Source organism: Eupeodes corollae, chromosome 3 (assembly GCF_945859685.1).
Source record: "Eupeodes corollae chromosome 3, idEupCoro1.1, whole genome shotgun sequence".
Lineage (NCBI taxonomy): Eukaryota > Metazoa > Arthropoda > Insecta > Diptera > Syrphidae > Eupeodes > Eupeodes corollae.
The window spans coordinates 87,989,127-88,050,074 of record NC_079149.1 but is presented as its reverse complement, the minus strand read 5'-3'; the positions used below and the strand labels follow the sequence as shown (position 1 = coordinate 88,050,074).

Here is a 60,948-nt window from a genome sequence, read left to right as displayed (position 1 = left end):
ACAAAGATTACCACAATTTTTATTGCCAACAGTTCCTTGAAAACGTTTTTAATGAATCGCTTGAAAGTTGCAGGCGAGATGCACAAACCAAATGGTGTTCGTACAAACTCGTATAAATCATTTCCGGTAGCAAAAGCTGTATATTTTCGCGACTCCTTTGCAACGGGAACATGGAAAAATCCATTGCGAAGGTCCAGAGTTGAGAATACCGATGAATCTGCACATTGATCTAGCTGCTCTTCAATCAAATCCATAGGGAAACGATCCTTAACGATTTTTTTGTTGAGTCTCCTGTAGTCAATACAGACGCGCATGCTTCCGTCTTTTTTTTTTACCATCACTACTGGGCTCGCATATTCGGAAGTACTAGGAACAATAATACCATTAGCAAGCCATTCATTTACCTGTTTCTCCAACTCGGCCGACTCCTTCGGTGCCAATCTTCGTGGTCTTGAATAGACTGGAATTTCATCGGTAAGTATAATTTTGGTTTCTATTGGTGTCTGGACGTTTTTTCTCGGTTTGTAGTTCCTAATAAGATTACTAATTTCAGCTCTTTCAGATATATTTAGTTCTCCATTTAGTTCCATTTCGTCGACATCGGTTATGTTCATTATTTCATGCACCGCCTTGTCTATGCCATCTTCATTTTTCGGAATCCATTTTGAAATTATTATTCCCTCGGGGCTTACTTGTAAGACTGCGTTTTCAAGAAGTTCTCGTCCGACGATAGTTTTAACTTGAGACGCTCCATCTGGAATAACATAAAACTTGGAAAAAAATGTGTGAGAATCAATTTTAATTTGTATCTCTATAAAACCGAGTGGAACTATTTCCTTCCCACCAAGACCAATAAGAGTTTTACAGGTCGGATTGAGTTGTGGCTTTTCTAAAATGAGATAAACTTCATTGGTTAAAATATTTAAAGAGCTACCAGTGTCAATCAAAGCCTCAAAGTTTTTATCATTTATAGACACCATTTTGTGAAAATTGTCCCCATCACGAACAGCACTTGAATAACTTTGTTGCTCTTTTGCAATTACCTGCTTGTTTCCCGATGTAGTGTCTTCAGTATTAGCAACACATTTTGAAGCAAAATGGCCTCTTACCCCACATTTCCAGCACCTACCTCGTGGTCGTCCATCCTTCCCCTCATCTGCTTTTTTGTCCTTCGTGTCTGATGAATGGCTGCCATTAAATGAACCACCACCACGATCAAATTTCTTACCGCTTGCTCCACTAGTACCACTGCGATTCGATTTCATTTTTTCAAATCAGTCCAATTTAATCTTGAATTCCTTAAAATTGGATGCCCCATATAAAACCATTTTGTGTAATTCATCACCCGCTATTCCATTGATCACGTAATGGATTACTGATCCCTGATCCATCTCAATATTGCTACCCATCTCCTGCATAGTATATAGATACTGCCTGTAGCTCTCCGTAGGAAGTTTTTTTCTTTTCTGCATCGCAGCGTGGATCTCAGCAGCAGATTTTTTCTCCTCAAACTCCTCCATCAAGCGAATTTTTAATATCGTCCAGGAACGTATGCCATGTAACGAGCTGGCGAAAGCTCTTGCGGAGCCCTTTAACAACCTTTTGGCATACACCAACATTTGTAGCTTGCTCCACTCTAAAATGCCGGCCATCTCCTCGAATTCATTGCACCACCTGGAAATTTTAAGATTATCATCGCCTGAAAATGCCTGTACAGTCTGCTCGATGTCTTGAAAGGAAAAATGACCCCCATGTGTTTTTGGTATGGATGGAAATGATTCCTCAACATTCGTCTTCTGAATGTTCTCTCGGTAACCATGTTCTTCTGATTTGTTAGCCACTTGTTTCCCATCAAGCTCTCCGCCAACAGCACCATCGTTTCCATCTGCTTCTTTGTTCTGAGTAAGAACATCTGAGCTATCATCTTCGTCGATGTTTTCCATTCCACCAAGCAAATGCTTCCTCAGCTTATTCAATAAAACTGGTCGTATTCCTTTTGAACATATTTTATAGCTCTCTAGCAGAGCGCGAAGATCTTCAAGTGAAAGCTTGTCCGCCTTGCTCATAACTTTATCTGCAGCTTCCATATCCAACGTTGTATTCTGCAGCAATCAATGCACTCAGATCTCTCAACGTATAATATGTGACAACCCGCAACAAAAGCAACTCCAGCAAACGGCAACAACAGCTCTGACTGTTTTATAATATATAAAGGAATATTCTGATTAATTTAATTGCTCGGTTTGTATCGCCACCTTCAAATTCAATTAACAAAGCAATTGGTTGAGCCCCCAATTATGTTGCAAATAAAATCCAGAATTTGTATTACTTATAATAATGAGCTTTAATTCAAAGTATATTTTAATATAAAAGAATATGTTAAGTAATTTTAGATAATAAGAACAAAAAATAAAAGTGATGTTAAATTAAGAAGGTGACGACAGCGACTGACTCAATCGACTTCAGTTAGTCAGAAGCAAAGTTTTTGTTGTTAAGAAGCAATGTTAAGTCATACGATGCGGATTAAGAAAGGGATTAACTGGCTATCAGCTTCTTCATCTACTGTCAGGGTTGACCGACCCATGTGTCGCGCCCAACATATATACTTTGTATTTGTGAATTTAATATCTTCTTTTTATATATTTATTAATTAATTTATTAATTTATTCATTTATTTATTTATTTATTTAATTATTTATTTATTTATTTATTTATTTATTTATTTATTTATTTAATTACATATTTATTTTTATTTATTTATATATAAATGTATTTATTTATTTATTTATTCATTTATTTATTAATTAATTTATTTATTTATTTATTTTTATTATTTATTTATTTATTTATTTATTTATTTATTTATTCATTTATTTATTTACTTCTATCAAAATGAAAAGACTGATTTAACTATTAATAAAAATAGTATTGTACTGTGATATTTATATACAATTGTTAGCATTATTTCTATTTATTTTATTTATTTATTTTGGTACACAAACTGTAAAATAAATGTATCTTGCAAATAATTTGTTTAGAAAAACTACCATCTCTACTCTCGTTCGTTAATCATTGATGAAGGTTTTTACATTAGCTTTTCCTTCCAATTATATTTGATCACGTTCTTTTAATTTTTTTTCCCAAACATATTATTGACATCAGTAAGGTATTGAAACCATATCTATGTAAATTGTGCAATTGCCATTTTGTAAAAAAAAAAGATAAATTTACGCTAATAAATAAAATTACAATTCGAGCAGACCGAGTTCATAAAACCAATAACAACACATTGGTAATTACTGTAGTCAATTGACACATCGTAACTGAAAGAAGCTCGATTCAAACTTGAGCGATCATTAGTTGAATGTCGCGCTCGCGCTTCGCGCGTTTGTGATATCCGAATTCTTTCACCGAATAGATCGGTAATTAGCTTATTTTGAAGCAGTTTGGGTTCTTCTACCTAAATTGCTTCGTCTTATAGGAGGCATATCAAATATAAATTACTTTGTCACTAAACAAGCCGTTTATCAGTTGACAAAAGCAAACTCAGTAGAAATTCAGTAGATAAGGTAACAGAAGATCCAAGAAAAACAAAAGCAAATCGGCAGCAAAACTTCTTTCTTCTTTTTTTTTTAATTTGATATGACTTAAAGTCAAATTCTTTAAGTCGACTACGTTTTAGTTAGAAAACATTTGTATGCTTTTTATTGTTTTTCTGGCAATTATTGGAATTTTTCTTGCGTAAAAACCATCCTTGAACTTCAACGAGCATTTTAAAAAAAGAATTGGCCAAATTGGTCCAGGTGATTCATTTTTATATATAAGAATATAGATAAGTATAACAAATCTTAAAGAAACGCTAAACCATTTATGCTAGAACGGTTTTCAACACCAAGAAGGTAAAACGGATTGAAAGTAACTAACTTATAGTCCAAACAATTTTATTATATCAATTTTTTGAAATATGCATATCACTAAAAATCATACAAATAATTAGTTAAATAAAAGTTTGGATTTGAAATCTCCTCCAGAACGTATTTTTAAAACTTTGAAAGTATTAAATTCAAGAGTTGCTTGAAGCTTCATATAGAGTCAACTAAATACTCATAACTAATAATGACTTTAGAAAATGGAACCACAATAATATTCAAATAATATTGTTTATCCAATCTTGTTAAAATAATTAAACGGAGAATTTATGCTTATCGGAATTTTAAGTACACAAAGAAATTAATCGATGGCTTAAGTTATTTTTTGGTGTTTTTCTTTGTAAATTTAAAGTCAAAATATAAGAACATAGCGCACATTATTTCATACAGCGCCATAAATGGTTTTTCAAAATAATAAAACAAAAATAATATTTGTAATTTTACTGTATTATGTATAATCTTTTATTTTGTTTGCTTATTTACAATTTGTTATTACATATTCTACAATAATTAATAACAATTAATACTTTAGTTTTGATCTCGTTCCATGAACTTTACTTCTTTCATGTCAAAGTTATTTGTCGTATATTCAAAAAATTCTAAAGTTTTTGTTTTTCAAAGCTTAGAATATTTGTATGAATATTGTGTTCCTTTCTAGTTTCCACGACTATTTGATTCCATTTTTGGTAAAAACCATACCTACCTACAGTTTTCACAATCTATGCAAAGTGAAGCTTTTTATATTCGTTCAATTTTTTGCGGAATTTAGCAACCGAAAATCAACGTTATCACAAGTTTCTCTTATATTTGTCAAAAGTTTAGTTAACTCATCCTTTATGAAAGACTTTCGCAAAATAATACCTTGGCTGACAGTTTTCTGCTGATTATTGGAAATGTAGGCGACAACATTTCGGAATAAATTTTCATCCTTAAAAATACTATCTTTATAATGTACAATGGTGTAAATTAAGTTATTTCGTGTTTCAAAATATTGGACCAAAAGATAAGCCTCCTCAAGTCCTTCTGCTTCAATCACTGCATCCTTTTCCTCACACTAAAAGAAATTTTTGAAATAAAATAAAATTTTAGTCAAATTTGGACCAGTATCCATATAAGCTTAAACTTACCAAATAATTTTGGACTAAGGTGTTGCTAAGACACTCCATTTTATCAAGCAGTTGCTGTTCGGAGTCCAGAACGTGAAGCAGGGCAACTGGAGCTTGTGAATTTTCTTTCTGCAGCATGAAATGTTTTCTATTGTTGTCAACACTTTCGATAAAGACTAGTTTCTTGCAACTGACGGTTATCAATTGCACCTTACTGTCATCACTGAGTTGATGAACTAGACACCACAAGTTCGCTTCCAAGGGTTTCAATTCAGAGGTGAGACTTTTTTGTGCCATCAATAAGCGTGCCCGTTCCATTTCGACTATTTTAAGATCGTCTGAAGCTAAACGCACTATTCCAATCAGTTCTCGCCGTTCTTGATTGAACCGAATTCTTCGATCGACGTAAGCCCCATTTATATCACCAATCACCTCAACCGAATGTATGACAAAATATTCGTTGTTCAAACCTTGAGTGACTTCAACAAGGAGCCAAGACAAACGACAGGGCATTTTTGAAATATGTTTGCCCAAACTTTTGATCATTTTTTAAAGTTTGTGCTGACAAATGTTTGAACCTTCCGACAGTTTCTAGATTGAACTGAGGACTGAATTATTGCTGTAAGAGGTCATATACATATATCGGCTAAAGTTAAGGAAGGACTAAGAAGAGCTGCACCTAAATTACAATGATTTAAAAAGAAGGATTTACAAATTTCCAAAAACGTGTTTTTGAAAAACTCCATGCAAATTTCCAGGGAAAAGCAATAAAGAGAACCATTTTCGTTTGCTTCGAATGCTTCTTGGTTTCTAAAATTAATTAAAGCTACAAAGTCTTAGTAAAAGATAGAGGTATAAAAACACCAGCGTATCGGAAAACTATACTAAAATAAAACAGGTAGGTAGCTTGGTAAAAATGTTTCTGAAGTGTTTAAGAAGTTTTTATTGGTCCCTATGCTCATATTTGTGGTGTTTTATTACTTGAAGCCTAATTGTTGTTTCATTCTTCCCTAATCATCTGAATCTCTTGTAAGATTATTCAACAATAAGCGTTGATGGATGTTAGTCTCATTTTAATTAAATTTATAGGAATAACCTGAGTTGAAAAAACTTCCATGTATCGTATAGAAATCAAGTTTAGGTTTAAATAATTAATATTTGATTTAATATTTGGCATCACTTCAAACCTTTTAACGACAAATAAAAATTCCTTCATACTACTCTTAGGTACCTAGATTTTCTACCGGGTGGATAATTTACTAGAAGCAGGTACCTTCTTAAGTATCGTAACAGGTGCAGCGTGCAATTTAAATGCTCACGTAAGGAAGAAATTAACTGTCAAAACAGAGTTTTTAAGGCTTATTTCAAAATATCTCTTGACAGTAGATTATGTAACGATTTTGTAAGGTTCAAATGTTTTTCTTTTAGATACAATTTAAGTCATTTTAGTATCTTACTTATTTTCTGAAAATTCTCATTATAAATATATGAAGTTTTGACAAAACTTTGAATTTGATAGTTTCATAGATTTGACAAAACGTTTTGATCTCAAGTTTTAGTGCGGATTTCAAAACCAAACTTTAATGTTAACTATTTGCTCAACTATTAAAAATACGCGTTTTCAACATTATTTTTACACGCAGAAAAATAATTTTTAACCGAGTGCGATTTTACGTGGGTTAAAAGCAAAAGGGTTAAAAATACAGTTTAATCGGTTAAAAATTACGTAGTTAACTCTGTTAAATTTACACGAGTTAACTCGGTTAAAAGAAATAGGTAAAAAATACCTATGAAATAGGTAAATTTTACCGAGAAACTTTGTTATGAGCGTTTACCCACTCGTACTCGGTAAAATTTACTGAATACAAACAGTAAAGTTGTAGATAACTTGTTTAAAATCAACCAACTTACTTGGTTATGAGTATCAAGGTAATAATAACCAATTCGGTTTGTAAAATTCACCGAGAAAATGTGTAAAAATTACACATCACTCGGTTAATTTTACAAACTAGCGAAGGTAAATTTTACCCATCGACTTATTTATTCTTACATAATCATCTTTGCTAAAGTTACCCACTTAAGTGGTTAAAATTAACCGAGCAAATGTGCTAAAATTACACATCACTCGGTTAATTTTACAAACTAGCGAAGGTAATTGTTACCCATCGACTTATTTATTCTTACAGAATCATCTTTGCTAAAGTAACCCACTTAATTGGTTAAAATTAACCGAGCAAATGTGCTAAAATTACACATCACTCGGTTAATTTTACAAACTAGCGAAGGTAATTGTTACCCATCGACTTATTTATTCTTACAGAATCATCTTTGCTAAAGTTACCCACTTAATTGGTTAAAATTAACCGAGCAAATGTGCTAAAATTACACATCACTCGGTTAATTTTACAAACTAGCGAAGGTAATTGTTACCCATCGACTTATTTATTCTTACAGAATCATCTTTGCTAAAGTTACCCACTTAATTGGTTAAAATTAACAGAGCAAATGTGCTAAAATTACACATCACTCGGTTAATTTTACAAACTAGCGAAGGTAATTTTTACCCATCGACTTATTTATTCTTACAGAATCATCTTTGCTAAAGTTACCCACTTAATTGGTTAAAATTAACAGAGCAAATGTGCTAAAATTACACATCACTCGGTTAATTTTACAAACTAGCGAAGGTAATTGTTACCCATCGACTTATTTATTCTTACAGAATCATCTTTGCTAAAGTTACCCACTTAATTGGTTAAAATTAACAGAGCAAATGTGCTAAAATTACACATCACTCGGTTAATTTTACAAACTAGCGAAGATAATTTTTACCCATCGACTTATTTATTCTTACAGAATCATCTTTGCTAAAGTTACCCACTTAATTGGTTAAAATTAACCGAGCAAATGTGCTAAAATTACACATCACTCGGTTAATTTTACAAACTAGCGAAGGTAAATTTTACCCATCGAGTTATTTATTTTTACGATTCTTTCTCATGCAATGTTTTTCTTCTCTTGTTTTAAATCATTATCAGAGTATGGGTAAAATGGACCGAGTAAATCTTCTATGTATGTAACTGAATTAACCGAGGCGTGGGTAAATTTTACTCAGTGACCGTCTGTGTATTGGTAACGCTCAAATTCGCTCAATACATGAATTAAATTTCACAATTTACAATCTTCTCATTCTCTGTTCAAGTCTGGTCGAGTGCAGTTCATTGTTCGTAGTGATTAGTGAATAGTGGTAGCCATTTTCTTTTTCATATTATAAAAATAAAAAACATTTAAAAAACAAATTAAAATATTTACAAAAGTGAAAAATTATTAAGTGTCACAAATCTGGACGAAAATGTCGAGTGCCTCCTGAGGGAGTGGGGGTTGGAGGCCTATATTCCAATATTTCAAGGTGAGTTAAAATATTTATTTTTTTAACTATTGATATTTTTATATTGCATTTATTCAATGCATAATTTTGTAAAAAGTTGTTACAAAATTATGCATTGAATAAAAATAATAGTGTTATTGAATTGTGTTCAATTTAAGTTTATAGAAAGTACCTATTTGCAACAGTTTGAGTTTGCTGTGTTGTGTTGTTTAACCACTTAAACAATGAAAAGTGATTTTACGCACATTATAGACATTTATTGCTTATAATGTTTGAAGTAAATGATAGAAACATAGTTAATGATGAATTTCAAAAGGTTAAATTTGCTTTTTGGTTGCTTAAAGTTAAGAAAATTAATTATTCGTCGCGACTTAAATCTGTTCGTGGACGAATGATTTATTTTCTTAAATTTATGAAATTTAAGCAACCAAAAAGCATATTTATGGTTCTGAAATTCATCATTAACTATGTTTCTATCATTTAGTTCAAAAATTATAAGCAATAAATGTCTATAATGTGCGTAAAATCACTTTTCATTGTTTATTCGTTGGTCGTTGTTCGGTCTCATGTGAAAGGTCCTTTACTGATCATAAAACCACAAAATGCGGACAGATCCAGGTGGAACTTCGATTACCATCTACAAAAACGGTTCTTGATCGATATTTCAGACACTATGCATTTTAGGCCAAAGGTTTGCCCGAGTCTATTTTTACTGGCCAGTTCTATAAATTTATAATTTTATGAATACACTAGTTGAAAAAATAAAAATTATGGTCCTTAAAAAAATCTATTTCCTAACGATTTGAAAAAATGGTTTAATTCACTTTACTTGCTTACGAAAATAAACGTCCACTTTTGAAGCTACACCAAATCAGTTTTTAAAGTTGATAAAATTTTCTTGTATTAAGTTGAAGTTGAATACAAACATTGTTCAGCATTTCACAAAAAAAACTTGTAATTGAAAAGATTTTTTTTTTAATTTGTTTTGAAGTGTTGGAAATTGATTTATAAATTCAATTATTGTTTAAATTTGAATTTACAGTCATTTAACTTTGGAACATATATTTTTCTTTTTCCTTATCAGAAAACAACATAACATCCATGGCCATGGCTCTCCTTGGAAGTGAGGAAATTAAAGAATTATTTCCAAGTATTGGGAACCGAGTTTTGTTCACTAAAAATTTAGCAGAATACAAAAAACTCGTATATCAAAGAAATGAACACAACTCCGATAGTAGCTCTGTTAGTATTTTTTATTCTTAAAAACTATTGGTTTAATTTATGTATTGAACAAATTTTATAAACAATTTTCAGCTTTTTGGTACACAATTATCAGACATAACGATAGATTCAGCTACAACAATTCAAGAGTATCCTTTTAATGAGCTTATTTCCTATATCGATGCAAGCGGAGCTGAAAAGCAAACTGATGACACAGCAAATAATGAGACACTTGTACGGTTTCTTCTTTTTTACATTTTGTAAATTAGTTTGTTATAAAGTTTGTTGTGAAAATTCTATTCCAAAATTTCATTATTTTGCAAAAGTAGATCAATTTCAATATAACAGTGAAAATAAGTCCACTTTTCAACTGTTTTAACAAAGGGGATGTTTTTTAAAGCTAACATTTCTATTGCATGTGCAAATTTAAAATGTTTGTATCATTCATTCGTAAATATATAAACTACGATTATCAAAAAATACAATTCAAAATAATTTGTATTCATTGCGATTAACTTTTCAAGTAGAAAATTATAATACAAAATTATAATATATTATTATAATAATTAACTGATCCTTTATATTACTGTTGTGAAAATTCTATTCCAAAGTTGATCGTAAATTTGCATTCATCTCTTTTTAACTCTCTAACGCATAGAAAATCGTGTAAGGAATTTTGATTTAAATGTTTGAATCAGATTCCATTATTTGCAAAAGTAGATAAATATTAATATAGTTAACAGTGAAAATAAGTCCACTTTTCAACTGTTTTAACAAAGGGGCTGCTTTTTAAAGCTAACATTTCTATTGCATGTGCAAATTTAAAATGCATCAACAAATACAATTCAAAATACTTTAGTTTCAATTCGATTAACTTTTCAAGTAGTAAATTATAATAAAAAAAAATGCAAAATTAAAATGTATGATTTCAGACCTTAACGAAATTGCTTGAAAGTAGTTTGGAGGGAAAAGCTTTGCTTAGTATTCCAAAAACCAGTCCACTTGAAAACTTGTCACGAATGCGTCTTGTACGTATCATAGGAAAACACATCCTAAAAACACATCCCGAAAGGAACATCACTGCGGCTATTTATAGTTATTGGGCGAATCAGATTATTGAGCTGTTCAAAAAAGAGCAAAGGGCAGTGTATTTACATACAAAGTTGGTTGAGTCCACTCGCGGTATCACCAACAGGTTGGTGGGAAAACTCCCAGACCAGATACATAACCTAAAAAGAAAATACAGGGAGTCGGGAATAATAACAAAACGACCAAAACTGGACCCACCAACAACGCCCACTTCATCTCGTTGCTCATCACCATCATCGCCAGCATCACCATCATCGCCATTAAGCCGTTTCGATGATATTGATTCTGAGGCTGAAAAAGAATGCAGCGAAAGCCTTGAGTGGCTTAAGAATTCAAGCCATCCCTGGGAATCTGTTGAGCAAAAATGGGAGGAAACCTCAAGCGTTCGGTTAAGCCACCTCAAAAACCAGAGTATTGATGAGTACTTCAAAGAGTATCCAGCCCTGCAGAAACCAACAGGCTACATTTTGGTAAGTTAAATCATTTTTTATTAAAAAGCATTTGATGAATTTAAGTCTTGCATTATTTCCCTTTTAATATGTATGCATATTTATTTATTTTTTTCCAGCTTTTACAAGATTTCAAAACATGCTACCCAGCAAATTTTAACGGGCTTTTTGAAAATTTTCCTTCCTACAAAAAGGAAATTTTTAAAGTTGCTTCAAACCGGCCGAATAAAGATAAATTTATTAAAATCTTACTTTCACTCGAAAATGGTTAGTATACGAAATATATACCTACACATATTTTTTATGTATGATTAACTAAAACGAATTATTTTTTATTTTCAGTTTCCGAGGAGGTAGAAAATCTAGCAGCTTTCCTGCTAATTCCATCGCTTCTTTCAGTCTGCACCATTAGATTGAAGGGCAACGCCAAGAAAGTGTGGAGGCCTTCCAAATCCGAAGTAAGAGATGGTTTTATCCTGCATGTGAGGAGTGATGCCGACATCGAAGCACATATAATAAAAAGGAAAACTAAATTAGCCGAATTCAACCTGACCCTGCAGCCACTTATAATTGTGGTAGGTGAATCACTCAAAGAAGTGCAAAGTTATATTGTTGTTGTAAACACAACAAAGTACTTTTTTAATCATATTGTTGAGGCAGTTGATTCCTTTTTAAAAATAATATTCACTTTAAATGCTAAGTTTTCAGAAGAAAGTAAAAGTGCTTGGTTGGTGATCCAACAAGGTTTTTATAAAATAAAAACTAATTTTGACAAAACACCCACAACCACCAGCACACTTTTAACTGAACTTGGTATTTAATTTTCTTTTAATTTTCTTACGTATTTTGTTTTGTTTGCACTTCTTTTTTACACTCACTTTATCTTTAACATATTTTTCACTGAATAATAAATATATATATTATATAAACTATTCGTATTATAGTTTATAATAACTTATTCATTTTTATACACTTCCTCATTGTTGACTTCTCCTTGGATTTTTTTTATATTTCCCATTATTTTATGCTTATTTATTGCCTATCATTACAAAGTTCAAGATTCCATTATAAGAGGTCCTCAAATCTTAACTTAATTCTTTTATTTGCTATTCCAGCAGTTCTTTTATTTGCTATTTCAGCAGTTTTTATGCTTTCTGCATTTCCAGAGCAGTCCTTCTTTTTCACTTTTCCACTTTTTTATATTCAAATATCCAACAAGAAATAAATATGGCTTCTTGCTTCATATGCGGCGCAAGAGTCAAAGATTTGAGGTGTCTTAGGCAACATTTTTCATTTGTACATTCTGACCACGAATTTATGCAGTATAATTGTAATGAAGAAGATTGTCGGCGATCATTTCAACTCTTTAGTTCCTTTAAGAGACATTTTGATAAACATCACTATCGTAGAAACAGTTTAGTTGATGAATTTAAAGAACATATACCTCAGACTTTTACACCAAAAAAAATATCCTTTACAGTGAAAGAAAGTATACCAGAAATTCCATTAAAAAAGACTATGCCGAGCGTAGATAAGGCTATGTCAATTTTTATAGCTTCCTTGTACGGAAATACCCTTTTACCAAGAAATATTGTACAAAACGTAATTGGCGGCTTTGAAATATTTCTAAATTCTCTAAGTGTATCGATTGACATGTCCTTAGAAAAATTTAGCTTAGAAAACTCATTGCCTTACAATGTTTCAAAATCTTTAGTTGAATCTATTTCCCCTCAAATAGTTTCTCAATTAGACTTATTTAGAACGGAGCACAAAAGAATGAATTATTTTATATCTAAAAAATCATATATTAAGCCTGAAAGTATTGTTATAGGTCAGCGAATGGATAGAGTTAAGAAACAAGGTATAACGCATTTGAGGCCAGTCACTTGCGAGGAACATTTTATTTCCTTAAGAAATGTTTTACAGACTTTTTTCTCACTAGATTCTATACTTTTTGAAACCTTTCAATATTTGGATAGTCTCAAAAATAAGCGAGTTGTTGAAAACTTTATTCAAGGTTCATATTGGAAAATGCGGATGACTCATCATTCCAATAAAATAGTCTTCCCATTATATATGTATTTTGATGATTATGAAGTAGGAAATGTTCTTGGAAGTCATGCTGGCATCCATAAGCTAGGAGCAGTTTACGTATCCATTGCCTGTCTTCCACCTTGGCGCTCGTCAGTCCTTTCAAATATATTTTTAGTCCTTCTCTTCCATTCTTCGGACAGAATTGAGTTTGGTAATAACGTAATATTTCAACCTTTAATTGATGAATTTAATTTTCTGTCCGAAGAAGGTATACAAATTAATATCCCAAATTTCAATGGGAAAATCTTCTTTGAGCTTGCTTTAATCCTCGGTGATAACTTAGGTTTACATTCTATGATAGGGTTTTCCGAGAGTTTTTCTGCAAATTTTTCGTGTAGAGTATGTAAGGTCCCAAAAAATATTTTAAAACAACAGTTATATGAGGATAGAGCACTTCTTCGACAAATGTCGACGTATGATGCAGATTTAGCTCTTAATGATATATCCTCAACTGGGATAAAAGAAAAATGCGTTTTTCTCCGAATTAAAAACTTTGATATATATAATCAAGTAGGTAAGTTTTATTCTTTTAGAATATACAGAAACGTTCAAGTTTTTTTCTTTAGATCTTTTTAATGAAAGGCTCTTGGCTTTTCATTATGGGCCTGACAATAAAAATAAGCCATGTTTAATTGAAAAAGATCATCTTAAACGAAAAAGTATTCGTCTGTCCTCTGGAGAAATGATAACTTTACTTCGCTATTTTGGACTCCTTGTAGGTGAATATGTTCCAAGGGAAAATAAAATTTGGACATTATTTATTACACTTAGGAAGATTTTAGATATAATTTTCAGCGTTAGTATATCAGATGGGACGGATTCCTTACTACAGGTATTAGTTGCGGAACTTAATGAGCTATATATTGAGCTTAGCAAAGAACCTCTTAAGCCAAAGTTTCACAATCTCGTTCATTATCATACGGCCCTAACTAAATTTGGTCCTCTTTCTTCATTTTGGTCAATGAGATTCGAAGCTAAACATAGACAATCTAAAGTATCTGCTAGAGCATCTTGTAATCGAATGAACATTACTTTAACATTAGCAAAGAAACATCAACTTCAATTGAATGAAATATTTATTAAAGGAAAATTACCTAATATACTTTCCGTTGGTCCTCAAAAGGATATATTGCTATTGGAAAGAGAATTCATTTGTTCTAAACTAAAATTAGACACCGAAAAGACGTTGACCAAAATAAGTTGGGCAATGATGTCTTCAGTTCGATATGAAAAGGGGTCGATATTAGTTTACAAACTAGCAATAGATGGCTACAATTACGAATTCTGTATTTTGAAAAAAATATACTTATACAATCTTGAAACATTGATCTTCACTTGCACTTTGTTAGAAACTTTGGGTTTTGATGAACATTATTTTGCTTACGAAGTGAAAAATCCAAAAACTGTAGGAGAGGTCACAATGTTTTTTGAATCTTTTCTTAATACTATTCCTAATACAAAAACCATCCTCTCAAACGGCAAAAAATATATAGTTTTAAGAAGTCCTTTATAAATTCATAACTATCTAATAATGGATATATTGTAAAAAAAAACATATACGAGTATATGTATTAACTTCTTTTTCATCTTTGTTCAAAACTTTCATTTACCTATTACTTTTTCATTTCCTTATAAAATATAATTATTCATTCCTATATACAGACATAATATGTTGTTTCCTTTCTATGCGGACAACTTTTTTTATGTTTTAAATTCTTCATTAATTTATTTTTAAGAAATAAGAAATATTCTTAAGTTATCTCTTAGTTTTTTATATATTGTTAAAAGCAGAAAAATAAATAGTAAACAAATTTATATAGGCCATGTAATGTTATTAAATCTAGTTTTGATAAAATTTGTTCACATATATAGTTTTTAAGATTTTATGATTTTTAATGTTATAAAGTTAAATTAAATAAGAATAAATTCGTCTTAAAAATTGAAGAAAATTATATGTTAATAACATTAAGAAATTTGTTATCCTTCCAATTTTGTAATTAAATACTAATTTAAATTTAATTTCATCTAACTAATGTAAAAAATTTTAATTTTCTAATACAAAAAATCATGAATTTGTATACTGTATTAGACTTAAGAATACTATATTTTATTATACTATATATATTAAATAATGAAAAAATAAAAATTTTATTTAAATATTTTTTAAATGATTAAAATTTTAAAACTATGTATTTTATTTAACATACAATTTTTGAATAGTTTTTCTAGTCTACTAAATATTTTACCAGTACAATAATTTCAGCCGAGTAAGTTAAAAGGCAGTTCCAACTGAGAAGAAGGGTATTTTAAACCGAGTCAAAAGGTATTTTCAACCGAGCAGAAAAATTTCTATTCGGATGGAATTACCTTTTCACTCGGTTGGAATTACCTTTTTACTAGGTTGGAATTACCTTTTTACTCGGTTGAAACTACCTATTTACTGGGTTGGAATTACCCATTCACTCGGTTGGAATTACCTATTTACTGGGTTGTAATTACCCTTTCACTCGGTTGAAATGACCTTTTTGCTTGGTTGAAACCACCTATTTACTGGGTTGGAATTACCCTTTCACTAGGTTGGAATTACCTTTTTACTCGGTTGAAACTACCTATTTACTGGGTTGGAATTACCCTTTCACTCGGTTGGAATTACCTATTTACTGGGTTGAAATTACCCTTTCACTCGGTTGGAATTACCTTTGTACTCGGTTGGAATTACCCTTTCACTCGGTTGGAATTACCTATTTACTGGGTTGAAATTACCCTTTCACTCGGTTGAAATGACCTTTTTACTTGGTTGAAACTACCTATTTACTGGGTTGGAATTACCCTTTCACTAGGTTGGAATTACCTTTTTACTAGGTTGGAATTACCTTTTTACTCGGTTGAAACTACCTATTTACTGGGTTGGAATTACCCATTCACTCGGTTGGAATTACCTATTTACTGGGTTGAAATTACCCTTTCACTCGGTTGAAATGACCTTTTTACTTGGTTGAAACTACCTATTTACTGGGTTGGAATTACCCTTTCACTAGGTTGGAATTACCTTTTTACTCGGTTGAAACTACCTATTTACTGGGTTGGAATTACCCTTTCACTAGGTTGGAATTACCTATTTACTGGGTTGAAATTACCTTTTCACTCGGTTGGAATTACCTATTTACTGGATTGAAATTACCCTTTCACTCGGTTGGAGTTACCTATTTACTGGGTTGAAATTACCCTTTCACTCGGTTGAAATTACCTCTTTACTCGGTTGAAACTACCTATTTAATGGGTTGAAATTACCCTTTCACTCGGTTAGCATTACCTTTTTACTCCGTTGGAATTACCTTTTTACTCGGTTGAAACTACCTATTTACTGGGTTGGAATTACCCTTTCACTCGGTTGAAATTACCTCTTTACTCGGTTGAAACTACCTATTTAATGGGTTGAAATTACCCTTTCACTCGGTTAGCATTACCTTTTTACTCCGTTGGAATTACCTTTTTACTCGGTTGAAACTACCTATTTACTGGGTTGGAATTACCCTTTCACTCGGTTTGAATTACCTATTTACTCGGTTGGAATTACCTCTTTACTAGGTAGAAATTACCTATTTATTCGGTTGGATTTACCTAGTACGCAATTGGAAATACCGTTCTGCTCGGTTAAAAAAACCTTATTTTCTTCGTGAAAAGGTAATTCCAACCGAGTTGGTTGCTAAAAGCAATTTAGTACTTGCGTTTACTATGTAAAAATTACCTAATAAAGATTTAGTACTTAGTAGGATTAACCGACTATGATTGTTAAAATTACCTATTTAATAGGTTGCTTTTACAGACTTCAACAGTAAAATTTACACATTAAATATTGCTAAAAACTACCCACAAAATGGGTAAACAAAATTTAGTACAGAATAGCCGAGTAACTATGTAAAATTTACAGAATATTTTTAATCGAGTTAACTCGTGTAAAATTAACAGAGTGAGTTTGCAGGCGCTATATTAACAGTGTCACTATGTTAATTTTACACGAGAACTAAGTAGTTTTTAACCGATTATTTTTCTGCGTGTAAACTTGTTAAATTCTAAAATTTGATAGAATAGAATTGTTTAAGCAACAGATTCGTTACAAGAACAAAACTTATTTTCAAACCGTATTGCCTTTTTCTGTTATAGAACCGTTTTAGCACAAATAACTTAGCGTTTTTAAAAAACTACTTCGTGAATTTAGATAGCCATTTTAAATATTATTAATAATTGGCATAACAATAAACAAAAACGAAAAAGGTATTTAGGCTTAAAATACAGCGGCAAGAAGAGACAAAAAGGAAAGTGGGCATATAGGAATGAAAAGCCCAGTCGCGTTATTAAACCCCGGTGCAAATGCGTTTTTAATAAGAAACAAACAAACTGCTTTTTGTTCACGGAGATCCAGAGACTTGACATTTTTAAAGACTTTTGGGAAAGAACATGGCCTGAGAATCAGTTGCTTATTAAATTACTTATTGACATGAAACTTACAAAAAGACACCGTGACAGAAAACAAGAAGAGGTGAGCAGAAGAAAATCGACAGCTTGTTATCATTTATGGCTTAACAATGATAAGGTGAGAGTATGCAAGCAAATGTTTTTGAACACATTATCAATAGGAGAATGGTCAGCATTGAACTGAAGACGATGCTAAACATGATGCAACTTTAGATGCCACAAAAGACAATAATGCCTTAAAAGAAAATGTTGTCGAACAAACTTCAGCAGGAAAAAGAAGTTTTTCTGTGGAAAGAAAACAATCTTTGCTTGACTTTTTTAATTCTCTTCCGAAGATGGAATCCCATTATTGTAGGTCAAGTTCTGAAAAATGTACCTGGAATCAAATTGGCTTTCCAAGGCTGATTTGTTTAACTTTTATACCGAAGAATGGTGTAAAAACCGGAACATGGAACCTCTAGCCCTTACCACGTTTCGGTTAGAGTTTGAAAACCAAAACCTTAGCTTGTTTTTTACCGAAAAAAGATAGGTGTGAGACTTGTGGAGTCTTTGAAGCCAAAAACCTTTCGGAAAATGTGTACAACCTTCACCGACAAAAGGTGGATGAGGCACGAAAAGAAAAAGAAGCAGATAAAGTTAACGTTAACGAACGTGTTATGGTTTTGACGATGGATCTGCAATCGGTTCTCTTAAGCCCTAAGTCTAATACCGTCACCATGTATTACAAAACGAAGTTAGTCATCCACAATTTCACGATCTTCGACATTTAGTCCAAAAAAGGGTTATTGCTTCTTGTGCAATGAAACGGAATTAAACGTAACAGCTCAGGAGTTTGCTACCATTTTAAGTAAGTTTTTATCGGTGCAGATAGAAAATACTTCTGTAAGGCGAATCATTTTATACAGCGATGGATGCACTGCTCAAAATAGAAACTCTATATTGGCTAATGCGATGCTTAACATTTCAATCTCCCATAGCATAACCATTAAACAAAAATTCTTATGCGAAGGCCATACGCAAATGGAAGCTGACTCGATGCATTCCTGTATTGAACGGATTTATAGAAAAACCGATATAAACGTTCCTGCTGATTACATTGATATCTGCAAAAAAGCAAGAAAGAGCAACCCATACGAGGTACAATATTTGGATCACACCTATTTCCTCAATTTCACTTCCGTTGGTTTCTTCAAGTCTATAAGGCCAGGTAAAAAGAAGGGGGATGCATGTGTTACTGACATAGTAGCACTTAAATATTCTGATTCCGCTATTTCATATAAACTAAAATTCAGTGACTCTTGGAATCTCTTACCATCGAGACCGGAAATTCCAATAAAATGCGTTCCTGTGAGGACTCTTCCTCAACTTTACGAAAGAAGATTAAAAATCACTAAAAGAAAATACAATGATTTACAAGACTTGAAAACCTCGTTACCAAGAGATTTTCATGATTTTTATGATAATATTCCTCATCATAATGAATAAAACTTATGTATTTGTGTATTAAATCTCTGTTTTCTTTTTTGTTTGTGTTAAAAACAATAAAAACCTATTTAAAGAAAACTAAGTTTTAATTTATTCACGAAGACAGACTATTAAATTTTTCAGAAAACCCCGTAACATGAGATGAAACTAATTAGAAAACCTCGTAACTCCAGCAAAATCAAAAGTTTTGCTATTTTCGTTTTGACAATGGTTTAAGATTAAACACACTATTTTTTAAGTATATTATTTAACGAAAAACTAATATTATGCTACAAATAAGCTCCGTGAGATATTTTCGTCTCTCCTGAAAAATTTGAAATTTGTGAGTTACGAGGTTTGCTTATGAGGCCGACGATATGCCAAAAACATGATGTGATACTCGTATATACATTTTAAAGTTCAATTCGAATTAAGCCATGGTTTTTAGCTGTCTAAGAGAACGGTTATCTGTAAAACTTTTGTTTTATATTTTTGACAGTGTTAAAACTTTATTTTCATAAAAAGATGAATACAGGGGCCCTACTATTTTTTTTTTTATTTTATAAATCTTATCGATTTAATTTTGCCACATTTGTGGCTTTGAAAACTTTCCGTTTTAAAGGAATATCTATATACTTGTGTGGGGCCCTACTATGTAACTCGATTCTACGATAAAAATTATCGAATTTGCAAAATCGCAACTCTGTAACTTGATAGCAAATTCTAATAAACGAAAATCTAACAGCTCTAGTAATGCCCACTATTTTTGTTTTATTCGGAAATTCGGTACTACTTAATTTCAATTTAAATGTCAAAGTCATCTGAATTCGTCAATAATGTGTTTGCGAGCGGTCGAAACAAGAAGTTTTCTTTCGAAATGTAAGTAAATGGAAATTATGTATTGTTGATATTTAGTTGAATTATTAAATAAACATACTAATATACATTATGTTTCCTGCTCAGGAATTCATCAAAAACCTCAAACACCAACGCCGCACAGTTCAAAATTCTCGTCCTCTACATGACGAAACATTCACATTTGTCAAAAGACTACCTCAAAACACCTGAAGCAAGACAAAAGTCCAACCATTTATTGACAAATTTATCCAATCATTTGAACGCGGAAGGTTTACCACAACGTGATAGCGTCGGTCGGGTGGAAAAAGGTAGGTCAAAATCCATGTACATTGTACTTATGTAGGTTGAGGCTGACTTCAAAGTGACACAAAAGCCAAGCTAAGAAAGAATAATATTAGATTGTCTGGAACATTAACTCCAGAAAAAGAAAAGAAGTTCGCTGAACTTTTGAACTAAGTGGGCTAAGAGCAAATTTTTTGTAAGCATACCGCCATACTGTTTCATACAGGCCAGCTGTTTTGGCACTAAGTGAAACCCAAGTAGGTGAGGATTCCGATCCTGCTGAATTTTTTATTCATGGGTATAGCTTGGTGCCTTTATTCTTTTCCCACCATGGCCTCGCCATATACATTAGGAATGATGTTGCTTATCAGCTCTTACCACAATATGGTCTTTGCACCAATTCCTTTTATAATTATATGTGGTTTTAATTCTCCGTGAATAAGCAAATCATTCACTTCTGCTTCCTTTATCGAAGCCCAAATTTAGACAGATTATCAACTTCTCGTGAATTTGATGCCTCTAGCCTCGTACTGAAATCGTTGTTACGGACGATTTCAATGTACACAATTCTTCATGGCTTCAACATTCAGGCCAGGCAACACCCGATGGAGTGTGTGCAGAAATCTTCGCTGAGTTTTACATGACCAAAATTTACGGCAAAAAATACTGCAATGTCCCAAAGGCAGTACAAATTTTTGGTCATTTGTAAAAAACATGAGGAATTCTTCCTCTTCTTCGGTTCCTACGCTCGTTGTCAATGACACTCCTTTTGTTAGCTCTTTAGAGAAAGCTAATCCCTTTGCTAGGCAGTTCGCCGCCAATTCTACGCTGCCAGTAAGTGTTATGACTCCGCCTGTACTTGAGCGAGTTAGTGATTCTATGGGACCAATCTTTTTTCGCACTCGTACTGTGGCAAGATTCCTAAGAGATCTAAACACACATAAATCCGCTGATCCGGATTCTATCCCCGCTATTGTTCTAAAGAGGTGTTTTTCTTCTTTTTCATCTGTCCTACTCCTCAGGTCTCGTTCCGAGCGGATGGAAAACGGCATTTGCCCAGCCTATTCCCAAAAAAGGCGAATCTTCCTCACCCTCTAACTACCGACCGATTGCACTTACGTCCCTTCTTTCCAAGGTCATGGAAACGCTGATTAATTATCAGCTCAAGAAATATCTTGAAGATCGAAAGCTTCTTAATGACCGGCAATACGGCTGTCGTAGCGATAGGCCCACTGATGATCTCATGGTATATCTCACCGAACAGTGGAGCAAATCCTTACATAGTTTTGGAGAAAGTAAGATTATTGCACTTAATATTTCAAAAGCATTTGATAGGGTTTGGAATCAGGCTCTCTTATCGAAAATGCGTGCATTCGGTTTTCATGAATCCCTGCTTCATTGGATTAGTAATTACCTTTCGGATCGTTTAATACAAGAAGTATTGGATGGATTCAAGTCTGAAAACCATAAAATAAATGCTGGTGTGCCCCAGGGCTCTGTTTTATCTCCAACACTCTTTCTCATTTTTATTAATGATCTCCTGTCTGCAACTTCTAATCCAATACATTGTTTCGCTGACGATAGTACTCTTAGCTTTTCATATTCGTTTCCAGATTCACACCCCTCTTCTTCGGATGTGGAACTGCAACGACAAAATATGATAAGCTCATTAAATTCCGATATAAACAGCATTGTTCAATGGGGATTAAAAAACCGCTTGGAATTTAATGTTTCGAAAACCCAATGCTGTCTTGTATCGTAAAAGCGAGATATACCCCCATTGCCATTATCCATGGATGGCACTTGCAGCAATGAGACTGAACACCTCGATATTCTCGGTATGTGTGTCACCAACCATCTCTTGTGGAATGATCACATACGCGATGTCGCCAAAAATGACGCAAGGTGTTTGAGTTTTCTTAAGCGATGCAAGAAATATTTCACCCCTTCTGATCTGGCTGTTATCTACAAGACTTACATACGTCCAAAGCTTGAGTATAACTCCCATCTCTGGGCTGGTGCTCCTGCAACTTACTTAAGCCTCTTGGATAGTATTGAACGTAGAGCATTTAAATTGATAGATGATAATGTCATCATAAGTTCATTTACTTCGCTTGAACATCGTCGTAAGGTCTCTTGTCTGACCCTTTTTTACCGTTATTTTAACGGCTTATGTTCTAGTGAAATAGCCAGTTGCATTCCTCCCCTTAAACAGTTCAACCGTAATACTCGCGCTTCTAGGAATGCTCATCAGTATACCCTCGAGCCCAACTTCGGTCGTACTGTCAAATACAGAGATTCGTACTTTAGCCGTACAACGCGAATGTGGAATGCCTTACCACACTCTGTCTTTCCTAGTCATTGCAATATTCAGGAATTCAAAACCAATGTGCACCGACAACTCCTTTTAAACCCTCTCTCCTCTTCCTAGTGCTCACACTGTGCATCTGCATAATAAGGGTAGTAATATCCCCTTGAGTGTGTGTTTATTATAAAAAAAAAAAAACTTAGGTCAAGCGATTGAGGGTTCATTAAGTTTTGGATTAAATAATAATGACATTGTCCTTTTGGTAGAAGAAAATATTGAAAACCCTTCAAGATTGGATTATGAAGTTACCAGAGATCTCATTTTTGAAAATGAAGTAAGAGGTATAGAAAATCTGAGTGCCGAAAAAGAAAAAATTCCACCCCCGCGAATAACACCAAAAAACGGAAGATTACGCTATTAGAAAAACAAATTAATAATCAACCATCCTACCACAACAATTCCTTGGAAGTGATGATGGAAATGAATCAAAATCTGAAAGAAATTTTTAAATAAAAAAATGACTCCGAATTGAAGGAACAAATATACAAACTTAAAAAAGAAAAGTTTGAATTCAAAAAGAGAAGTTATATGGAAAAAAACCAACATGCTGTGACTAAATTAAAACTTAAATTTGAGATTCGAACACTCCAAATATATACATATTTTTTTTTTTAGTTTAGAAATTTAATTTATGTTTGCTTTCATAATGTGATTTTTTGTTTTATGAAGTACGTACATTGAATATTTAAATACTATAATATGTGCTAATTCAAAAAGACTGAAATTATTTCTTTTTTGTAACGTCTTTTTTTAATTTTTTAATCTTAAAAGTTGCTTTTCAAAAATAAAAAGTTTATGAATTCGTTAAATCGTCTCTTAATTTATTAACTTCCCATTGGAAGTTATTGTAATGGGTCCGATTTGTCAAATTGAACATTTTAACATTTCTCGACGTTTCAAGGTCCCAAGAGTCAAAATAAAAGATTTTTAGAAAGATGCCTGTGCGTGCGTTTTTTTCGTCGTCCATAGCTCAAAAACCAGAAGAGATATCGATTTCAAATAAATTTTGTTATACAGATAATAAGGCAGAAAGATGCAGAAAGGGCTCTCAAGAAAATTGCTTGGGTGTTTTTTTCACCAGTTCAGCAGTTTGAAAAAAAGGTGAAAATTTTGGTTAACCCTAAATATTTTACGAACCAAAAACGCTAGAGACTTGAATTAAATTTTATATAAAAATCTGTAACGTGATATCAATGAAGTATAATTTTTGAAAAAAAACCATTTAACGTTTTTTTTATAAATCAAAAAAACTGAAAAAAAAATTGTCAACTCCTAAATTTTTCGACTAAAATAATGTTTTTTGAAATCTGATAAAATTTTGAGAAAAATCGAATTGACAGTTTTTTTTATAAAAAATAATAGTCTAAAAAACATTACTACAAGTTGGTAAAAATTGAATATTGATTCAAATATCTTTTCAAAAACTTGAAATTTAGGCTTCAAACTTATGTTATCTTATAAGAAATATTGTTTTCAACATTCTGAAAAATGTTGAGAAAAATCAAATTGACAGTTTTTGTACAAAAAATTAAAAACCTAAAAAAAATTTAACAAAAGTTGGAAAAAATTGATTTTCGACTCAAATATCTTTTCAAAAATTTGAAATATTGGCTTCAAACTCATTTTATTTCACAGAAAATATTGTTTGCGATATTCAGTAATTTGTATATAAATATCCAACGTCCGTTTTTCCAGAAAAAATAAAATCTACAAAAAATAGTACGAAAATTTGGTAAAAATTGATACGAGTACATATAGACAAACTTTTAAACAAGACAAATCGACAGACGGGATGGGAAGTTATCAGTGTGGGTCGCATCCCAGCCTCTTTTTTATTATTCTTTTAGCCAAATAAGAATGTTCCTTGATTTCTAAAGGCTGTTCTTCCAACAGAGAATGGATTGTGGAGAGCGCAACACACGTTCATAATTTAAGTAATCTTCTCGGGTGAATAATGAAGTTCCCTGGCTGCCAAAAGACATCTGAACATTGCCTTTAGGACACCAAAAACGAGCTCAATTATTGATCTTGAAGTTGATAAGTTGAGGACAAATTACTTTGTAAAACCTCTTTTATAATTTTGGATAAAGTTTGTTGAGCCAGCCCACATTCATGTCTCCACCGATCTGGTTTTGGTAACCACCTGTTGCACAAAAATTTCAATGTATCTGATAATTTAATTATGTTGGGAATAGAAGTTTGACTTCTCCGATTACTTAAGCCTGTTGTTATATTGTTGAATAAATATATTAAGGCTTCTTTTGAAAGGCGGTAGTTTTTAACAAAGCTGAAAAAAAGTATTTTTTTGAGATTAAAAATGCCTAGATTAGTATTCAATAAGGAAACCTATCGTCGCTGAGTTCCATTATGTTGGACTTATCCCTAATCCGCTTTCTTTCAATTTAATAAACTTGTTCTCCATTTTCTTCCGACTCCAACCAAATTGCCACACTGTGCATTTTTATTTATATTTCTTTATTTAATTATTTTCCAAAAATGTTGGTCACCAAATCAACATAATGCGAGACTCGTTCGAAATTCGCAAATATGTTGACATTTTTACGGACAATTTACAGCTATAGTGGTATTTCGTCATTGGTAATTTTTGTTTGTATCGAATTTTAAAAGCGACTAAGTATACCACTGTTGTAAAGGCTGATTTTTTTGAGGTAAGGATTTTCATGCATTAGTATTTGTGAGATCACACGGGATTTCAGACATGGTGTCAAAGAGAAAGATGCTCAGTATGCTTTGACATTTCATCATGAATAGACTTACTAACGAGCAACGCTTGCAAATCATTGAATTTTATTACCAAAATCAGTGTTCGGTTCGAAATGTGTTTCGCGCTTTACGTCCGATTTATGGTCTACATAATCGACCAAGTGAGCAAACAATTAATGCGATTGTGACCAAGTTTCGCACTCAGTTTACTTTATTGGACATTAAACCAACCACACAAATGCGTACAGTGCGTACAGAAGAGAATATTGTTTCTGAGAGTGATGCTGAAGACCGTGAAATGTCGATTCGTCGCCGTTCGCAGCAATTGGGTTTGTGTTATTCGACCACATGGAAGATTTTACGCAAAGATCTTGGTGTAAAACCGTATAAAATACAGCTCGTGCAAGAACTGAAGCCGAACGATCTGCCACAACGTCGAATTTTCAGTGAATGGGCCCTAGAAAAGTTGGCAGAAAATCCGCTTTTTTATCGACAAATTTTGTTCAGCGATGAGGCTCATTTCTGGTTGAATGGCTACGTAAATAAGCAAAATTGCCGCATTTGGAGTGAAGAGCAACCAGAAGCCGTTCAAGAACTGCCCATGCATCCCGAAAAATGCACTGTTTGGTGTGGTTTGTACGCTGGTGGAATCATTGGACCGTATTTTTTCAAAGATGCTGTTGGACGCAACGTTACGGTGAATGGCGATCGCTATCGTTCAATGCTTACAAACTTTTTGTTGCCAAAAATGGAAGAGCTGAACTTGGTTGACATGTGGTTTCAACAAGATGGCGCTACATGCCACACAGCTTGCGATTCTATGGTCATTTTGAGGGAAAACTTCGGAGAACAATTCATATCAAGGAATGGACCGGTAAGTTGGCCACCAAGATCATGCGATTTGACGCCTTTAGACTATTTTTTGTGGGGCTACGTCAAGTCTTAAGTCTACACAAATAAGCCAGCAACTATTCCAGCTTTGGAAGACAACATTTCCGAAGAAATTCGGGCTATTCCGGCCGAAATGCTCGAAAAAGTTACTCAAAATTGGACTTCCCGAATGGACCACCTAAGACGCAGCCGCGGTCAACATTTAAATGAAATTATCTTCAAAAAGTAAATGTCATGGACCAATCTAACGTTTCAAATAAAGAATCGATGAGATTTTGCAAATTTTATGCGTTTTTTTTTTTAAAAAAAAAAGTTCTCAAGCTCTTAAAAAATCACCGTTTAATATTTGATCGTAAAAATTATATATTTAGTTGTAACTAATATCTATCAATAAACATCTTAACTTAGATGATAGAACATTTTGTTCACTAAAATAATTATGAATAACTGCTGCTTGAAATTTGGTCTGGAATTTTCCCGAACTACATTTGTTTCCCCAAATGAAGTCATTTGAAAGCAATTGTTATAATGTTCGATACGTGTCAAAAAGTGTATGGAATTTGTTCCATACGAATGTACGAATATTTTAGTGCCTAAATATGTCTCATTGTCTGTCATTCTAGAGGAGGAATTTATCCAGCCCCTCATGAACCCGCAACCCTGACTCGTAAATGCTTACACGGGCCTCTGTCTCTGCCCAGCATTAGTCTGTTGTCTATCCCTATCATGGAAAATCTGCAAATCTGCTCGAAGGACCAAATGTAAAGTTCGTTTAAATGTGGACTGTATTTTTAAATCGTCTTTTAGTTATAATTTATAATCTTCGCTTTAAGAAAAGGAAAAACGCTTTTTTCCGACCTTCTCGTTTGAATTCAACTTTATTGTGCCGTGATAGCCACGGCAAAGGCTTTACAAAATGAACTACGAAATTTTTAACGAAAGAATAAATGACGAAGCAAAGAATAACAATGGGTTACAAGTTTAGTCGTTAACAAAATAATACAAAATTAATTCACAATAATAGGATAGGTAAATTTAAGTACATAACACAATGACAAGTTAAAAAAGAGGCTGGGGTGCGACCCACACTGATAACTTCCCATCCCGTCTGTCGATTTGTCGTGCTTAAAATTTTGTCTATATGTACTCGTATCAGTTTTTACCAAATTTGCGTACTATTTTTTGTAGATTTTATATTTTATGAAAAAACAGACAGTTGGATTTTTATATAAAAGTTACTGAATATCGAAAACAATATTTTCTGTGAAATAAAAAAAGTTTGAAGCCAATATTTTTAATTTTTGAAAAGCTATTTGAGTTGAAAGTAAATGTTTACCAAGTTTTAGTATTGTTTTTTTTAGAGTTTTATTTTTTGTAAAAAAACCGTCAATTCGATTTTCTTCAAAATTCTATCGAATGTTGAAAACAATATTTTCTATAAGATAAAATTAGTTTGAAGCCAATATTTTATAGATTTGAAAAGATATTTGAGTCGAAAATCAATTTTTACCAACTTTGAGCAATGTTTTTTGTTTGGTTTTTATTTTTTATAAAAAAAAACTGTCACTTTGATTTTTCTTAAAATTTAACCAGATGTTAAAATCGTTTTTTTCGTTACCATACATAATATAATATTTTTTCAAGTCTCTAGCGTTATTAAAAAATAAATAAAATGCGTGGCACAACAGTCCGCTGAGAACTAGGTCCTAGTGACTTACAACTCTCAACCATTCCTTTGTGCGAGTAATGTTGTCAGATATGGAGGGACCTAAAGTTTATATGCCGAATGCGAACGGCTAATTTGAGAAAGAACTTTTTCAATTTGTTAATTCCTCGCAAGAGGCAGTACCCGTGAAAAGACTTAAAAAGGCATAGGCAGGGATCGAACCCAAGACCTCTTGCATGGCAGTCCAACGCACTAACCATCATGTAATGGGCTTATTGGTTCGTGAAAAATTTAGGGTTAACCAAAATGTTCACCTTGTTTTGAAACTTCTATGGTAAAAAAAACTACCAGCGCAATTTTCCTGAGAGCCCTTTCTGTATCTTTCTGCATTATTATCTGTAGAACAAAATTAATTTGAAGTCGATATCTCTCCTGGTTCTTGAGCTATGGACGACAAAAAAAACGTCTCGAACGTACGTACGCACGCACAGACGTCTTTCTAATAATCTTTTATTTCCACTTTAGAGAACTGATAACGTCGAAATTTCCTGTCAAATTTTCAATTTGACAAATCTTCAACAATTTTACAATATCAATTTTACAAATAAAAGTTTAAAAAAAAATATGTAAAAAAACATAAAAACAACTAAATTAAAAAGTTAACCCAAAAAGCTTACTGTGGCTGTTCTGTTGTTAAAGACTTTAAGCAATTAAAGTAATTTTAAGTAGCAAAATTAGTTTTCGCAGTTTTATTTAGTTTTAAGTCTTTAACAAATTAATAAAAATTAAGTCAAACGACCCACATTTTGTTCATATTTTCTTGGTTTAGAATAGGTTATTGTTTATTAGAATTAAGATTGTTCTTACATTAAAAGGCATTCGTTTTGAGATAATCGATTAACCTCGCTTAGCGCCAGTAAGTTATTTTTAAGTTTTCGATAATATGCTAGTTTTTTAGAATTTTTGTCAAGCTTTAAATTGCAAAAAAAACACATTTAAATAAGCATTATTGTTGTATGGTTTTATTGTCAAAACTATAATACACAATAAATATTAAATTTGGTTAATTTTATTGCATTTTTAAAAACGAGCTGTACCTTTCGTTACATTAAAAGGTTTTCTAAAGACAAGTTTTATAAAAATGAAGTAGATACTTTTTAATAGAAAAAATACATTATGTAGATATTTTTGAATCATAATAGCTCTATGATTGTGTTATATCATGGAAACAGGAATCAGATCATCGACGTTCTCAACAAAATTCATGAGAATTAAATATCTAATATAATATATATAATATAAATTTGGATCGCATTCTCAACTATGTTATTTTCAATTACGGTTTCTTTCGTTTTTTCATAAATTTAAGCATCTTTATAACATTCAGTCAGTCTTCTAGGTTATAATGAAGCAGGAAATAAGAATAAAAGGAATACTCCACTAGGATGTTTAATCAGACATCCATATGCTTAACTCCCATAACTAGAGTAAACAACTTTGTATGCACATACTCAATTCCTAGATGTATCTTTCCTGATTTGAGGTACATAAATTCTTCCTTGCCTTACCAGAAATGTTCTCTTCCTATACAAAAACCATTTCTGATAGATGATGAGAAATGCGGAAAAAAGGAAATAATATTAGGGCAAACTTGGAAAAAAAGGAATCAAAAACGTACCAGTTCTCTAATAATTTCCTTATGAGCATTTGATCTGGAATAGTGACGACTTGAGAACTATGTGGAAAATGGGGTATAATTCTATCCATATAAACCATAAGCGGTGATGCATTGATTCGAATCCTTTGATATTAACTTTTCAAATCTATAATTGAAAACAAACATTGAGCATTTTTAATAATAAAATTAATCACTTTTTAAAAATGGAAATGCTGAGTTAAACCACCTGACTCAGTTAGTTGACTAGCCAACTCGGATTCCTGACGTTGCAGGTCAATCCGCCAACACTCTAGACTTGTTTCTTACTTCTGATCCTAATAAATATACTGTCAGTGTATTATCGCCTCTAGGCACATCAGACCATTATGTCATATCTGCAAATTTATCATGCCAAAAAACGCCAGTTAAAGTTAAATCCCCTACGAGAACCGTTTGGCAATATAAGAAAGCCAACTGGGACGGTCTCATTGAATTCTTCAGGAACTTTAACTGGTCACTATGCTTCCTCGATAGTGACGTGGATCCCAGTGCAGATATGATTACAAACTTAATTCTTTGCGGAATGAGAAATTTTATCCCGAATAGGGTAAAATCTATCAAACCCAAAGAAAACTCATGTTTTGATTCGAGCTTACAGCTCACAGAGGTTATGAGGACCAAAAATGTAAGTTTCCGGAATTACAAAGCCAACCCAACTGAGGAAAACCGGAATAAGTTCAAACAAGCTAGAAAGACCTGTAACGGACATATACGACGCATTAAATTTTTGCATGACCAGAAATTACGGCAAAAAATACTACAATGTCCCAATGGTAGTAAAAATTTCTGGTCATTCGTAAAAAATGTGCGTAACACTACGTCTTCGTCGGTTCCGACGCTTGTTTCCAATGACACTCCCTATGTAAGCTCGATTGATAAAGCCGATTTGCTTGCAACTCAGTTTGCTGTAAATTCAATGCTGCCAGTGAGTGACATGACTCCGCCTGTACTTGAAAGCGTTTACGATTCTATGGGACGAATCTTCTTTCGCACTCGTTCAGTTACTAGAGTACTTAAAAATCTTGACATTCACAAATCCGCTGGCCCGGATAGTATCCCCGCAATTGTTCTGAAGAGGTGTTTTTCAACGCTGGCAAAACCATTGCGTAAGCTTTTCCATCTGTCCTATTCTACAGGTCTCTTTCCGAGTGGATGGAAAACTGCATTTGTCCAGCCTGTCCCTAAAAAAGGGGAATCCTCCTCACCATCCAATTATCGTCCAATTGCACTTACATCCCTTCTTTCCAAGGTCATGGAAACGCTGATCAATTTTCAGCTTAAGAAATATCTTGAAGAACGAAAGCTTCTTAATGACTGGCAATATGGCTTTCGTTGCAATAGGTCCACTGGTGATCTCATGGTTTATCTCACCGAACAGTGGAACAATATTATTGCACTTGATATTTCAAAAACATTTGATAGAGTTTGGCATCAAGCTCTCTTATCGATAATGAGTGCATTTGGTATTGATGAATCCCTTCTTCGTTGGGTTAGAAATTACCTTTCGGACCGTTCAATTCAAGTAGTATTGGACGGGTTCAAATCTGATATTCATAAAATAAACGCTGGTGTGCCCCAGGGCTACGTTTTGTCTCCAACGCTCTTCCTCATTTTTACAAATGATCTTTTGTCTGAAACTTCTAACCGACTAAATTGTTTCGCGGATGACAGTACCCTCAGCTTTTCATATTCGTTTTTAGATTCTCATCCTTTATCTTCGGATCTGGACAACCAACGGCAGCGTATGATAAGCTCATTAAATTCAGATCTTGACAGCATTGTTCAATGGGGAATCGAAAACCGTGTAGAATTTAATGCTTCGAAAACTCAGTGCTGTCTACTGTCGCAAAAGCGTAACCCTCCCCCAATGCCACTATCCATGAATGGTACTTCATCGAGGAGACTAAACAGCTTTCAGTCCTAGGTATGTGCATTACAAACCACTCGTTGTGGAGTGATCACATATTTGACACCGCCAAAAATGCTCCTAAGTGTTTAGGTTTTCTCCGAAGATGCAAAAAGTTTTTTACCCCTTCTGATCTGGCTATATTTATAAAGCCTATATTCGTCCAACACTTGAGTACAATTCCCATATTTGGGCAGGTGCTCCTATAACCCACTTGAGTCTCTTGGACAGAATTCAAAAGAGAACTCGAAAAATGATATGTGACCATCGTCTAACTGAAACTTTTGCATCTCTCGAGCACCGTCGGAAGGTTTCATGTCTCTCATTATTCTATCGCTACTTCCATAAGCAATGCTCTAATGAAATAGCCAGTTGCATTCCTCCCCTCAAACAATTCAACCGTAATACTCGTTCTTTTAGGAATGCCCATCAGTTTACCCTTGAGCCCAATTTCGCACTACACGAATGTGGAATGCTTTACCAGACTCGATATTTCAATGTTCATCGGTATCTCCTTTCAAATCCTATCCTCAATTCCAACTTACTCGCTCTGTGTATAATCATTATAAGGGTATTCACATCCCCTTGAGTGCGCGTACAATATAAAAAAAAAAATCTTACTTAAGGTGGCGCTATAGTCCTGTGTGATCTAGGGCCACACCCAACAAACTTCTAGCTCGGTCACAAGCTGGATGTCTCCAGTTGTCCACTCCAAGTTGGGTGAAGCCACTTTAAACTTGTGCGTCCCACCTCATCTGCGGTCTTCCTCTACTGCGCTGTCCTGTGAGTATGGATTCGATGATTTTCCGGGCCGTAACATTGGTTTCCATGCGCTCTACGTGACCCAGTCATGCGCTCTACATGACCCAGCCATGTCAGTCGTTGGACTTTTACCCTTATGGCTAAGTCTACCTCGCTGTAAAGCTCTTATGCATACGGGACAGTAGATCACATGAAAAACTTTTCTCTCAAACCAAGTGAAGGTGCTTTCATTACTTTTGTCATAGTCGATGCTTCTGTACCGTAAAGCAGGGCGGAGATGATAAGGATCTTATATAGAACGTTTTGACCAAGACGTCGGTGTTGTATTTCCTTTCTTGACGACATCATATATTTTTTTTTGCCCTCTCTAACCGTTAAACCCATTTTTGCCGCCTCTGCCTCAATACTCACAAAAGCCCCATTGACATCACGCTGAGTTCTTCCGATTATGTCAATGTCATCAGCATATGCTAGTTATTGGACAGACTTTTGAAAGATAGTGCCTCTAGTGTCAACGTGAGAGCTCTGCACTATTCTTTCAAGCACGATGTTAGAAAAATTGCGTGACAGCGCATCACCTTGTCTAAAGCCTTTTTTGACATCGAAGGGTTGTTGTTTCCAACCTTTATGGAGCAGCGTGAATTCTCCATGGTCAATTAATTCTAGACATGGCTCTATACAGCTCATCCTTGTGTATGCTGTTATATGCGACCTTGAAAGCGATGAAAAGATATTGGGTGTCAATTTCGTGTTTTGGGGTTTTTCCAGGATCTGCCGTAATGTGAATATTTGATCGACTGTGGACTGTGGTTCTAAGACCACACTGATAAGGACCTTTCAGGTTGTTGACGATGTGCCTTAGACGTTCACATATTACGGCAGAGAAGATCTTGTATGCGAAGTTAAGTACACTGATTCTCTATAGTTGGTGCAGTTTAGAGGGTCTCCTTTTTTCACGATCGGGCAAACAATACTGAGGTTCCATCCATCGGGCACGCTTTCTTCCAACCATATCTTACAGATAAGTGCATGCTCCTTACCAACTTATCTCCAGCTGCTTTAAATAGCTCGGCATTTAAGCCATCTGCTCCAGTGACTTTATAAGACTTCACCTTAGATATGGCAATCTTTACTTCGTCTAAGTCGGGAGGACGGGGTTGTTGGCTTTCGTCGTCTATGTTGAATGGATGATCCTGCCTGACAGCGGAATTCGGTTTGTCGTCGCCTTTATACAGTCTGCAGAAGTAGTCTTTGCATATCCTAAGACTTGACTGTTCCTCTGTGATGTTTGCACTTTCGTCTTTGCAGCCTTCTTTTCTAGGTTTATGTACTTGTGAATTTAGTTTCACTTGTTCATAAAACTTTCGAACTTCATTCCTGCTTTTAAACCTTTCAACATCTTCGACCGCACGCTTCTCATGCCCTTTCTTTTTTCTTCTGTGAAGTCGGCGTTCTTCTCGCCTCTTCTGCTTATAGAGCTCATGAGCAGCTCTCGTCCTTTTATGTAGCGCTGCTTTGAGTGCCTGTTGTTTGTCTGCATTTGCCTGCCGACATTCTTCATCAAACCAGGGGTTCCTTGTTGGTGGCTGTTTGAAACCCAGCACGTCATAGGCGGCTTCTCTGATTGCATCTTGGCAATGTTGCCAATGGTTCTCGATACATTTTTTTGGCGGCAGAGAACTTTGAGAGAGGTTACTTGTAACTCGGACGGTGGAGGATTTGGCGATCTCTTAGTATTGTAGCCGTTCGACGTTGTACCTTCTCCCAGATCCTTCCTGTTTTGTCTTGGGTCTGGAAGCTGGAAGTGCTACCTTGACTACAACGAGGTAGTGGTCCGAGTCGATGTTAGCTTCTCGGAAAGTTCGTACATCCATGATGCTGGAAGCGTGTCTATCGTCGATCGCAATATGATCAATCTGGTTGACGGTAGATTGATCTGGAGAACTCCAAGTTCCTTTGTGGATGCTGAGATGTGGAAAACGCGTACTGGCTAACATGGCGTTTCAGAAAAATCGATAAGTCTGAGTCCGTTGTCGAAAGCGTTGACGTAAAGGCTGTTTTTCCTTGATAACTTGGCATTAAAATCGCCCAGGACAGTTTCAATATCGTAGCTAGGACACTGCTCATGTGTTTTGCCTAAGAGCTCGAAGAACAGATTCTTGGTTTGTCGTCCTTCTCTCCTGTGGAAGCGTAGGCGCATATCAGGCTAATGTTGCCGAATTTAGCCTTGATGCGGAGGGTCATGAGGCACTCGTTGATGCACCTATAGCTCAATATTTTTTGTCTAAGTCTGGCTCCAATGGCAAAGCCGTATCCAAATAAGCGCTGTTGGTTTTCTCCATCCCATCGTTTATTCTGGATGGCGGTGATGGCCTGCTCTATAGCAGTCTAGAGCATCTGATAATTCTTCGGCCGCACGTGGTCCGTTAAGGGACCTAACATTTCATGTGCATATCCGTAGTTCGTTGTACTTAATTCGTTTACGTGGGTTGTCAACAGTAAATCCGTCCGTATCCGAGGCTTGTTGGTATTTCGCAACTGGGTTTTCTTTATGTGGTCAGGAAGTCACACTGACGCACGACCTTCAACCTGAAGACCAGTTCCTCGATTGAACTCCAAGGGCGAGAGCCGGCATAACTCCTTACAGGCCTGGGCTTCAAATATGTAATAGTAGCACTAAAGTAGTTCAATCAACTGGAACCGTTGATTATATCTTGGGAAAACCTCCGTTGCCGTTTGGATGAATGGAGAGGTCCCTTAGGGGAAACGCCTCTCCCCCTTTCTCGTTTGCTACCACCAACAACTTTCAACTAGGGTTGGAACCCAAACTCCAGTTGAGGTACTAGGCACCCAATGTTAACCACCGGGAGGTGAGAATAGGAGTTAATAGACAGAGGTGGGTTTTGAGAAAAACCTGTGGACGCTTGCGTCCTCTAGAATGCACATGTCTACCATTTGAACATCAAAGAACTGGTTATAAGATTTATTTGTTTAATAGGGAATTCTTCATTTCTGCTAAAAAGTTTTAATGGAGGACTAATATCTTAAAAGTTCAAGCCAGTTCAACAAATTAAAAAATATTTTTATCAATTTTCCTGTCTTGGAGTCGAAGTCTAAGAACGGGTAGCTTACGCAACTTCTTTAAGCTATTTCAAGAATGAATTACGAACCAAAAATTAGACGAATGCTTATTACATTGTGTACAACTTGGAACTGCACTTTGAAATTTCTATTGACATTGGTCTGAGTTTTATAGTGGCCTGACTAATTTAGTATTGCACAACTTATTTTTCTGTAGGGCCAGCTTCAAGCTGGCCCGACCGACGCCTCTGAGCGTTAAAGCTATTTATGATGTGATAAACAATTGTATTCAAAATAAATCCAATATCCTCTTGATTCAAATTCTATTAAATTTTGGGTCACTCTTTAAGTGCTTCCTTATCCTCATAATATCATACATATATTTGCTGATAAGAATTTGCAGACAACAATGTATTTCTCCGTAAATAACTAAACTCTCAAGTCTTGCCCAACAGAACTTCCATAACAAACACTGCATACCCTTAAAGTAAACTATAGTAAATGTCAGGTGTAATTTGATTTTGTTCACGAATATATTTTGAACTTATAAAAATGTGTTCTGAAATTCCGAGAGAAATTTTTTCTACTCTGGCCGAGTTGAAGATTGGAATATGGAGCAATTGGTGCTGTATGGAGTGAGTCTGGGAGTGGGACTGGGACTGGATAGTTTGAGAATTACAAAAGAATTTGGAATTCCTTGTTAGCCGTTGCAACTACTGCCACTGCAACACGAAAACTTCTGTAATGCTGGTAATTGAAAGAAAACATTCTTTGACTTTTCAACTATGCCAAGATAATTAATTTAATTTAAATTTATTATTCACTTGATATGTCAGAGGAAAACAATAATTGCATTCAAAGGGATCGGATGGAATGGAAAGGCTATATAGGGCGGGAGTCGAAGGAGCAGGCAGTAGCAGATGTAAAATGTAGTTTTACTCGGCTTTAGCTTTGGCTTTGCTTCTGCTTTTGCTTTTTTCATTTTCATTTTCTTTTTTTTTTCAATTCTGCTTGGGAAATTGTATTTCAAAGTGGTCAAATAGCCCCTACTTCCATCATTTGCCCCCTACTACTTCCTACTTCCTGATCCTGGCCATCCTCGACCACCGCCCGTCCCACACCTATAAAACCGAGCAAGGAAATAAAAAGGACCCTTTTTATAATGCCATTTTTACTCTTCTCATTTGTTGCCAAGCGAAATATTTGCTGCAGCAGCAATGAGATTTTTTCCTGTTCCTTGTCCTTCTGCGCCAGGATATTCAGCATAATGAAATGCAAATTAGTTACATTTGTGCGATTTCGTTTTAATATGCGTACATGAGTGCTGGGCTGGGGGCAGTGGGTTGTGGGCAGTATTTTGTTAAAATATCCCGTTTTCAGCTGCAAGTCCTTTAATTTGTGGCTCAGAGTGCGGTTGGTTTTCGTTTTTCAAATGAGGTAATAGAAATGCATAGAAGCGAAACGAGATTGAAGTGAGGTGGCAAAGACAGAGTGGACAGGAGTTTGGAATGGGTCAGGATCAGGAGCAGCGCAGCATGGACGCCAGTTCCCAGATAAGTAAGGTTGTAAAGAATTATAACAAGTGACCTGAACAACTACACTAAGTCCGAATACGAGTACGAGTACGTATTCGTATCTCTTGCAGGACATGAGAAGGTTTTTTATTTTTTTCATCATCATTAAGGATGAGGAGTAATTTAATTGTCCTTTGTGTGGATGCATTGGATTATCTGCAAGGAATAAAATTTTACGGGATTATGTCATAACCCAAAAGAATGTGCGAGGTATGAGTTGAGTACCTATATGGGGTACACATATATTTTAATATAATCGCTTTTATCTTAAAAAAAAAGGAGGAAGAAGGAGTTGAAGGAGTATTTCATTAGGATGTTTTGCAATGAATGCGAGCATCAGGGAAATTGGTTGAGTTGGAATTTTTAGAATACTTTGTTATTTATTAAATTAAATTACTTTTATTCACATGCGTTTGTAGTGTATTTGAGTTTAAAAGACAGGTGATGGGGATTAAACTGAAAGTTTTTCAACTTGAGAGTGGTGAGAGAATTATAACTACTTTGGGTTAAATAATCTGTTTAAAAAAAAAAATAAAAGGCACCTTACAAGTTCTAACCTACTACATATATTTTGATACTGAACTCACCAAATTAATAACTTTGATCAGAAAAATGGAGGCTGTTATTCGACCCACACTGATAAACTCTTATCCGTGCCCATCTTAAGATCCTTTACACACATTGTTTTGTCATATAAATAATTTCTAGAGACTATTTTCCTAGAAGATGTTCAAATAGTAGACATGAGCATTCAAGCGTCCACAGTGTTCAGTACTGGATGCACATTTGCCCAACATAACAAATAATACCCTATATTATTCTGTTATCACTCAATTTAATCTAACGCTGTCACACTCTTTTTATTAATAGCACTGTTACGTGAGTTTTTCTTTTAATCCGCTTTGTTCTTATTTTTCTTATCGGCTATGTTAAATATTAACTTGCTAAAATCTTTCCTTTTCAATTTGGACCATCGGACAGCACACATCATAAGTATTCCATTGTATTGACATATACAAAAAAAAAACATTACAAATTTTATTAAACTATTGCACTACAACATTATACAAACAATTTTTTTTTATTGAACATAAAACACTAGAAACTATTTTTACATACAGTCCATTCTTTTTAGACACACAGGTTTTATCAAAACTCAACTCTGTCTATCAACTCCTACTCTCACCTCTCCGTGGTGAAAATCGTGTGCCTACCTCAACGGCAGCGGAGGAATTCCCGAGATGGAATGAACTGTGGTGTCTACAGTTTCAGTAAGATTGAACTACATACTTAGTGAAAACCTTATAGGGTTCCTTCGACTTATTCGGAGCCCAGCCCTATAAGGAGCGTTTTTATCCGGCTCCCCATCCTTGGAGTTATACTTAGGATCTGGCCCTTAATTTTGGGGACTGTGCCGTCGGGGTGACTTCCTGGCCACGTAAAAGCTTCATAGTTGCGAAGCACTAATAAGCCTCGGAAACGGACGGATTTACTGTTGACAACCAACGCAAACGAATTAAAGGCAATGGATATGCACGTGGAATGTTAGGTCCCTTAACAGACCACGTGCAGCCGAAGAATTAGCAAGGGCCCTAGACCGCTAAAAAAAGCAAACATCACCACCATCCAGGAAAAACTATGGGATGGAGCAGGCAAAAAAAGGATGAAAACTGCGACTGCTACCACGAAAACCTTATTTATGTGCGGCTTTGTCGTTGGAGCCAGACTTAGGGAAGAAGTCTTAAGCTATAGGTGCATCTACAAGTGCCTTATGACCCTAAGCATCAAGGGTTAATTCGGCAACATTAGCCTAATATGCGCCTACGCCCCCACAGAAGAGAAAGATGACAAGGCCAATGATATGTTCTTTGAGCTTTTAGACTTAACATATGAGGAGTGTCCTAGCTACGATATTAAAATAGTCCTGGGCGATTTTAATGCCAACCTAAGAAGGGAAGATATCTTTGGTGGAATAATCGGGAAAAACAGCCTGCACGACAACACTTCCGGCGACGGATTCAGGCTCATAGATATGGCTGCGGGGCGAAACGTCATGGTAGCCAGTACGCGTTTTACATACCTTAACATCCACAAAAGAACTTGGAGTTCTTCAGAACAATCTACCGTCAACAAGATTGACCATATTGCGATCGAGGCCAGCATCTTGGATGTCCGAACTTTCCGAGGAGCAAACATCGACTCGGACCACTACCTCGTTGTAGCCAAGGCAGCACTTCGGGTTTCCAGACCCAAGGCAAAACAGGGAGTTGCTGGGAGAAGGTACAAAGTCGAACGGCTCTAATTGCAAGAGATCGCCAAATCCTTCTCCGATCGAGTTACAAGTATCCTCTCTCGAAGTTCTCTGCCGCCAAAACAATGTATCAAAAACCAGTGGCAACATTGGCAAGATGCGATCAGAGAAGCCGCCTCTGACGTGATGGGTTTCAAGCAGCCACCAACAATGAACCCCTGATTTGATGACGAATGTCGGCAGGCAAATGCAGCCAAACAACAGGCACGCAAGGCGGCCTTGCATAAAAGGACGAGTGCTGCTCACGAGGTCTATGAGCAGAAGAAGCAAAAAGACTTCTCAGAATTAAAAAGAGAGACCATGAGAATCGTGCGGTCGAAGATGTTTAAAGGTTTAAAAGCAGGAATGAAGTTCGAAAGTTTTATGAACAGGTGAAACGAAATTCACAGGTACACAAACCCAGAACCGAAGGCTGCAAAGACGAAAGTGGAAACATCAGAGTGGAACCGCAGTCTATGCCGATGATATGGAAAGACCACTTCCCCAGACTGTATACCGGCGACGACGAACCGAATTCAGCTGTCAGGCAGGATGATCCATTCAACATAGACGACGAAAGCCAACAATCCCGGCCTACCGACTTAAACGAAGGAAAGATTGCCACATCTGAAGTCTAATAAAGCCGCTGGAGCGGATGGCTTAAATGCCAAGCTCTCTAAAGCAGCTGGAGATAAGTTGGTTAGGAACATGCGCCAACTTATCTGTAAGATAAGGTCGGGAGAAAGTATGCCCTATGAATGGAAATTCAGTTTTGTTTGCCCGATCCCGAAAAAATGAGACGCTTTAGACTGCACCAACTATAGAACTATAAAATCTTCTCTGTCGTAATATGTGAACGTCTAAAGCCCATCGTAAACAACCTGATAGGTCCTTATCAATGTGTTTGTAGAGCAGGAAAGTCTACATTTGATCAAATATTCACATTACGGCAGATCCTGGAAAAACCCAAGAGCACCAAATTGACACCTACCATCTTTTCATCGATTTCAAGGTCGTATACCGCTGTTTCTTTGGGCTAAGAAAGCAATTGAGTTTCAAAGTCCTCTTTCAAGGGACCAAAGTGTCGCTGTATAAGACCCTTATCATCCCCGTCCTACTATTCCGTGCAGAAGCATGGACTATGACAAAAGCGGATGAAAGCACCTTGGGTCGCTTCGAGAGAAAAGTTCTTCGTCCGATCTACTGCCCCGTATGCATCGAAGGGGAGCAGAGGAATAGATAGAACGACGAACTGTATGGGCTCTACAGCTACGTAGACTTAGCCAGAAGGGTAAAAGCCCCATGACCAAGATGGTTGGCTCCGGCCCGGAAAGTCTTCGAATCCTCACACACATTACAGCGCAATAGTGAAAGGCGGAGGATCAAGTGGCGCGCACAAGTGGAAAGTGACCTCACCCAACTTGGAGCTCGAAACGGGAGACATCTAGCTAGGGGCCGAGCTAGATTGAGAAGTTTGTTAGGTGAGGCCCTTGTTCACACAGGAATGTAGCGCCACCTTAAGTAAATAAGTATATTTTCAAACTAAACTATTTCATTATGTTAAAAATATTGTTGGTAATTTTAAATTTTTTTAGAATAATTCAACAGACAACTTTTTTCACAAAACACGAAAACCTACAATTTTTTAAGCAAGACAAATCGACAGACGGGATGGGAATTTATCAGTGTAGGTCGCAGCCCAGCTTTTTTTTATAATTAATTGTTAATAGGTTACGTGTGACTCACAACTCCTAACCATTCCTATATGCGAGTTATGTCAAGAATGGAGGTGACCCTAAAGTTGTATGCCGAATTCGAACGACTAATTTGAGATAGCACTTTTCATAACAATAATTATTACTTTTAGAGGAGTTGTTAATTCGTCACAAGAATTGAAAAAAACTGAACCCAAGACCCCTGGCATTACCCATATCATAAACATAAATAAACATACGGTTTTGTTTTTGTACACGGAAGTGACTAAATTGTTTAATAATACGGTAATAGACATAAAATAATAAAATTTTGTATATCTCGTTTATCAAGTTCAATAAGCTAAGTAGCTGTGTTTCCTCTTTTAAATTAGAAACGAGCTTAACGTTCTTCGATTCAATATACATATAGTATATATAAATGGTCCACAGAGGTTTTAGTTAAAGAATTTACACAAAGTCAAAATCAAGGTGTGTCTTTTAAAACCCAGCCAAAAACTTAAAAGGAGACTTTGTAGTAAGACTTCTGATATATTTTTAACTCGCAATCATTCCCACGCGACATATTCGTATTAAAAGTTTCAAATTTCAAACTCGTCCTTTTGTTTAAGATATATTTGAAAATAATAACCTCGAATCTTTGTTTTTCGTAAGAAATAAAAATAAAAATAATTGAAGTAACATTCCAAACTATTGATAACGAACAAAACAAGTAGATTTAATTTTCAATTTCAATTTTTAAATTTCAATAGATTAACAAAATTCCCAGTACTGAATTAAATATTTTAATTTTAACTCCAGTAAAAGGTTTTATCTATATGTTTAGTTCGCTAATGATAGTTTTCATTAATTGCAAGCTGAACTGATTCATGATTATCACAAAAAATATCTGTTGCTTCCATTTGTGTATCAAAAATTTCTTGTTCCAATCCTTTGATCCTTTGATCCTTCTTGAACAGCTGAGCCTATCGCCATGTATTCTGCTTCGCAGGTAGACAATGCAGTTGTTATTTGCTTTTTCGATCTTCAGAAAATAGCGCCATTTTTTTTTTTTAAATATATATCCGCTCATAAATTTTCTTTCATATTTGTTATTTGTAAAATCAGCATCGCAATAGCCTTTTACTTTGGAATCTTCAATTTCATTATTCTTGTAAGTTAATTTTAAGTCCATTGTTCCCTTCAAGTTTTTCAGAGTTCTTTTTGCCGCTAACCAGTGTTCATGCCCAGGTTGTTATTAAATCTGCTCAAATTATTGACGGCATAGCATATATTTGGCCACATTAACTGAGCTGTAAATAATAAAATCCCAATAAGTTCTTGCTAGGGAAACTTTGCCATTTCAAATTTATATTTATATATGGACGGGCACTGTTCTTTTGACAATTTAGTATTCACATGTATTGGACAAGAAACTGGATTACAATTTATCATACCAAATTTATCTAAAAATTTTAAAATATATTGTTTCGGATTTATTGAAATTTGTTTTTCACAATCGAATTTAACATATAATTCCAATAATGATTTTACTTACGTTCTTCTTCAATAGCTTCCATACATTTTTCTATGTTAAGACTGATTTGCCAAAAATTCAAATTAAATGACGCGTTATTCTCTTTATTTGTTTTTTTTTTTATTTGTATTACTTGAAAAATACATTTGTTCTTCTACAAATATATGGTCTTGGCTGATGATTATTTTTCTTTTAAATTGATTATAAAGTTTGTAAGCTTTCGAACTTTCACAGTATCCTAACACCATACGTTTTTCTGACTTTGAATCCCACTTCTTACGCTTTTCTTTTAGTACTAAAGCCATTACTACACATAGAAAATACCATTCAACATTTCAAATACTGTTTGATTCCGGTCCGTATCTCTTCTGGTAAACAGTTGTTTAAATGCTTTCGAGGTGATCCGTTCAAAAGGTACGCAGCTGTATTGGTTGCCCCTCTCCATTATTTTTTTTAATTTGCACCTTTTAGTGAAGACCGTGCCTTTTCAATAAGATTTCGACTCATCAGTTCAGGATTACCATTTTGCTTTGGTCTTCATACGACTTTTGTAAAACAACATTTTGATATTAGCATCCGTTGTATGCCCTAAAATTGTATGCAAAATTTCTTTCGAATTAACTTTGATACTTTAATAACTAATACAAGAGTAATTAATTTTCAACATTCGATTTAAACATATTATTTATCGCAATTCCTTCTGCAATTATCATTCGACTTTGATATATGTATTTCACATTTATTTTTGAAGAATTTAACTGTTAATGATTTTCTAGTAAATTGACTTACTGATAATAAATCCATGCAAATGTTTGGCACAAGTAAAACGTTTTGAACAACAATTTCTTCTATTGTGTTATTGTTCAGAACATGAATTGGTACCTTAAACTGATTTCCAATACCCTTCAAGTTTTAACGCATGTTCCACAGAAAATTTCAATTTATGCAAATTATCTCTTCCTGTTAATTTTTCAAAATCTGCAAACTTTTCAAGTTTTTATTCATATTCATAATTCAACTACTCTGCTTGGGCCCATAACCTTATGAAAAACGCATCCTTTGTGTTTAAAATATTTAAAAATAATAACCTCTAACCTTTACATTTCGTTAGAACTTAAAGTAAAAAATAATTCAAGTAACATTGAAAACTATTGGTAAACGAACAAAAAAAGTATATTTAACTTTCAATTTTAACAATCCCTAATAATTGTTTGGAACTAAATCTAACTTAAATTAAGAAATGCAAACTTTAGCCATCCTTTTTTAACCTCTTTGAAAAAGAATCGTAGAAAATTTTGGATACTTGTAAACTTAAAGAAAAAATCAAGTTAATATCACTTACAAGAAACTTTCATTAGATAAAACTGTTGATGTAGCGGGTCCAGGTGGTGTTCCCTTCATAGTATTAAAAAGGTAAAGTAATGCTTTCAAGTTTCAAATTATATGGCAGAAGTCATTTTTTACACCAATACTCAAGCAAGGTAACAAGATCGACTTAACAAACTAAAGAGCCATTGCAAAACTTCCTTGTATTCCTTAGTTTTTTGAACAAGTTATTTACTTCGAACAGTAACACCGTTTCGTGAAAAAAAATATCAATCGTAACAAATCTCCTCACATTCTAAAAAAATGTTCAACACTTTTAAATTTCAGGTAAAACATTTTAAGTTTAAGGTGATATCACATCGTCTTAATTATTTTATAGTTAAAAAAATGGCAAAAAAAAACAAGTTAAAGAGTTCTTGAAGTGTCATATTTTCTTGTGTGTCTTTTTTCAAAATCTCACAATTAATAAATAAAAAACGATCAAAGAAAGTTTTATGTTTTTTTTTATTATGATTTTAGTTTATGAAGCATTTAAGGAGAAGGTACAGTATTTATAATTTTATGTTGTGTTTAATTTCTTTTATAATACAAACATTTAGTACATCATCATCTTTCATGAAATCTTATATTTAATATAATTTCTTTTTCTTTTGTTGTTGTTTTTGGTATGTATGTAATTTTATTTTCGTATGATTTTTGTTTTTCAACTTGAATATGGTATAATATAGAAGGAATTCTTCAATATTTTGTTTTATTTTTAATCTTAATTCATTTATTTAAAACATATATATTTTTTTGTTTTTGTTCGGTTTTAGTTTAATAATATTTTCTTTTCAATAATGTCTATAGGCTATGTAAGACTTTCGCGCTTTAAGTATCTTTTATTTTTGTTTTGTTTATTTCAAAATTTTACTAATATAAAACTTTATTATATTTTTTTTTTAATTTTTATTTGAATGAACACCCTGTAAAAAATTGTTTATTTTTTCTTTATTTTACACATTATTCCATAAAAACTAAATTAATTATATTTTTATTTAAATATTTTACTAGTTTTTTTTGTTTTTCTTTTTTCAATAATAAAACAATTTTCATTTCAATGTCATGTTTGTAAGTTTATTTAATTTCTATTGTGTTAATGCTTCTTTAACGTACATATTCATTATGTTTTTGTATTCATTATGAAAAGATCCACTTACGTTAAAGACTTTCAAACCTGCGCAAAAAAGGTTTCGAAACGAAAGGTAAAACTAAGGCATAAATACTTTGGCAACATTGAATAGGCGAAGAGATTGGTTTCTTTTTAGACAACTTAACTTGGAGAAAATGGAAGAAGTGTTCCGAATATTTTGCGTCGGTTTGAAAGATAGCCTTTAGAATATTTATTGTTTAAAAAATGATTTTTTTTTTTAAATTTTTGTATATAGTTTTTGGCAACATTTATAAAATTGTATTTTATTGAAGAATTAGATTTTTGTATTCTTCTTTTTGTTTGTGAAAAAATTATTGTTTATACACTATAAAAAGGAATTTTTTTAAAAACAGTTTTTGGTAGGACGTAGTTTTCAATTTTGTTAAATTCTGTGAACATCTCGTACTTCTTCGAAGTCATCACATTATACTGGCAAGTTGGAGAGAATGCTTTGTTTTTATGTTATATGTTATCAGTTCTTTTAAAAGGTATGGTTTTGGGCATGATGTTTGGGCATGGTTTACTTTAGCCTATCTACAAAGTTTTGTGTAATTATTTTTAAGATCTTAACTCAATTGAGTATTTTTAAAACTGAATTTTTATCTCATCAGAAACCTAATTGGAAATTGTCATCACTCTACAGACTGGAGGTAATTCTAAAACCAACACTGCATACGGAAGTAGGTCGTTATTGACCACCTTAAAGATGTGTCCACACCAAGGAAACAGTTCAGGAAAAATTGTTTAAAAAACGTTCTTGCAGTGAGTCCAGGGCAAAGAAACATTTTTGAAACATTGCAGAAATGTTAAAAAACAGCGAAATATTTCTGAAATTCCGATTTCAGATCAGAAATATTTATGAAATGTTTTTTTTTTTTTGTTAACAAATGAGAAACAAAGCAGAAAAAATGCTTCCTAAAATGTTTCATATTTGGACGCACATTAAATGTTTCCCAATAGCTTCAAAAATATATCAGACATGTTTTTGATTTGTTTTGTTTTTGGTGTGGAGTTTTTGTTTTGTTTATTTCTGAAATATTTCTTAGTTTCTAATTTAATTATTTATTTTTATTAATAAAATAATGAATAACTCCTTTTTTGCCTATGCTAATATATTCAAAATATTGAACAGAGAAAGATTCTAGAAACATTTCAGAAATATTGCGCTATCGTGCAGAATGTTTCTATGTTTCGGAAATGTTTCAAAAATGTTTCTTTGGTCTGGACACACCTTTACGCTTATATCAAGAAACAATTCGTAAGCATTATTTGTCAACAGGTATTCGGTTTGGTGAAAAGCTAACATTTTTTCTTTTAAATAAGAAAGGGGCTATGAATTCAAGTTGAATTATTTGGGTTGAGTAATCTAAATTGCTCAAGGAACATCTCTTACTTAAGAGACCACATTTTACACCAACAGAAGTTACATTGAAGTTATTATGAAGGTTTTTCCATTTCAAACGAAATCCAGCTGGTTCTCTCACTCTTTCAAAACCTAAACATAAAGTTAGAATCATAACTTCACGTAAAAGAATTGAGTTATACTGTGCAACCCAAGCAGTTAATATTTCACCCAATTGTACCTAATGTGTGCAAAAAGTTCGTGAGACACTGCGGGAATGTTGCGATCAGAAAAAGAATGTGAGACTTAATTCACGAACATCACCACTTCATCGATATCAACATTTCTGAAGAGAATTATGCACAAGGTCCAATTGAAGGCAAATGTTTCTTTATTGTTTCGAGGTTTAAGCTTTAGAGCAGCTTGAATTGGACAGCGATTTAGGGCGAAAAATCAGTTCTTCGGGAAAAGCAATTTTTCAAAACGGCTTGCCGCTACGTTAACATATAAAATTGAAACATCCGGTGGTTAAAAATTCGAATTCCATATCTTCAGCTCGAAATGAAATTAAGAGAATGTGCAATTGTAAAGCTATTCGAAAAAGAAACTTGAACGACTTTATCTTTTTTAACACTGGCCAAAAACGTTTTCTTCCTAGCAATAAAATGACACTTTTCCAATGTGTTTTCATGGCCTTAATTCAAATCAGACTTCAATATTGTATTATGTCAGATTTTAAGACATTGCTTTTTAAAATTCAAACAAAACTTATATACGGCTTTTTGAAGCTATCTATATTTATGAAGTAGCTTTTATTTCAATAAAATTGGTAATGGTTTTCCAAATCTATAATTTCTTTATTCAATATTCAGTCGAAATATCAACTGTTTTGAAAAATTCTTTAAGAAACGCTAAACCAATCATGCTAAAACGGTTTTCAACACAAAAAGTTTATACGGTTTTAAGGTAAGTTCTGTTCTTGTAACGAATTTTTGTTCTAAACAATTCTTCAATTCAGACGCCAATCAAAAATGACTTTCCAAACTGAAAATAAATCGCTGACAAAATGACAGAGTTGTAAAAGAATGCAATATTATTTTATTACAATCCGAAAAGTACAATTCATTTATTTGATTTTTTAAGGATGCAATCGAATTTATCATCTCATTCTTTTAACTTCAGGAATCCCTTCTCATTTTATTTTGCAGTTTTAAAGAATGCAATCACCACTTTAAATAAAAAGCATCCATTCTTTGTTTACTTATTGCAGTTTTCAACTTTCAACCTCGGCTTTACAGCAGTCGAAAGGCTTTTATTAGCAATGAAAAGTCTTTAATTAAAGTAATAATACTTCAAAGCACTAAAGAGACTTTAAGAATGCAAAGAATGTAAGAGATTTTTTAAAAGACTTCAGAGACAGCAATAAGTCCAAAAAGAATTCATTCTTTTGATTTGAATTAATTTGACTTCATACGATTTTAAAATTGACTGGGACTATTTTTTTACCCTTATTATGTAGACACAGTGTGAGCACTATGAAAGGGGTTGAAAGGGGATATCGGTGCAAATTGGTTTGAATTCCTCAATATAGCAATAGCTGGGAAAGACAGAGTGTGGCAAGGCATTCCCCATTCGTGTTGTACTGCTAAAGAGCGAATCTCTGTACTTGACAGTACGACCGAAGTTGGGCTCGAGTGTATATTGATGAGCATTCCTAGAAGCGCGAGTATGAACTGTTAAGGGGAGGAATGCATAGAGCATAAACCATTAAAATAACGGTAAAAAAGGGTGAGACAAGAAACATTTCGACGATGTTCAAGTGACGTAAATCTTCTGATGGTAATATCACCAATCAGTCTAAATGCTCTACGTTCAATACTGTCCAAGAGGCTTAAGTAAGTTGCAGGAGCACCAGCCCCGATATGGGAGTTATACTCAAGCTTCGGACGTATATAAGTCTTGTAAATAACAGCCAGATCAGAGGGGGAGAAAAACTTCTTGCATCGCCTTGGAAAACCCAAACATCTTGCGGCGTTTTTGGCGACATCGCGTATGTGATCGTTTCACAAAAGGTGGTTGGTGATACACATACCGAGAATATCAAGATGTTCAGTTTCCTCGATGCAAGTGCCTTTTATGGATGATGGCAAGGGGGGTATATTTTGTTTGAACGATACAAGACAGCATTGCGTTTTCGAAGCATTAAATTCCACGCGGTTTCTTATTCCCCATTGTACAATGCTGTTTAGGTCGGAATTTAATGAGCTTATCATATTTTGTCGTTGCAGTTCCACATCCAAAGAAGAGGGATGAAAACGAATATAAAAAGCTAGGAGTACTATCGTCAGCGAAACAATGTATTGGATTAGAAGTTGCAGACAGGAGATCATTAATAAAAATGAGAAAGAGTGTTGTAGATAAAACAAAGCCCTGGGGCACACTAGCATTTATTTTATGGTTTCCAGACTTTAATCCATCAAATACAACTTGTATTGAACGATTCGAAAGGTAATTACTCATCCAATGAAAGAGGCATTCATGAAAACCGAAAGCACGCATTTTTGATAAGAGAGCCTGATGCCAAACCCTATCAAATGCTTTTGAAATATCAAGTGCAATAATCTTACTTTCTCCAAAACTATGTAAAGAGTTGTTCCCCTGTTCGGTGAGATGAACCATGAGATCACCAGGGGACCTATTGCTACGAAAGCCGTACTGCCGGTCATTAAGAAGCTTTCGACCTTCCAGATATTTCTTGAGCTGATAATTAATCAGCATTTCCATGAACTTGGAAAAAAGGGACGTAAGTGCAATCGGTCATTTATTAGACGGTGAGGAAGATTCGCCATTTTTGGGGATGGGCTGGGCAAATGCAAATTTCTATTCTTTCAGAACGAGCCGTGAGGTGTAGGACAGATGAAAAAGCTTACGCAGTGGTTTTGCCAGCGATGAAGAACACCTCCGGACCAGCAGATTTATGTATGATTAGATCTCTAAGGACTCTTGGCACAGTACTAGTGCTAAAAAAGATTGGTCCCATAGAAACACTAACTTGCTCAAGTACAGTCGGAGTCATAACACTCACTGGCAGCGTGAATTGGTGGCGAACTGCCTAGCAAAGAGATTAACTTTCTCTAAAGAGCTAAGAAAGGATTGTCATTTACAACGAGCGTAGGAACCGAAGAAGAGGAAGAATTCCTCATATTTTTTACAAATGACCAAAATATTTTGACTGCCTTTGGGACATTGCAGTATTTTTTGCCGTAATTTTTGGTCATGTAAAAATTTGGTCCGTCGAACATGGGCGTTACGGGCCTTCCTGGCTTGCTTGAACTTATTCCGGTTTTCTTCAGTTGGATTGGCTTTAAAACAACGGAAACTTGCCTTCTTGACCCTAATAACCTCTTTACAGCTCGCATCAAACCTTGCGTTTTCCTTAGGTCTGATACTTTTAACCCTATTCGGGATAAAAGTTCTTATTCCGAGGAGAATAAAACTTGTGATCATATCAGCGCTGGCGTCAACGTCACTATCGAGGAAGCATAGTGACCAGTTAAAGATTCTTAAATAATTATTGAGACCGTCCCAGTTGGCTTTCTCGTATTGCCAAACGGTTCTCTTAAAAGCTCTTTCTTAACTGGAGAATTTTTGCACGAGAAAATTGCTGATATAACACAATGGTCAGATGTGCCTAGAGGAGATAGAACACTAATAGTGTACCTTCTAGGGTCAGAGGTAAGAAGCAAGTCAAGAGTGTTTTCTGCTCGACCTACCACGTCCGATATTCGGGTGGGCTCATTGACAAGCTGAGTTAGGTGGTTCAACTCAGCGAAGATTTCTTCACACACTCCATCGCGTGTTGTATGGCCCGAATATTGAAGCCATGAAGAACTGTGTACATTGAAACCGCCCGTAACAACGATCAAATTCACGAGAAGTTGACACTCTGTCTACTCTAGAACTTTTAGTTTGAAAGTCACTCTGCTGAGGTTAAATAAAAAAAACAACATAAAGACTGCATTCTTTTGCAGCTCCGCAAATGGTCGTCGCTGTTTAAAATAGTGTTGCAAACGTAAAGTTCTATACCTCGAAAAAAAATCACCTGTTATTATTGATCAGTTTAAGGATAATTGACTTTGCACATTTTCTTCTTTTTGTTTTATAAACTGACTAGGGAAAAGTTGACCTTAGCTGCCCCGACGTGGTCTAACAACAACCTTAGTTTCTCTTTGATCTTTTCGAAAACACGAACATTTAAATGGTTAAATTGATCGAAACTTTACTTGAATTCTCCTATTTTCAAATCGATTTGGGTTTAAGATTGAAACAACAAACAAGTTTGATAAACTTGACTTGAAAACTAAGCGAATGGATGTGGTTTTCATGAGCTACCTAATTACGATTTTGAATTAAAAACTTAACTAATGCATATTTCTGTTTAAAAGTTTATGAAATAATTTTGAAGAAAAAATGCTACTTAAAAGAATAATCTACATCAAAGTTTTTAATTTAACAAAAAAATACTTTTATTTTATTTTAAACAATAAACTTTTACCACTTTTAAGACCATTCCTCTTCCAATAACAAAACATAGCATTCTTCATAATTTCACGTCCCCTGCGGAGTTTCTAGTTTCTTTTTTTGGCATCGTTTCAATTTTACATAATAATCAAATTATCATTTAAATATAATTTTGTTTTGTGATTAAGTTAACAAATTAGTTTGGAATAAATGTGAGTTATGTTTTTGTTAAATTTGTTGTTCATGAAATGTATGTGTATGATGTATAATCGACTCTTAATTTTATAACATAATATATATATATATTTTTTTTATTTTCTTAAAATTTAACTTTCGTATCTATTAAAATCGTCTCTCTTGTTTTTCTTCGATACTCGAACTTATAACTCTGTGTACAAAGGCAAAACCAATAAAAATAAAACTAAAAATTATAATATAATTAATAAACAAAGCAAATATATATTATAATTATATAATCGCATCGCATGAGAATTCACCACAGGAATGTTGATTGAACTTTTGAAATAATTTCATCAATACCTCACAATCCATGTGAGTTTGGTATGATGCGGCCCCTTGATGTGGCAGCTGGCCGCACATTACTTACAACAATCACAGCAAATGAGATGCATAGGGTTTCGAGAGCGGTTAGCAAGCTGATAGAGCGTGGCCCACCGCTAGGTGGTTCATTGGATAATGTTGTGAATTTCTCAACTTTGGTCCAATCGCTTAGACCGGCGAGATTTTTGGACGCAGCTCGCATAAGGTAGGTTGTGTTGTGCTCTAAATTGCCAATGAGGAATGTTGCTCCTGAAAATAGATACAAATATATTTATTGGTTGGAATAAGGTTTTATTTTAAAGTGCACTAAAAACACTAATTTAAAGAAGGTAATTGACTCAACTACTTAAAAAAATTTAATTAATTTGAGTTATTTTGAATACTAGAGTTAAGTTTACAATATTAACTTAAATCTAAACTTGAAACTGTAACATAATTTTAAATATTTATAATAGCAAAAAAATTGAATTAAAAACTAGCAGATTTGAGATTGTCATTTGTAGAGGGCTGTAAGCACCATAGTTCGATCTGCTTAAGATAGTTTTAAGAGTTAAATGTCTCCATTAAGGTAGCCTGACTCACATTTATATACAATGTTCAAAGAATAGATGGAAATAAAATCGATCCATTCAATACACGAGTTATAAAGCAGTACTGCTTTCTATGACTAGAAAAGAAGATTTATTAACTTATGGACACGGAACTCTTGGGAAAATCTTTTGAAGAAAGCAAGTAATTTGTTATAGCTTTTTGTATAATACAGCACCAAGGTCAGAACAAATCCAATCTCTATTCAAAAGTGACGAATTTAACAAATAGTAATATTTTATTACATTTCACGTTTGTGTGTTAAACACGGTGTCTTACATTTTTAAATAATTAAAATCAAACAATTGTTATTGTACCATTTCCAAAATTGATTAAGATCTTCTTATAGCTTTTTTCAATCCTTGATGGAGTTTTTAATATCATAGCATAGATAGGGACGTAGAACTGTTCAAAAAAGATGGCAGTACATCTATAAACCAAAAAAAAAGCTTTGATGCGACCCACGCTGATACCTTTACATCCCGCCTGCCGATTTGTCTTGCTTAAAAGTTTGTAGGCTTTCATGTTGGGTTAACAAAGTTGTTAGTTGAAGTATTCTTCAAAATTTTAAAATTATAAACAACATGTTTCATAGAAAAAAATGGTTTAGTTTGAAAATTTAGTTTTGTTGAATAGATTTTAAGTCGAAAACAAATTTTTACCAATTTTAGAAACATTTCATAAATTTTTACAAATTGGATGAATGACAATCATTTGAGAGATATCAAGAACCGAACATCAATTTTTACCAAATTTGCGAACTATTTTTGTAGATTTCAGTTTTTGTTAAAAAAAAGGATTAATGGATTCTTATAAAAATAACTACAGAATATCGAAAACAGTATTTTCTGTAAAATTGAAAAAGTTTGAAAACAATATTTTTAATTTTTGAAAAGCTATTTGTGTCGAAAGTAAATTTTTACCAAGTTTTAATATTATGTGTTTTTAGGTTTTAAAAAAAGAAACTTATAATACGATTTTTCTAAAAATTTTTACGAATGTTGATAACAATATTTTAATATTGAAAATTAGTTGGAAGCCATAATCTCAAATTTTTAAAAAAATATTTGAGTCAAAAATGAATTTTTACCAATTTTTGTTATTTTTTTTTTAGGTTTTTATTGTTTTTTTGTAAAAATACTGTTAATTCGATTTTTCTCAAAATTTCTCTGAATATATATTTTCTAAAAGATAAAAGTAGTTTGAAGCCATAATCTCAAGTTTTTAGAAAGAAATTTGAGTGGAAATTAAATTTTTACCAACTTAAAGATTTTTTTTGTTAAGTTTTTATTTTTTGTAAAAAAAATTGTCAATTTGATTTTACTATAACTTTATTTTGGGTTGCACAAAATTGTTTTGGAGATGAAATTGTTAAATTTTTGAGGTGACAAATTTTTTTGTTCAGTTTTTTGATTTATAAAAAAATATTGTTCATTTGATTTTGTTCCAAAAATATATTGGTTTGGTATCACGTAACAATATATAATATAAAATTTAATTCAAAATGTCCACCTTTTTTTAAACTGATGCTATGGTAAGAAAACCACCCACGCAATTTTCTTGGGGGCCCTTTCTACCCAACGAATTTCTAAAAATCTTTTATTGCGACTCTAGTGACCTTGAAACGTCGAGAAATGTCAACATTTTCAATTTAACAAATCGGACACATTACAATAACTTCTTATGGGAAGTTAATAAACAGCAATGGACCAAGGTGACTTCCTTGAGACACCTACATCATAAATGACTTTAAATAAAAAGGATTACGATTAGGTTTTTGTATAAAATTTTATACTCACAGTTTAAGGCAGCTGCTTGCCGAATTTACAATTGAATATTTAGAATGAAACAACAACAACTTGTGTGTGCTACCACCAAGTTCATAGGCTGGAGTTATAGCTATTTCACAGGGACCAACCCGATCATCAGACTCCTTTAGTGGTGCTTAATCGCTTAAAAGTTAAAAGTTCTTCAAAAAATTAAATTGAACATAAAGCGATTAAGCACCACTAAAGGAGTCTGATGATCGGGTTGGTCCCCGTGAAATAGCTATAACCCCAGCCTATGAACTTGGTGAACTTGGTGGTAGCACACACAAGTTGTTGTTGTTTCATTCTAAATATTCAATCATAAAGGATTACTCCCGAACTTTAAAATCTATATTTAAGATATGACGAAATGTGTATGGAATCATGTTGAATCAAAAATACATGACTTATTTTATCAAATGCCTTTGAACAGCATACGATAATTTGTAACTAAATCTGTAGGAATATGGACGGCCGTTAGGTTCGAAAACGTCAATATATCTAGGAAGTTAGAACATATCAGAGACCCGTTTAAAAGAAGAACAAATTTATAAGAAATATAAGACATACATGTTTCATCAGAATGGTGTTTCATCAGAACCAGGACTGAAACGTTAAAATATAATCACGTACAAACCCCTCAGAAATAGAAAAATTGATTGAAGTAAAATTACTGTATGTTTGTGGTGCTTGCAAAAGAAATATTTTTAAACGCAGTCTTAAAATAATCTTCGACCATGTTCGAAATTGACTCTGAAAAATGGCTGGTAAAATTTTGAAATATTAGCTGGATTTCTGTCATTATATTCCCAGTGAAAACGAGGACCAAATCCCATTAAGAAATTTAAACCGTAAAACCGCGATATTAAAAATGTACAATCTAATAAACCCCAAAAATAAAAACCAAAATTAGTTGACCCCACAAAATCCAAACTGGAAAGCTATATACCCCAAAAACGATAAACCCATATAGCCCAACTCGCAATTAATCCCATAAACTTTAAACCCACATATGTAGCTCAACTCGCTATAGTATCTCCAAAAAGTCAAACCCAATATAGCCTAAGTCGGTATTAACCCAAAACTTTAAACTCAAAAAATATTAATTCCATTCAGTCTAACTTAGCAAAGGGTTTCTTAATTGAAAAAAAAAAATGTAATTCTATACCTCGTATTTTTGTATTTTTTTTTGCGAAGTGTGGAAATATGCTGAGCTAATTAGTAATTATCTCGAGTACTTTATTCTTGATTAAGAGAGATGCGCGAATTGAGCGTTAAAGTACATTTCGATACTGGTGTGGTTAAATTTATAATTGTTAATTTCCACGAGTCCGTTTTGAGTTTAACAAGCGAAACATGGCGAAATAAATTTTGCCGTAGAAGTATTGAATCGTATTTTTCGACACAATGCACGTAAAGTTGAATTTTAAAAAACCTTCTCGTGTCCAAAATTCAGCTTAACGCGAATTACGCGTATCTAAAATTTAATGTTCAACTAAAAGGTTTTCGAGTTGAAATATTTTACTCCAAGTATTTTAAAGAGGCACTAAAAATCAATGTATTTGTTTTAATAAAACTTCGAAAATCGAGAAGAAAAAAAAAATAGGAAATTTACGCGCTAGAAAATTTATAGCGGTAAGGTCTTCAAGTCCAGTCGCGAGTCGCGAGTGCGCAGACATATTCTGCCAGAGAGAAAAAAACTTATCGAGAGAGTCAAATTTCCTCGTCTCCGTCCCTTTGAAAACTCCTTTACTCCCATTTTTTATAGCGTGTTGAATTCGTATCGGTGTATATGTTTTCACCTCGGAGGGCAGAGAGAGAGAAAAAACTCCAGTTAAGAGATTTCAAGTTCAAAAAGAAAAAAGGTAAACTTTTTTCCCCATTTAAAATACTTATTGTTTATATAGCCCTTAGAATATTCGTAACAATACCTATAGCTAATTGTAAAGCAGAAAGGACTGAGAAAGAGTCCTTAACAAAAAAAAAAAAAAACAAATGTGTACCGATATTCGATGTTGGATGAAAGATTATCATCTTTAACTCGTTTAGCAATCTAATCCGAATTATTAAGATCGATAAAAATGAAATTGAGAAAAAAAAATGTTGTTTAATAATTATTGTTTATAATGGTTACACACTCATTCAATCTAATAAATCCTAATTACTATATAATTTGTTACTTTTAATTTTTAGAGTTTTGAAAAAAAAAAGAAATGGTCTGACGGTTTTGAGTTAGTTCATGGTGCTTGGATTAATTAGAAATTTGGGTTATCTGGGTTTAACGCTTTTGGGTTTACGACTTTTTATTTGCGATTGCAAAATGAACACGTTTTATTTTTCAAAAACGTTAAAAAGAGCCCCTGATGAATAATTAGCAACGGGTATCAAAAATTCTTAGTCTTATCGGGGTTGGAGCTTCTTGGATTTTCGATGGGTCAACGCCTCGGCACATCGTCTCTGAGACCGTATACTACTACCCCCCTGGGTTATTGGGTTGGCTCGCTTGGGGTTTAGGACGCTTTGGGTTATGAGGAGTTGGCTTCCTTGCGTTGATCTGCCTAGTACATTTCACCTTCCCAAAAAATGCATGCGGTGAAATAAAGTCAACTTTCAAGAATAAACCTAATTCTTCTTTTGCAAAAAGCCAAGTTTTGAAGGTTGATCTTATTTCATCCTTTAAATTATCCTAAATCATGAAATTGAGTTTAAAACTCCCTACTTAATTGTTTGACTTTCTAATATAAAACCTACCCAACAAAAAATACCTGCTACACCTTCATTCACTTTAACAAAATATTTAAAAACATGGTGAATTAATCCTAAGCCACAATCATTAATCTTCGAAAACCAGAGTGCAATTTTTCTTGGGATGAGTTTTTTTTTGTCCGGTATGTGGTGTCCCTGGGATATGGGCTGAGATTGACTGCGTTCCCACCGCTTCCACGAAGTTCATCCCTTATCATAGCTTATCCTAAGACCATTCATAACGTAAGAAACAACTCATCCCAAAATATATGAAACACTCATACCGGGAAAGTAGCTAATGAAAGAAATGGTTTGTGCATTTGATTAGTTCATTAAAATACACACGTCATGTTTTCAAAGTTTCATAATTATAAAAAGGTAAGTTTTTTCAAAAATTATATATGAATATTCAATAAAAATACAACTTCCTTAGCTAACAGAAAATTCTTTTCATTGTTACACTTTGTTCCTAAAAATCGCTTCAATATGAGAGCTGAAAAAGAGACACGAAAAACAGGGTAAAAATATTCTAATTATCACAGAAAAGTTCTAAAGCTTTGTTGAGAAAGCGTTCTTTGATCTTTGAGACCGATTGCCTAATTTCCTAACACATTCCTAACCATATAAAACTTTAAGCTAATTTAATAACCGAAATTGTAAAACGTTGGCCAAATTAATTTTCTAAATCTTACTTTACTTCTTTCTATATAACATTTGTCCGTCTATTCCTTAAAGTATGGTCTTCTTATCAATGGTTAGCTATTTCAAGAACTTAGAGTTTTCAAGGACGTTTCCTTTGATTTGCCCTTCGAGGACTACCTTGACATGATCCATTGATATTTCCTCCATATCAAAACCGTGACAATTAATTAATCTCAAGACGTTTATAAGAACGTAGACAGAAATCTGATATCTTGTTTATCTATCGCCTTCTTTCTGATTTCTGACAATTTATCAACTGTTGAAATCATTACAACTCACTAGTCACTGTTGAATGCAACACTAAATTTGTATTTGCTTTCAAAATCAAGATTGCATACAATTTCTCAACCGTAAGTTACTAAGAGTTTTCATAAGTTTTTACGGGTGTCTAGATTACTGTGTAGACCAAAGCGTAATGACACCAATGCCCAAAAATGTAGGCTCTGTGATTTTTCCAAGGAAAGGCTAAGTTGAAAATAAAATCTAGGTTCTTTCTTGTTTCGACGAATTTTACAGGAAAAGAATTTAAGATGATATTTGTTTGATGTTGATAAGTTTTCGTTTCGAACAAATTATTTTATTTGTTTTTGAATGATCTTTTCAAATAGCTTTGACAGTAATGGTGAAGTGGATATCGGTCTGAAATCATAACACCTTAAAGTCACGGCCACAAATTTTTCGATGGGCAGGAAACTGACTTGAAGATATAATCGAATTAAATATTTGTGTTATATATGGTAGAAGCACTGGCAACAAACGTTTGAGAAGAGAATAATGCATTTTATCCAGCTCTTCTGCGATTGACCTAATATAAAGAATACCTTCATCCTCGAAAGAAATTATTGAAAATTTAAGCGTGTAGAACCTTAAAGTACCTCTATCAACTTAATTACAAATAAGAGTTAGAAACGAATTTTTAGTTCATTAAGTCATTAATATCTAACTCTTCACTCTCATTATGTCGCGACTCATCGACGCCACTTTTCTTCAGTATTTGCAGGAGTTGCTGCTCAGCAAATAATTTTAATGGTTGAAATATAGAACGACTTTTTTGTTCGTATGGCTAGAACCGTTTTGTTTCAAAAGGGACAATATTCTTAGTAAAACTAGCAATAAGAAATCTTTTCCACCGTTTTCGTAAGCCAATTCGGGTTGCTGCAAACCAAGGTTTTCTATAATATTTACTCGAAAATCGGAGGATTCAAATGAAGCTCAATCAATCTTCATAGCATGAAGAACAAAACCCCATCTGAGACACACAACTGATATAATTTACCAACTTTTTAGAACCAAACTTTCTGTATAAAAATAAGTCAAGGCTGCTTAGTATTGGAGACATGCATGATCTGGGACGCACAACTGATATAATGCTATGTCCTATTCGTTTTCTTTAGTATAAGAGTTTCCAGAAACGTTTTTAGTGTTTTAGGTACACAATCGTCATCAACGTGTTTGAAAAAATCATCACATGTTTTTCTTGCATGATTATGGAGTTATTCTATAAACTAAAAACTTATAAACTTTAATTCTGTAGAAGATTATTTTTTGATACGACAAATAGTTTTCAAGTTAAACCCGAAAAACCGTATGTTTCTCTTTACTGCCGCTTGAGTTATTTTATAAACTATAATAGATACAACAAAATCATAAAAGCTTTTTTGTTATAAAATTTAATGAGCTTTAATTTTGTGGAGCAACATTTTTTGATAAGACAAATAGCTTTCGAGATAAACGTGAAGAACTGAAACAAACACCATGTTTCTCTTAACTGCCGCTAGAGCTCAGTCGGATTCTCGGGGACCAGACATCCCTTAGTAAAGTAAAAACCTTTATTAACTAGACTTTTACTCGTAGGCTACGGAATGTCAATTTGCACGAAACATTTTCGATTTCAATGTAAGCACTTCTTAACGTCTCTAAAAATTTCCGCTTAACCAGCCTAAGTTACTTATACTTTTATGAGTAAGATTTAGTTATTTTATGTATCAAAATTTACACCTATGTCAATATAAAAAGTAATAACCCTTTTATGGAAGTTACAAAACACGGTATCACAATAAATTTATCCATCAAATCAAGAGGTCAATCCTTAAATAAATATTGCTCCGCTGATTTGGCACTCATTGTTAAAATATAATCACATTTACTGCAACACAGAACTGCCCTTCCACTTAATAATAAAAGTTCATGCTTAAGGCCTTAAATATTTCAATTTAAGTGTTTCCCATTAAATATCACAAAAGTACCAATATCAATATTCTTATGACTTTAGTTAAAATAAAACAAACAAAATCCAACTCACCATCTTCAAACGGAAAATCCTTTCGCTTGGCATAGCTCCAGTTGCCAGCGGCTGACTTGAACTCATAGTCGGTCATGAATTCAATCCGGAAGCCGTTTACGTCCATTAAATTTCGCACTGGCGTTGTTCGTACCGAACCAACGTCTACATCGAATGTGTTCGAGTTGAAGCCTCGCAATTGTAGATGACTCGGTGGTGGGGGCTTAGTTCCCTTCTCCAGTTGGGTAGACCGCTCTATGTATCCCTGGCTATTGGTCGCTCTACACTTGTATGTGTCGTAGAGAGTCTCATCTTTGATATCTATCACCAGGGTTGAGAGGTATGGCTCGTTGTGGATGATGTACTTATCGGAGTGCAGGCGTTTCTTGTTGCGGTACCAAGTAAAATTTGCTGGCGGTTCAGCAATGGCCTCGCAGGAGATGCTTGTCCTGCCACCTAAGTAACCGTACAGCAAGTTAGCATAGTGCTTGTGTGTCCAAAACGGCTTATCTGTGAGGAATAAAGAGAAAGGAAGGAAACGCAGTCATTTACGAGCAATTAAGCTCCAGTTGCATTTCGTAGTCATGCTCAGCTCATGAACTGACTCTATCCATATCTGAATGAACGACTCTGTGCCTTGCTTGGCCTGGCCTATGTAGGTACGAGTATGTATGGTGTATTATTTCTGAAATTTTCAGGATTCCTGTGTCCTGGTGAAGAATGAGTAAGAAGTTGGGAGGGATGTGATCAACATTCAGACGAGTTAAGTAAGAAAGTTCATCTCTCAGTGACTGGTAAAGTATATATTTTTGCGAAGTGAAATCTCGGTAAACGGATCCAAAACGGAGTGAATCAAGGCAAGCAAGCGATGCGATGGTTTGTATAAGCTTACGAATTAAAGGAAATCGCCGTAGGCACGCAAGAACCGCACCGCACCGCATTGCAACCATATCCTCATCTATGTAGCAATTATGTAGGTACTGTACATTACAGTTCAGTTCATATGTGTGTGGAATGAGGTGTGGACTATTTGAGAGGACGAGAACGAGAACGAGTAAGTTTTTGGATAATGCTACAAATCTGTGCTTCAATTTTCCGGCGAATCTTTATTGTAAACTACGGGTAACGGGTGTGTGCTCTTTAAAAGTCTTTACCAAAGTAGCAGAAGCACGAGCTGTAGAAACTGCTGTGTTGAACACCACAGTCAAGGATGGGCGTCATTGTGAAAATTGAAATTTCATGGTTACGGTGGCGCTGCATGGAATAATCGTGGTTAATCTTTTGTGATAAAACTGGATGTGGGAATATGTAGATAGGAT

The 60,948-nt window shown here is 34.0% G+C and overlaps 3 protein-coding genes across 4 annotated transcripts in view; 1 reads left to right on the top strand and 2 right to left on the bottom strand.

The window, feature by feature from the left end:
* Positions 1-4,677: 4,677 nt before the first annotated feature.
* Positions 4,678-5,548, bottom strand: LOC129950671 (early boundary activity protein 3). The gene is made up of 2 exons (XM_056062596.1): positions 5,057-5,548; positions 4,678-4,983 (listed from the first exon to the last, which is right to left on the bottom strand). The coding sequence occupies exons 1-2, from the start codon at positions 5,546-5,548 to the stop codon at positions 4,678-4,680; spliced, it is 798 nt and encodes a 265-aa protein (XP_055918571.1).
* A 5,027-nt stretch (positions 5,549-10,575) lies between these two features.
* LOC129952878 (uncharacterized) lies at positions 10,576-12,003 on the top strand. The gene is made up of 3 exons (XM_056065797.1): positions 10,576-11,203; positions 11,302-11,449; positions 11,525-12,003. Exons 1-3 carry the CDS (start codon positions 10,664-10,666, stop codon positions 12,001-12,003), a joined length of 1,167 nt encoding a protein of 388 aa, XP_055921772.1. The 5' UTR covers positions 10,576-10,663.
* Positions 12,004-51,372: 39,369 nt separating this feature from the next.
* Positions 51,373-60,948, bottom strand: part of LOC129952689 (neural cell adhesion molecule 1) — a 610,611-nt gene continuing 601,035 nt past the window's right edge. For both annotated transcript variants that reach the window (XM_056065451.1, XM_056065452.1), the window contains exons 6-7: positions 59,651-60,139; positions 51,373-51,754 (exon numbers count right to left, since the gene is read on the bottom strand). In XM_056065451.1, the coding sequence (XP_055921426.1) occupies positions 51,486-51,754; positions 59,651-60,139 (758 nt within the window). In that variant the 3' untranslated portion in view covers positions 51,373-51,485. The remainder of the gene's footprint in view (positions 51,755-59,650; positions 60,140-60,948) is intronic.

Bases quoted from the DNA above. Each gene is read 5' to 3' on its own strand.
- LOC129952878 (XM_056065797.1), top strand. From the start codon at position 10,664: ATGCGTCTTGTACGTATCATAGGAAAACACATCCTAAAAACACATCCC. The intron at 11,204-11,301 runs GTAAGTTAAATC...ATTTTTTTCCAG, and splicing joins AACCAACAGGCTACATTTTG to CTTTTACAAGATTTCAAAAC. The intron at 11,450-11,524 runs GTTAGTATACGA...TTTTATTTTCAG, and splicing joins CTTACTTTCACTCGAAAATG to TTTCCGAGGAGGTAGAAAAT.
- LOC129950671 (XM_056062596.1), bottom strand. From the start codon at position 5,548: ATGCCCTGTCGTTTGTCTTGGCTCCTTGTTGAAGTCACTCAAGGTTTG. The intron at 4,984-5,056 runs GTAAGTTTAAGC...AATTTCTTTTAG, and splicing joins CCTTAGTCCAAAATTATTTG to TGTGAGGAAAAGGATGCAGT.